At 38.1% G+C, this 72,089-nt stretch overlaps 2 protein-coding genes across 4 annotated transcripts; both read left to right on the top strand.

Annotated features, from left to right (window-relative positions):
* The first annotated feature begins 6,951 nt into the window (after positions 1–6,951).
* LOC110593610 (histone-lysine N-methyltransferase SETMAR-like) lies at positions 6,952–25,880 on the top strand. 2 transcript variants are annotated; one of them, XM_021704893.1, is made up of 3 exons: positions 6,952–7,252; positions 14,027–14,123; positions 24,864–25,880. In XM_021704893.1, the coding sequence occupies exons 1-3, from the start codon at positions 7,181–7,183 to the stop codon at positions 25,235–25,237; spliced, it is 543 nt and encodes a 180-aa protein (XP_021560568.1). In that variant the 5' UTR covers positions 6,952–7,180; the 3' UTR covers positions 25,238–25,880. The 2 variants fall into 2 exon arrangements, 1 of the variants encoding a protein (XP_021560568.1); XR_002481164.1 differs by lacking the exon at positions 24,864–25,880 and adding an exon at positions 16,379–16,394.
* Positions 25,881–34,749: 8,869 nt separating this feature from the next.
* On the top strand, positions 34,750–63,961 carry LOC110594297 (UPF0547 protein C16orf87). 2 transcript variants are annotated; one of them, XM_021705841.1, is made up of 4 exons: positions 34,750–34,931; positions 40,958–41,054; positions 56,671–56,853; positions 62,930–63,961. In XM_021705841.1, exons 1-4 carry the CDS (start codon positions 34,860–34,862, stop codon positions 63,046–63,048), a joined length of 471 nt encoding a protein of 156 aa, XP_021561516.1. In that variant the 5' UTR covers positions 34,750–34,859; the 3' UTR covers positions 63,049–63,961. The 2 variants fall into 2 exon arrangements, with proteins under 2 accessions (XP_021561516.1, XP_021561517.1); XM_021705842.1 differs by lacking the exon at positions 56,671–56,853.
* The last annotated feature ends 8,128 nt before the right edge of the window (positions 63,962–72,089 follow it).

The raw sequence follows: 72,089 nt of genomic DNA, 5'->3' as shown, positions 1-72,089 counted from the left end.
TTCCTCCCCTGAGACCCTGGTAACTACTATTTGCTTTCTGTGTCTATAAATTTGGCTAATCTAGGTACCTCATACAAGTGGAATTACACAATATTTGTCCTTTTGTGTCTGTCTTATTTCACTAAGCCTGTTTTTTAAGATCCATCCTGCTGTAGCATATATCAAAATTTCATTCCTTTTTCATAAAAAGATTCAGCCATGCTGAATAATATTCTATTATCTATATATATCACATTTTGCTTAGCCACCCTTTCATGAATGTATATTTGGATTGTTTCCACCTTTTGACTATTGTGACAAATGGTGCTATGGAAATTGGTATAAAAATATCTGTTTGACAGTACAGAGGTTCCTCAAAAAGTCAAAAATAGAACTACCTTACAATCCAGCAATTACACTACTAGGTATTTACCCAAAGGCAAAAAATATACAGATTCAAAGGGGTACATGCACCCCAATGTTCATAGCAGCATTATCAACAATACCAAACTATGGAAAAAGCCCAAATGTCTGTGGACCGATGAATGGATAAAGAAGATGTGGTATATATACACAATGGAATATTACTCAGCTATCAAAAGAATAAACTCCTGGGGCGCCTGGGTGGCTCAGTCGGTTCAGCGGCTGCCTTAGGCTCGGGTTGTGATCCTGGGGTCCTGGGATCGAGCCCCACGTCCGGCTCCCTGCTTGGCGGGGAGCCTGCTTCTCCCTCTCCCTCTGCCTGCCACTCTGCCTGCTTGTGCTCTCTCTCTCTCTGTCAAATAAATAAATAAAATCTTAAAAAAAAAAAGAAGAAACTCTTGTCATTTACAAGGACATGCATAGAGCTAAAGTGTATTATGCTAAGCAAAATAAGTCAGTCAGAGAAAGACAAACATCATATGAGTTCACTCATATGTGGAATTTAAGAAACAATAAGGATGAACATATGGGAAGGGGAAAAAAGAGAGAGAGGAGAAACAAACCATAAAGGACTCTTAAAGATAGAGAACAAACTGAGGGTTGATTGAAGGGGATGGGCTAGATGGGTGATGGAGGGCACTTGTCATGTTAGGCACTGGGAATTGTATGCAAGTGATGAATCACTGAATTCTACTCCTGAAACCAATATTGCAATGTATGTTAACTAACTAGAATTTGAATAAAAATTTGAAGAAAAAAAATAAAGTCACTTAGTATAAAAAGTTGGAAGAAAAAGAATAAAAATCCCCATATAAAAAAAAATCTGAGTCTGTTCTTCAAATTCTTTTGTGTCCATACCCAGATATGAAATTGTTGCATCAGATGGTAATGCTATGTTGAAGTTTTTAAGGAAGCTCTATACTGCTTTCCACAGCAGCAGTGGAAAGCTGCAATGCACAAGAGTTCCAATTTCTCCCATCCACACCAACACTTGCTGTTGAGTGTTTTTATCATGAAAGGGTGCTGATTTTTGTTAACATGCTTTTTCTGCCTCAATCAAAATGGTCATGTGGTTTCCCCCTTCTTTCTATTAATCTGGTACATTCCATTTTCCCAGCTTTATTGAGATATAATTGACTACTCAAATTGTATATATTTACCATGTATAATGTGTTAATTTGATATACATATACTTTGTGAAATGATTACCACACTCAGATTAATTAACATATACATCATGTTACATAGTTATATTACCTTTTGTTTTAGAGGTGAGAATGCTTACTCTCTTAGCAAATTTCAAGTATACAAGACAGTATTATTAACTATACTCATCATGATGTATGTACATCAGATCCACAAAAGTTATTCATCCTACAACTGAAAGCTTGTACACTTTGACCAGCATCTTTCCACTTTCCCTATTCCCCAGCCCTGGTAACTGCCATTCTACTCTCTGTTTCTATGAGTTAGACCTTTCTATGGTTTTGTTTTGTTTTTTAGATTCCACATATAAGTGAGATCATACAGTATTTGTGTTTACCTGTCTGGCTTATTTCACCAAGCATTACGTTTTCTAGGCTCATGCATATCATCGCACATAGCAGGATTTCCTTTTTTCTCATGACTGAATAATATTCACATGAGGCTTACATAAAACATCTTATAGTTGTAACAGTGTATTCTAAGCTGGTAACTTCGATTGCATACAAAAACTACCCTTTTACTCCCTCTATTTTGTTTTTGATGTCACATCTGTTTTTTATATTGTGTATCTGTTGACAAACTATTGTAGCAATAGTTATTTAATGCTTTGTCTTTTAACCTTTGCATTAGAATTAAGTGATTTATACAACACTATAGTATGAGTATTCTGTAATTTACTATATTCTTACCTTTACCAATATGTTTTATTTTTTCATATGTTTTCATGTCAGTAGTTAGCATCCTTTCATTTCAGCTTGAGGAACTCCTTTATGGCAGATCTAGTGATGATTAACTTCCTCAGACTTTATTTGTCAGGGAAATTCTTTATCTCTCCTTCACTTCTGAACGACAGCTTTCCTGAGTAAAGTATTTTGGTTTTTTTCTTGCAGCACTTTGATTTTTCATCTTACTCTGTCCTGGCCTGCAAGGTTTGTGCTGAGAATGACACCAATAGCCTTATGGAGTTTACCTTGTAAGTGAGATTTTTTTTTCTTTTAATATTTTCTCTTTGATTTGAGACTGTTTTATTATAATGTATTTGTAGAAGATATCTTTGGGTTGAATCTGTTTGGGGACTGATGAGCTTCATAAACTTGGCTGCCTATATCTCTTTCCAGATACGGGATGTTCTCAGGCGTTCTTTCTTTCTTTTTTTTTTTTTTTTTAAGATTTTTACTTATTTATTTGTCAGAGGGAGAGTGCACAAGCAGGCGGAGCAGCAGGCAGAGGGAGAAGCAGGCTCCCCACTGAGCAGGGAGCCAGATGCGGGACTCGATTCCAGGACCCTGGGATCATGACCTGAGCCCAAGGCAGCCACTTAATTGAGCCACCCAGGCGTACCCTCAGTCATTACTCCTTTAAATAAGTTTTCTGCCCCTTTCTTGCTCTCTTTTCCTTCTGGTATTTCCCAAAATGCAGAAATTGTTTCAGTTGATGATATTTCATAATCCATGTAGTCTTTCTTCACTCTTTTTCATTCTTTTTGTTGTTTTTGATCTCTGAATACATAATTTTAAGTGATTTGTCTTTGAGTTGAGATTCTTTTTTTTATCAAGTCAGTGGTTGATGTTCGTTATTGCAATTTTCATTTCATTCATTGTGTTCTTCAGCTCCAGAATTTCTGTTTAGTTCTTTTTTTTGTGATTTCTTTCTCTCTGTTAAACGTCCCATTTTGTTCACGTGTTGTTTTTCTGAATTTATTGAATTGTTTTTCTTTGTTTCTCTGTAGTTTACTGAGCTTCCTTAAAGCAACTATTTTGAATTTTGTCTTATTCAAATCATAGATCTCCATTTCTTTTGGGTTAGTTACTGAAAAATTATTGTGTTCTTTTGGTGGTTTCATATTTCCTTGATTTTTCATGTTCCTTGAAGTGTTGGATTACTGTCTTGGCATTTGAAGAAATGGTAACGTCCTCTAGTCTTTACTGTTTGGCTTTGGGAGAGAAATAATTTCTGTCAGCCTATCTAGGGATTCTGAGATTTCCTCAGACCTTTTCTATGGGTATGCCTGCTCCACACTTCTTGTTCCCTTTATGTGTGTGTGTGTGTGTGTGTGTGTGTGTGTGATTCTTAAGATTATATGCCTTCTTTTTGCAAAGCTAGACTTACTGCTAACTGACAGCTTCAGCTTTACTTTCCCCAGGATAGTGGTAAATTGTTCAAGTTTGTTTGCTTTTTCACAATCTTGCAGAGTTGGGCCAGTTTTCCGTGTGTGTCCATGAACCCTCTGCCAATGCTTGCACTTGCCACTCTCACGGGCACACACAGGGAACTGACCACAAAGTGTGTGTTGGGGGGGCAGGTTATGTGGATGAGGTGTAGGGAGCATTAGGGATGCCTGTGGGCTAGTTGGGGGAATCTGCAGGCAAGGCCTCTAGAGTGGTTTGTGGTGGCCTTTGTAATGAAGTCCACAAAGCAGTTAAATATGTTCCACGTCTCTGTGATGCACTCTAAGTCCTGCCTGCTATGCTCCTATTCCCTCCTCACCCTCAGGTGTGCAGCTTACCTCAGTATTCCAGATGGGGTAAGAAAAGGGTGGGCCTCTTTGGCAGTGTCTCACATAGCTGGGGAAGCTGGGCACTCACTCACACGCTCTCACTTTCTGCTGTGGGAGAAATTGCAGGCCAACGTGCTCCTCCTGGTACTAAGCTGTGCCACCCTGTGGGAACGGAGACACAGACAACGTAAAACTATTCCTCTTACTTTCTTTCTTTTTTTTTTTTTTAAGATTTTATTTATTTGCGAGACAGAGAATGAGAGACAGAGAGCATGAGAGGGAGGAGGGTCAGAGGGAGAAGCAGACTCCCTGCCGAGCAGGGAGCCCGATGCGGGACTCGATCCCGGGACTCCAGGATCATGACCTGAGCCGAAGGCAGTCGCTTAACCAACTGAGCCACCCAGGCGCCCCCTCTTACTTTCTTCAATGCAATGCATTTCTTCAAATCCAATCTTGGATTTTTTTTTCTTTCTTCAAGGATGTGCTAGAACTTCTCCACTGGGGGCACCTGGGTGGCTCAGTCATTAAGCGTCTGCCTTCGGCTCAGGTCACGATCCCAGGGTCCTGGGATCGAGCCCCGCATCGTGCTCCCTGCTCGGCGGGAAGCCTGCTTCTCCCTCTCCCACTCCACCTGCTTGTGTTCCCTCTCTCGCTGTGTCCCTCTCTGTCAAATAAATAAAAATAAAATCTTTAAAAAAAAAAAAAAAGAACTTCTCCACTGGACTGTCGGACTCCCACAACGGATACTCTCATTCGCCAGTGTTGTCAAAATCAGGGTTTTTTGAGGGGAAGATGTTAGAAAACTACTACTCCTATAGTTTATTACATTGAAAGGTTTTTGTATGTAGAACCATCCCTGCACTCTGGGAATAAATCTCACTTGGTCATGATGTATAAACTTTTTCTTTTTTTTGGAAATATGTTATCATATTAGAACAGCATGGGTGTTTTTTTTTTTATCTATAAATCTTTTAATACGTGCTGAATTTAGTTTGCTAGTATTTGGTGGGTGATATTTGGATCTTACTATTTTAATGGAATGAAGGAATGCAACATATGGAAGAACAAAAATTTAACTTAGAAAAATTGGAGGAACAGAGATTTTACATGTCGTTATTTTCATATTTTAAAAACATCAATAAGACTTCACATTGCACACCTGTGAAAAATATAATTAAATATTTCACAAATATGATAGAACAGTTCGAATTGTACTTTCCCTCAAAAGAAGTTTGCTGAATAGGAAAATGATGATCTAGAACCCATTTCTTTTATTGAAAGATATTTAAAATTTTAATTATTACTGTATGTGATAAACTGTTGGACCTAGCCACTTATGAGGTTTGAATATGAATTTTGAAAATACATCATCAGTTCATTTTGGATAAAGGTCAAGAATGAATCCGTAAATTTACTGAAGTTGCTTTAAAATCTATTCTTCCATTTCCATTAACATACCTCCATGAGATAGTTTTCCTACCATGAGAACTTAGAACTAGTTTAGACATAAATTTTCCTGTTAAGTAGAGCTTTTATCAATCCAACCTACTTTAGATAAATGACCAAACAAGAAACAATATCATTTGTCACATTGAAAGCTTTAAATATTTATATTCAGTGTATTCATTCAAAGTGTGCTTACAGGCATTTAATAAGAGAATAGAATTTCACTCATATCTTTGCCTTATTTTTTTTTTTCAAAGATTTTATTTATTCATTTGACAGAGATAGACACAGCGAGAAAGGGAACACAAGCAGGGGGAGTGGGAGAGGGAGAAGCAGGCCTCCCGCAGAGCGAGGAGCCCGATGCGGGGCTCGATTCCAGGACTCTGAGATCATGACCTGAGCCGAAGGCAGCCGCTTAACGACTGAGCCACCCAGGCGCCCCATATCTTTGCTTTAGTTACAATTGTAGAACAAAAATTTAGTGTAATATCCATTCACTGTAATAAATGCTAATTGGTAGTTTTTCTCTAAGCAAAGTGTACAATTTCTTAAATTACTTTCTCTCTGTTCTGATTGTTTATTGAAATGTAATTTTATGTGTTTCTAATTTCACATTTAAAAAATGAAATAGCGTTTTGTACAATTTTTTCCACTTTAATCTACGTGTAATTTATTTTTAATCTTAATTTAGTTAAGTATCAGTGACCGATGGATTAAAAGAAAACTGGTCCTTCATCGTGGACTGTAAGTAGCACTGGTCTAAATACGTAAAGTGTGCTCTTCGAGAGCAGACTGTATTTAATTCAAATTCGCCTGATAGTGGGCCTTAGACAATTATTAATTAAATAAATGAATGAATTTTCAATACTCGACCTTAGGCCCACACCCTAAATCAGATGTCTGTTACAGTCCCTCAATGATTACCGTTGCAGACATCTTTATTCTTATTTTTTTTTTTAAGATTTTATTTATTTATTTGAGAGAGAGTGAGAGAGTGCACGAGAGGGGGTAAGGTCAGAGGGAGAAGCAGACTCCCCACCGAGCAGGGAGTCCGATGCGGGCCTCGATGACGGGACTCCAGGATCATGACCTGAGCCGAAGGCAGTCGCTGAACCAACTGAGCCACCCAGGCGCCCTACAGTTGCAGACATTTTTAAAAAGTGTATTAAATACCAGGACCTGCGTAAGCTCTTTCCCTTTCGCCTCTTTCACTCACGTTCTCTTTCCTCCCGGGGAGAGGGCGTGCCCAGCACCACGACCCGCCCTATCTGTGCATTCGTTGGCCAAACCCGACGCCCGTTACTGCCGAGTCCCGCCCAAACCACGCCCCCACGCAGTCCGCAGGGCCGAGAGAAGGCGTGGCTATTGTGCCGTTGGAAGATTCAGACGGTCTCCTCTCGTGAGAATCGGGACGTGCCCGAGGACCCGCTTGGTGCGGGTGGGAGCGCGCTCCGGCGCGAGAGGCCCGTGGCCGCTGCGGGCGCACGCCCTGCCCCTCCCCCTCTCCGGCACGCAGGTTCCGGATTAAGCCTCCGTCTGACCAGCGGCGGCCGGGCGGATGGACGCTGGGCCGCTGAGGTACGAGGGGAGGAGCGGGAGCTGCCGCCGCGGCTGCTGCTGCTGCTGTAGATGAGCATGTCTGCAACTCGAGCCAAGGAAGTGAAGATGGCCACCAAATCGTGCCCCGAGTGCGACCAACAGGTGGGCGCCGGGGGCCGGCGGGCCGGGTGCGCGGGCGGGCGGACGGGCGGCCGTCGCCGGCGGCCGTTGGCTGTGGAGAGGCCGCCTCGCCGGGTGGTCTGGCCCTTGGGCTCGGTGGCCACGGTGGGAGCCCGGTGGGAGGCCGGGCTGAGCCGAGGGGATGCCAGGGAGACTCCCGGGGTCGCAGTCCGGCCGGTGCCCACCTGGCGGCGTTAGCCGGGCGACTGTGTGTGTCCTGCGGCCCGTGGCGCGGGAGGGAGGCGTGGGTTTGTCTGGAGCGGTCGGGGCGCCCTGTCCGAAGCCTCCGAGAGTCGCCCGGCCGGCTCTGGGTGACAGCGGCGGGAGTGCGGGGGCAGTGGCCTAAGTGGACGAGCACGGCCCCTTCAACCCCCTTCTGCCCCGACGAGAATGCCCAATGTGCCCGACTCCGAGTCCAGGCTCCTGGCTCCTGGCTGCGAAAGCCGCTCCTGCCAGGCAGGGCTGCTTTGTTCCCATTAGATGTATACTGTGACAAAAAGGGCCGCAGCGATTATGATATTTTCCTTTTAGATGTCAATAAATTGGTGATCTTAATATGTCTTTTAATACTTCATATAACCCAAATAATCATTACTTTGTTCTAAATTTTTGATAGAACACTGCTGAAAAGCCCTACTTTTCTAAGCACTCCCCTCTTAAAATGGTATGTATTTGTCTAAGTTTTTAAAAAGATGAGTTTGCCATTCCTACCTGTGCGTGGTTTCTTGAATTTTTAATATCAGCTTTATAAACTAATTTCATGAGGTCATTCAATGGCTTTGTGACCACCAGTGGTCTAGGGTTCAGCTAGCCATTCAGGCCTACCCTGCGCCCAGATACAAACACTGCATGTAATCAGAACAGCATCAGAATTGTGGTCAGTAAGGATCCTCACAGCATACTAGGGGCCTTCTCTGCCTCCCCAGATGACAGCTCAGATGTGAAAACAAAACGGTGGAGTGGTTGCAAGACTTAACCATGGCTTAGAAATTACATGTTTCTTAGCCCAGGAGTAAGGCCTTTGCTTCCAAGGTTTTGCAGGGAATGGCATGATTATATTTTTTGTACTTAGGGAAGCCTAAAACTATGGCTTCTCACCTCATGCCTTCCAGTCCAGATGCCAATTACGGGCCATTTTTACCATAAGCAGTATTGTCTAATAATATTATTTGATTAGGCTGCCAGGGTCAGAGTGCTAGACTTAACCAAAGGTCTTTTTTTTCCTCAGGAAGGACTTTTGTTAACCCTTTACTAACATGTCATAATCCCTTGAAAAAAAATTTTTTTTAAAGATTTTATTTATTTGACAGAGATAGCAAGAGCAGGAACACAGCAGGGGGAGTGGCAGAGGGAGAAGCAGGCTTCCCGCCGGACAGGGAGCCTGATGTGGGGTTTGATCCCAGGACCCCGGGATCATGACCTGAGCTGAAGGCAGACGCTTAACCGACTGAGCCACCCAGGCACCCCCGCCACCCTTGAAAATTTTTTAACTGTTTCCTTGGTCTATAAAATTTGGTTGTTATTAACTAGAAAAAGTAGAATTCATTTGAAACTCCTTCAATTAAAACCATCTGTAAGACATCTTTTATGCCATAATGCAGTGTCTATCTTTTCAAAATAATTCCCTCTTTTTACTTTCTCTCCCTTAGTTAAGAGAAATGTACTGCCTCCTCTAAATATTTCACTCAGCAGTGTGTGTAGTTTTCATTGTACAGATTTTGTACATATTTTGTAAATTTATCCCTATGAATTCAATTTTTTGGATGCTGTTGTGAGTGGAATTGTTTTTCGTTTTATCAGTGTTCTTTATGTATAGAAATACAGTTGATTTTTTTCATTGTGGTAAAAATAAAATTCACCATTTAAGCCATGTTAAAGGGTCTATTTCAGTGGCATTAATATATTTACAGTGTTGTACAACCATCACAACTATCTAATTCCAGAACATTTTTATCACTCTGAAGTGAGACTTGTTTCCAATAAGCAGTCACTCTCAGTGCCACCCTCTTTCCAGCCCCTAGCAACCACTAATTTGCTTTCTGTCTCAGCCTTCATAGAATTGAATGGAGTTCAGGCCTTGCTCTGAATTAGGCTTTGGCTTAAGGGAATGTTGTGGCTTGTTTGATCTTTTTTTATCCAGACCACTAAAACTTTCTGCATATCAACTATAAGGCTGTTTCACTTTCTTATCATTCGTGTGTTCGCTGGAGTAGCACCATTTCTTTCAAGAAATTTTCCTTTGCATTTATGTTTGGCTCAAGAGGCCTAACTTTCGGCCTTTCTTGGCTTTTGACATGCCTTTTGTACTGAGCTTAATCATTTCTAGCTTTGGATTTAAAATGAGAGATGTGTGCCTTTTCCTTTAACTTGAATACTTAAAGGCCATTGTAGGGTTATTAAGTGGCCTAATTTCAATATTGCTGTGTCTTAGGGTACAGGGAGGCCTGAGGAGAGGGAGCTAGATGGGGGAATGGCCAATTGGTAGAGCATTCAGAACACACACATTTATTAAGTTTGCTGTCTTGTATGGGTGTGGTTTCATGGCACTCCAAAACAATTAAAATGGTAACATCAAAGATCACTGATCACAGATCACCATAACAAAGATAATAATGAAAAAGTTTGAAATATTTCAAAAATTAACACAATATGACAAAGACACGAAGTGAGCAAATGCTATTGGAAAAATGGTGCTGACTACTGGGTATTTACCTCAAAGACACAGATGTAGTGAAAAGAAGGGCCATATGCACCCCAATGTTCATAGCAGCGATGTCCGCAATAGCCAAACTGTGGAACGAGCTGAGATGCCCTTCAACAGATGAATGGATAAAGAAGATGTGGTCCATATATACAATGGAATATTACTCAGCCATCAGAAAGGATGAATACCTAACTTTTGCATCAACATAGATGGGAATGGAGGAGATTATGCTAAGTGAAATAAGTCAAGCAGAGAAAGTCAATTATCATATGGTTTCACTTATTTGTGGAACCTAAGGAATAGCATGGAGGACATTAGGAGAAGGAAGGGAAATATGAAGGGGGGGAATCGGAGGGGGAGACGAACCATGAGAGACTATGGACTCTGAGAAACAAACTGAGGGTTTTAGAGGGGAGGAGTTGGGGGGATGGGTTAGCCTGGTGATGGGTATTAAGGAGGGCACGTATTATGTATTATATGCAGCACTGGGTGTTATACACAAACAATGAATCATGGAACACTACATCAAAAACTAATGAGGGCGCCTGGGTGGCTCAGATGGTTAAGCGTCTGCCTTCGGCTCAGGTCATGATCTCAGGGTCCTGGGATCGAGTCCCGCATTGGGCTCCCTGCTCTTTGGGAGCCTGCTTCTCCCTCTGCCTTTCTCTCTCGCTCTGTCTCTCATGAATAAAAAAAAACAAAAAAAAAAAAAAAAAAACTAATGATATACTGTATGGTGACTAACATAACATAATAATAAAAAAAATCGTATCATAACAACAACAACAACAAAAAGGAAAAATGGTGCTGAGAGACTTCCTCCACGCAGGGTTGCCACTAACCTTCAATATGTAAAACCCAGAGTATCTGTGAAGCACAATAAAGCAAAGTAATAAAATAAGGTATGTCTGTAATTAAGTCTTCTCTCTTTTTTTTTGTCTCTAGCAAAAGGCTTGTCAATTTTTTAAAATTTTTATTTATTTATTTATTCATGAGAGACAGAGAGAGAGAGAAGCAGAGGGAGAAGCAGGCTCCTTGCAGAGCAGGGAGCCAGATGCGAGACTCGATCCCAGGACCCTGGGATCGTGACCTGAGCCGAAGGCAGATGCTTAACTGACTGAGCCACTCAGGCGCCCATGGCTTGTCAATTTTGTTCATCTTTTTTTTTTTTAATTTAAAATTTTTTTTTTAAAGATTTTATTTATTTATTTGAGAGAGAGAGAGAGAGAGAGAGAACACATGAGAGGGGGGGAGGGTCAGAGGGAGAAGCAGACTCCCTGCTCGGCAGGGAGCCCGATGCGGGACTCGATCCCGGGACTCCAGGATCATGACCTGAGCTGAAGGCAGTCGCTTAACCAACTGAGCCACCCAGGCGCCCTTAATTTTGTTTTATTTTTATTTTTTAAAAGATTTTATTTATTTGACAGAGACACAGCGAGAGAGGGAACACAAGCAGGGGGAGTGGGAGTGGGAGAAGCAGACTCCCCGCTGAGCAGGGAGCCCAATGCGGGGCTCGATCCCAGGACCCTGGGACCATGACCTGAGTTGAAGGCAGACGCTTAACGACTGAGCCACCCAGGCGCCCCTTGTTCATCTTTTTTAAAGAAACCAACTTTCGTTTCATTGATTTTCTTTATTGGTTCTCTTTTTTCTATTTTATCTCTAATCTTTATTTCCCTCTTTATGTTGGCGTGGGTTTAGTTTGCTCTTCTTTTTCTAGTTCTTTAAGTTATAAAGTTAGATTGTTGATTTGAGATCTTCTGTCTTTCTTTTTTTTTTTTTTTAAAGATTTTATTTATTTATTTGAGACAGAGAGAATGAGAGACAGAGAGCATGAGAGGGAGGAGGGTCAGAGGGAGAAGCAGACTCCCTGCCGAGCAGGGAGCCCGATGCGGGACTCGATCCTGGGACTCCAGGATCATGACCTGAGCCGAAGGCAGTCGCTTAACCAACTGAGCCACCCAGGCGCCCGAGATCTTCTTTCTTAATGTAAGCTTTTACAGGTCTATAACTTTCCTCCTTAGCATTGCTTTCACTGTGTCCTATGAGTTTTGGTAGGTTGTATTTTTGTTTTCATTCATCTCTAAGTATTTTCTAATTTTCCTTATGATTTCTTTTTTCTTTTTTTTTTTTTAAGATTTTATTTATTTATTTGACAGGAGAGAGACAGCGAGTGAGGGAATACGAGCAGGGGGAATGGAAGAGGGAGAAGCAGGCTTCCCGGCGAGCAGGGACCCCGATGCGGGGCTCAATCCCAGGACCCTGGGATCATGACCTGAGCCGAAGGCAGATGCTTAACGACTGAGCCACCCAGGCGCCCCTTATGATTTCTTTTTTAATCCATTGGTTATTTCAGAGTATGTTGTTTAATTTCTAAAATTTTTTGAATTTTCTAGTTTTACTTTCTGTTGTTGGTTTCTAACTTTGTCATGTTGTGGTTGGAAAAGTTACTTTGATATCTGTCTTAAAAAATGAACTTGGGGGGCGCCTGGGTGGCTCAGTTGGTTAAGCGACTGCCTTCGGCTCAGGTCATGATCCTGGAGTCCCGGGATCGAGTCCCGCATCGGGCTCCCTGCTCGGCAGGGAGTCTGCTTCTCCCTCTGGCCCTCCTCCCTCTCATGCTCTCTGTCTCTCATTCTCTCTGTCTCAAATAAATAATAAAATCTTTAAAAAAAAAAAAATGAACTTGGGGCACCTGGGTGGCACAGTCGGTTAAGCATCCGACTCTTGGTTTTGGCTCAGGTCATGATCTCAGGGTCGTGAGATTGAGCCCCATGTTAGGCTCTGCGCTCAGCGTCAGGCTCTGTGCTCAGCATAGAGTCTGCTTAGGTTTCTCTCTCTCTCTCCTTCTTCCTCTGCCCTTTCCCCCTGCTCTCTTTCTTTCTCTCAAATAAGTAATTCTTTAAAAAAAAATGAACTTTAATTCTTACCTGTGCCATATACAAATAATATTTCAAGATAGATTATAGACCTACATGAAAAATTTTAAACTATGAAACTTCCAGAAAATACAAAAAAAATCTTTGTGAACTTAGGCAATTGTTTGGTGTTATAACACCAAAAGTATGGCCGATAAAAGAAAAAAATGATAAATTGGACCTAATCAAAATTAAAACTTCTGTTCTTTGAAAATCACTATTTAGAAAAAGGAAAGAAGACACAAACAAATAACCTTTGCAAAGCATATATGTACTAGAGGACTTGTATCCAGAATATATAAAGGGCTCTTAAAGGTTAATAATAAGAAAACAAACAACTCAATTAAAAAATAGGCAAAAATTTGAATAGACACTTCACCAGAGTAGACTTACAGACAACACATAAGCTTATAGAAAAATGCTCAACATCATTAGTTATTAGGGATATGCATATTACCATAGTGAGACCCTACTACAATAACTAAAGTTAAAAAGAACATACCAAATATTGATGAGGATGTGGAGGGACATTTCTTTGGGAAATAGTTTGGCAGTTTTCTCAAAAAGTTAAACCTACCATATGATCCAGCCATTTCCACTTTTAGCTATTCAAGAGAAAAGAATGTGTGTGTGTATATATATATACGAAGACTTCTGCATGAAAGTTCATAGTAGCTTTATTTGTAATAGCTAAAACTAGAAAACAGTCAACATGTACAGATGAACTGTGGTGTATCTTCACATGGAATAATATTCAGCAATAAAAGGAAAGAACTTGTTATATGCAAAAACATGGACAAATCTCAAAATAATTATGCTAAATGAAAGAAGCTAAACAAAGAGCATGTACTTACGATTCTATTTACATAAATCTCTAGAAAATTCAAACTGATCTGTAGTGACAGAAAACTGATCAGTAGTTGCTTGGGGATATTGAGGGGGACGCTAAGGAGAGGTAGGTGGGTAATGACAAAGGTGTATGAGGAAACTTAGGGATGATGGATATATTCACTATCTTGATGCAAATCTACCTTCAAGTAACTTATTGCTTAGTTGAAGAGACCACATAAACACTTCAGAAATTTAATAAATAGTGAAATAGTAATATATTTTTTTCCTCTTTTCTCCCTCCAGGTTCCTGTTGCATGTAAATCTTGTCCCTGTGGTTATGTATTTATTAATAGGAAACTTCTAAAAGTAAAACACTCAGAGAAATCATCACCTTTTACAGGTAATTGAGAGAGTTTACCACCTTTCTGTTTTTTTATGGTTTCCATTATATAAAGTTAAAATTAATTTTTTGTGAGTTAAATTTTTGCTGATGAATTGTAATACTAAAATCTATTGAAGTGTATCTTTGGTTTTTACTGGGTACAATAAGTCATTTACGTTGATCTTTATCCAATTTATTTTTTTTTTATTTTTTATTTTTTTAATTTTATTTATTTATTCATGAGAGACAGAGAGAGAGAGAGAGAGAGAGAGAGAGGCAGAGGGAGAAGCAGGCTCCCAAGGAGCAGGGAGCCCGATGCGGGACTCGATCCCAGGACCCTGAGATCATGACCTGAGCCGAAGGCAGACGCTTAACCATCTGAGCCACCCAGGCGCCCGATCTTTATCCAATTTAAATGTTAACTCCTTTACTGATAAATTTTTTAACAAATTTTAAGGAGAAATTTTAATTAGAAAATGTTAATTGGAAGAAAGGGAACCTCGATTTTAGTATTATAATTTTTTTTAAGTACCAGTTATTTTTTTGATTCACTGATTTAGACTATCTAAAAAATTGCCCACTTCCAATTTTGTTTGAGTTTCTAGCTTTATTCCTATTTTTTCCTATGATAAAATCACATGTTGTAACAGTAGTCAACCCAAAATGGTAGTAGTTTTATTACAAACAATTACTGAGGGCCTAACATATGCCAGGTACTATGTATCTTGGGCATACAGCAATAAATCTACTTCCAAGACAGGTTCAGTACTGTCATAGTGGTTGAAGACATATGCATAGGAATACACATATGGGATATACAGGGAAAATAGCAGCTAGTAATAAGTGCTGGGTAGGAGATTAAAATAGGATACTGTCCTATAGGTTAACTGGAAGGCTACTTTTGATTGAGTGGTCCAGGGAATGCGTCTCTGAGGAGGAGATATTTTATAAGTTATGAATGGATGAAGGGGCTAGACATATGAAAACCAGGGAAAGTAAATTCTAGGCACAGGGAATTTGAAGAGTACTTTTTTTAACTTGCAGAAGTATATATCTTAGCATTAAAGCTAGTATCTTATTTAAATGGGGAAATGCTACAGGCATTTCCATTCATATTAGGAACAAGGCAAGCATCCTCTCTATCTTGACTACAGTTCAGCATTATGTTAGAGGTAAATTAGCCAAGGCAATTAGATAAGAGAAATCAGTAAGAGGCATAAAAATGGGTAAAGAACAAGTAGGACAATATCTCTTTGCAGATCATGTATAGCTGGACTCCAAAGAATTAATAATAAAACTAACTCATACAGTAAAAGAATTGAGTGAAGTATCGGGATTTAAAATTAACATACAAAAATCAGCTTTCATATATAGAAATAGCTTATACTGAACATAATGTTAGAGAAAAGCCCATTTACAATAGCAACATGGAGGGTTAAATGTTTAGGAATAAACTTAATAAGAATGGCCTAAAACCTATACAAGGAAAATTTTAAACACTCCTAAAAGACACTAAAGCAGATGTAAGCAAATGGTAAAGCATCCCTTGTTCTTGAATAGGATGATTCAACATAAAGATGTTAATCCTCCCAAGTTAATTTGTAAAATCAATGCAATTTTAATAAAAATCCTAACAGCTTGTTTAATTGAGTCAGATAAGCTGATTTTAAGGTTCATATGGAAAAATAAACATGCAAAAATAGCCGGAAAAGTTGTCAATTGACTTTTAGTGAAGGTCTAAGGAAATTAAATGGGAAAGAATAGTCTTTTCAACAAATGGTATTGGGATACCGTGCTGGATATGCAAAAGAATGAAGTTGGGACCCTATCTCATGCCATACATAAAAATTAATTCAAAATATGGGGTGCCTGGGTGGCTCAGTTGGTTAAGCATCCAAGTGTTGATTTCAGGTCAGGTCATGATATCAGGGTTGTGGGATCAAGCCCCGTGTTGGGCTCAACATGGAGTCTGCTTCTTCCTCTTCCTCTGCTCCTCCCCTGGCTCATGCACTCCCTCTCACTCTATATCTCTAAGATAAATTTTTTAAAAATCTTAAAAAAATTAATTCAAAATAGATCATAAACCTAAGTGTAAGAGCTAATAAAACTATAAAACTCCTAGAGGAAAGCGTAACAGTAAATCTTAGTTACTTTGGGTTAGGCAATGTTTTCTTAAATATGACACCCAAAGCTCAAATGACATAAATAAATAAGTAAATAAATAAATAGGGCTACATCAAAATTTAAAACTTTTTTTTTTTTTTTTGCTGCAGATGGTATCAAGACAACTCACAGAATGGGAAAAATATTTGCAAATCACATCTGATAAGGGACTTGTATCCCTAATATATAAAGAACTCTTACTCCTCAATGATAAAAAGAGAAATAACCCAATTTAAAAATTGGGCAGAGGATTTGAATGGAATTTGTCCAAAGAAGGTATGCAAATGACCAGTAAGTACACCAAAAGATGTTCAACGTTATTAGTCATTAGGGAAGTGCAGATCAAAATAATGAGATACTACTTCACACCACTAAGATGCAATAATAAGAGAAAATAACAAGTATTGGTGAAGAAGTGGAAAAGTTGAAACCCTCATATGCTGCTATTAGGAGTGTAAAATGGTGCAGACACTTTCAAAACAATCTGCCAGTTCCTCAGATGATTAAATATAGAATTATAATATGATCCACAATTCTACTCTAGGTATAAATTCAAGACAGTTGAACACAGAAGTGGACACAAAAACTTATACATGAATATTATTAGCAGCATTATTCTAATAGCTAAAAAGTGGAAACAGTCCTGATATCCATCAACTGATAATATTATTTGACACTAAAAAGAAAGGAAGTATTGATATATGCTACAAAATGAATGACTCTTGAAAGTGTGCTATGTGCAAGAAGCCAGTCACAAAAGATCACATACTTTATGATTCCAATTATAGAAAATGTCCACATAGGCAAATTTATAGATAATAAATAGATTAATGGTTTAGGGCTTGGAAAGGGATGGGGGGAGAGTGGGAAACAGTTGTTAATGGGTACAGAGTTTCTTTTGTAGAAAAATGTCCTAAAACTGGATTCACAATCCTGTGAGTGTACTAAAAACCACCAAATTGTACGTTTTAAATGGGTAAATTGTATGGGATGTGAATTATATCTCAATAAAACTGATTGTATTTTATTTATTTTTAAAGATTTATTTATTTATTTTAGAGAGAGAACATGAGCAGGAGGGACAGAGGGAGAGGGAGAGAGAATCTCAAGCATACTCCATGCTGATCACAGAGCCTGACTTGGGGTTTGCCCTGAGATCATGACCTGAGCCGAAACCAAGAGTTGGATGCTTAACCAGCTGTGCCACCCGGGTGCCCCAATAAAACTGATTTTAGAAATAGCCAGGAAAATACTGAAAAAGAGAAACTATCAGGGTTGGATAGCCCTACCAGTCATTAAAATATATTATAAAGCCTCTGGGGTGCCTGGCTGGTTCAGTCGGTAGAGCATGCAACTTTTGATTTCAGGGTTGTGAGTTCAAGCCCCACATTGTATGTGGAACCTACTTAATTAAAAGAAAATAAAAAGTATATATATATATGATAAAACCTCTATAATTAAAACACTGTGGCATTGGCAGGGACAAATAGACCAGTGGAAAAGAATAAAAAGTGCAGAATTAGACCCAAATTCATACGGAAAGTTAATATATGACAAAGGTGGTATTTCAGATCACTAGGGTAAAGTTAGACCTTTTTTTATTGTGGTAAAATATATATAAATAACATTTATCATTTTAACCGTTTGTAAGTGTACAATTCAGTGGCATTAAAAACATTCACAATACTGTGTCTCCATCACTGGTATTTTACTTAAAACTTTATCATCCCCAACATAAACCCTGTACCCATTAAGCAGTCTCTCCCTCCCCACCCCTGCCCTGCCCCCAAACACCTCTCCGCAATCCCTGGCAATCATTCCTTCGTATCTCTGTAAATGTGCCTATCTATTCCAGGCACCTCATATATAAGTGGGACCATACAATATTTGTCCTGTGTCTGGCTTACTTTATTAAGCATAATGTTTTCAAGGTCTACTCATATTGTAGCATATATCAAAATTTCATTACTTTTTATGTCTGAATAATTACCATTTTAGGTGTATGCCACATTTTTTAATCCATTCATCTGCTAATGGGCAACAACTAGGGTTGTTGTAATGAACATTGGTGTATAGATATTTGTTCAGACCCCTGGTGTCAGTTCTTTTGGATATATACCTAGGAGTAGAATTGCTGGGTCATATGATAGTTCTGTGTTTAACCTTTTGAGGAAATGACAAACTGTTTTCCATAGTGGTTGTGCTGTTTTACATTCCCACAAGCAATGCACAGGGGTTCCAATTTCTCATATTCCTACCAAAATTTGTTAGATTTTCCTTTTTTTTTTTTTTTTTTTCAGAGAGAAAGTGTGTAAGCAGGGGTTGGAGGAGGTGGGGAAGGGCAGAGAGAGAGAATCTTAAGCAGGCTCCATGCTCAGCAAGGAGCCTGTCGCGGGGGTCTGTCTCATGACCCTGAGATCATGACCTGAGCCAAAAATCAAGAGTCAGATGCTTAACAGACTGAGCCACCCAGGTGCCCCCGATTTTTTTTTTTTTTTTTTTATTGCCACCCTCGTAGGTGTAAACTGTTATCTTACTTGACATGCATTTCCCTAAAGACTAACAGTGTTAAGCATCTTTTCATGGGCTTATTGGCCATTTGTATATCTTCTCTGGAGAAATGTCTATTCAACTCCTTTGCCCATTTTTAATTGTGTTGTTTTGGTTGTTTGTTAAGCTGTAGAAGCTCTTTATATATTTTCAGTATTAATCCCTTGTCAGAAGTATGATTTGCAAGTATTTTTTTGCCATTCTGTAGGTTGTCCTTTCACTTTTTTTTTTAAAGCTTTTATTTATTTGTCAGCACAAGCAGGGGAACGGCAGGCAGAAGCAGAGGGAGAAACAGGCTCCCCACTGAGCAGAGAGCCTGACATGGGACTCGATCCCAGGACCCTGGGATAATGACCTGAGCTGAAGGCAGATGCTTAACCGGACTGAGCCACCCAGGAGTCCCTTTCCTTTCACTTTCTTGATAGTGTTCTTTAATGCACAAATATCTTAATTTTGATGAGGTCCAACTTATCTATTTTTTCTTTGATTTTTATTGTTAATTGTGTTAACATACAAAAATATGAAATTTGCCATCTTAGCCATTTTCAAATATATAGTTCAGTAGTGTTAAGTAGTTTCACATCTTTGCTATCAATCTCCAGAACTTTTCTGTCTCCCGAAACAAACTCTATAGCCTTAAACAACTCCCATTCCTTCCTTCCCGCTGGCCCCTGTTAACCTCTATTCTACATTCTGTCTCTAAGAATAGGACTATTCTAGGTATGTCATTTAAGTGGAATCATACAGTATTTGTCTTTTTGTGACCAGGTTATTTTACTTAGCATCATGTCTTCATGGTTCATGTATGTTGTAACATGTGTCAGAATTTCTTTTCAAGGCTGAATAATATTCTATTGTATGTAATTACTATGTTTTGTTTATGCATTTATTGGTTGATGGATACTTGGGTTGTTTCTACCTTTTGGCCTCTTGTGAATAATGATGCTATGAATGTGGGTGTATAAATACCTCTTTGAGACTCTGTTTTTAGATCTTTTGGATATATTCTCAGAAGTAGAATTATTGGATCATATGGTAATTCTATTTTTAATTTTTTTGAGAAACTAACATAATTGTTTTCCATAGAGGCTTGCACCAATTGTGCCCAAGGGTTCCAATTTCTCTTTATCTTTGCTAATACTTGTTTTCTCTCGTTAGTAGCTATCCCAGTGGGTGTGAGTTGATAATCTCACTGTGGTTTTGATTTGCATTTCCCTAATGATTAATGATGTTGAGCATCTTTTTAAATCCTTGTTGTCTTTTTTTTTTTTTTTAAGATTTTATTTATTTATTTGACAGAGACAGAGACAGCGAGAGCAGGAACACAAGCAGGGGGAGTGGGAGAGGGAGAAGCAGGCTTCCTGCTGAGCCGGGAGCCTGATGTGGGACTCGATCCCAGGACCCTGGGATCATGACCTGAGCCGAAGGTAGTCGCTTAACCAACTGAGCCACCCAGGCGCCCTAAATCCTTGTTGTCTTTGTGTATATTTTTGCTGGAGAAACAGTTATATAAGTCCTTTGCTCATTTTAAAATCAGGCTATTTGTATTTTTTTGTTGAGTTGTAGGAGTTCTTTATATGTTCTGGATATTTACCCCTTATCAGATAATGTGATTTGCAAATATTCCATTCTGTAGGTTGCCTTTTCACTATTGATTGTATCTTTTGCACAGAAGTTTTAAATTTTGATGTAGTCCAGTTTACCTGTTTTTTTTTTTTTTTTTACTTTTGTTGTTATATTCATTAAATTGTTGCCAAATCCCAATGCCATCAAGATTTTCCTCAATGTTCTCTTTAAGACTTCTGTAATTTTAGTTTTTACAATTAGGTCTCTGATCCATTTTTTTTTTTTAAGATTTTATTGATTTATTTGACAGAGAGAGACACGCGAGAGAGGGAACACAAGCAGGGGGAGTAGAAGAGGGAGAAGCAGGCTTCCTGCAGAGCAGGGAGCCTGATGCGGGGCTTGATCCCAGGACCCTGGGACCATGACCTGAGCCGAAGGCAGACGCTTAATGACTGAGCCACCCAGGTGCCCCTCTGATCCATTTTTGAATTAATTTTTGTATATGGTATAGGTTATGGTCCAACTTCACACTGCGTGCAGATACACGGTTTTCTCAGTACCATTTGTTGAGAAACCATGTTTTCCCATAATGGTCTTGACACCCTTGTCGAAAATCAGTTGACCATATGTGTGAGGGTTTATTTCTGGGCTTTCTATTCCATTGGTCTTGTTTGTTCTTATGCCCATACCATATTGTTTTAATTATTGTGGCTTTGTAGTAAGTTTCAAAGTTAGGAAGTGTGAGTTCTCCAACTTCATTCTTTTTCAAGATTATTTTGCAAATTAAAATAATACCTATCAATGGCAAAAATTTAAAAATATGACAGTGTACTTTGTTGGTGAAGCTGTGGAGAAATGGGCACTCTCGTACATTGCTGGTGAGAATGTGAGTTGTTATAGCCCTTCCAAAGGGAAATTTGGCGATACTTAAAAATACTACATATGTATTTATTTACTTTTTGACCCAGCAAGACCATTTCTGGGACTCTACTGTTAAGATACACCTCCAACAATATAAAAATACATACATCACTGCAGCAATGTAATGCAATGTAACTGGAAAATATTGGAAACAGTCTAAATGCCCATACATAGCAAAGTGATTAAAGTGTGGTAAATCCATTCAGTGAAGTAATGGAGCTGTAAAAAAAAAAAAAAAAGAGTGGTCTGTATCAACTGATATGGAGTGTTTCTGAGATAATATACTGTTAAATGACAAAAGTAAAGCACAGGAGTAGCTATAGTATATGGTCTTTTGTGTAAGAAAGCGATATAAGACAGTACACGTGTATCTGCTTATTTTTGTAGAATCAATACTGGAAGGATAAACTGGAAACTAAAGTGATTATTGGTAACCTATAGGGGGTAGGTGGGAAATGGGTGAGGATATTGGAACTCTGGGTATCATGAATGAGGAAGAAATGACATTAGGGGGGATGGGGAAGAAAAGAACTTTATTCCAAGTTGTTTTGGAAAATAACATCTTGACTGTACTGTTATGGTAAAGATAAAAAGAACTGACCAGGTTATTTTGGTAAAGATATGGTAAAGATAAAAAGAACTGCACATTAATGCTGTAATACAGCATTTGTAATATAGTCAGTAAATATATTTGTCACAAGGGCATAGATTTACAGTTCTGAAACTGCCTTATGTATGTACTCAAATTGAACAAATAGGTAAATATGTTTGGACAACAAAAACTGGATTTCTAACACATAAAGAAAGGAGAAGGCTAAAATGAACTCTGGCGGGTTGGTTTTGGAGTCTGAGATATCAGTATATGTATCGGGTTACTTTGCATATGTTTCCTAGCTGTGTCTACTGAGAGTGACTAAAAGGTATGATACCCCAGCAGTAATGAACAAACCTAGGATCCAGTTTTTTATTTCCGATTCTCCACTTCTTGGAGAAGTGGTTGATTCCAGGACTGAGACAGAAAATACTAAAGGTGCCTGGAACACCTTGATGTGTGCCAGGTAACAAAGTGCTTAAAAAAAAAGATTGGGGGTGGCGCCTGGGTGGCGCAGTCGGTTAAGCGTCTGCCTTCAGCTCAGGTCATGATCCCAGGGTCCTGGGATCGAGCCCCGAATCGGGCTCCCTGCTCCATGGGAAGCCTGCTTCTCCCTTTCCCACTCCCCCTGCTTGTGTTCCCTCTCTCGCTGTGGCTGTCTCTGTCAAAAAAAAAAAAAAAAAAAAAAACTTAAAAAAAAAAGATGGGGGATAGTGTTTGAAAGAACATGGGAGCCAAACTAAAAGAATTCTAATGGCCAAAGCTGGAGCAATTTGAGCAAAAGAAATAATGAAATCATTGGATTATAATCCATAGAATAATAAAGTAAATATCCATGAGTCCATACTGATAGAGACATAAAAAGGGGAAATGAACAGTTCTCACTTATAGTAGAATTCCAGTTAATAACTGTGGAAGGATGGATGGATTGAGGGAAGTAAAAAATAAGCATTAGCTAAACACAGTAATAATTGTTGCAGACAACATCCACCAATTGATTGTAAAATTAGTGAGTGAAAATTTGAGGAGAAGTAAAATTTTTAAAGATTAAAAGTATGTCCCCCAAGATCTTCATTAATCACAAAGGGAAATATAGTAACTTTACTGGGATGAAACCTGCCAAAATTTATCTTAATCAGTGATCAAGGTGCACATCACAATAATAAAACATATTCACGTCTTGAGACCCATGATAGAGAAAGGATACATCATTTCTTTGTATTCTTGCCAGAAATGTATAACCTTAGTCCAATCATCAGAAAACATCAGCCAAACCCAAATGAGATATATTTGACAAGGTAAAGCAATCGGTACTCTGAGAGTCAAGGACATGAAAAATAGGGAAGCCCAATGCATTGTCAGAGATTGGAGGAATCTAAGGAGATGTGACGACTAAATATAATGTGGGAGTTTTTTTCTTTGACAATGGTCTGTTCTTGCCAAATGAAATCGGTTTTCTTTGTTTCCTCTTTGAATATTAAAGGCATGTTTTAAAATATCTTATTTTGTCTTAAAATGTCTCTGTTTCAGATTGTTCCATTATTTGTATGTAGTTCTGAGATATGAATTCTATTCACGTGTCCCTTTACCACTGTGCTTTTTTTTTTTGAGTGTTTCCCACTTTTTTGCGCTTGGTAAATTCTCTTTTGCTTTTGGATTTGGCTCTGTATTAAAACAAGTTTTGTTTTTCGGTTATATCTCAACTAGCATGTTGGAAGTGGAAGAGGTGACTTCTTGCATTAATTAAATCTACTATATTGATGGGAAACCTCTCCCCTATTCCTATTCCATTTACAAACAATAGGGTAATTACATTCAGTGTATTAGGGGCTAAAATAAAGCTACTCACTTTCCTACTATTTATCTTACACTTGCAGTATATGTTTTTGTTTGTTTTTTGGTAACAGTATATTATAGTTAAGGTCAGAATTTTTTTTCTGCTTTCGTAATAGAAGATTATCAACTTATTTGAAATAATTTAGAACTCAAATGATGGTAGAAAGGAATAGAAACCTTTTCCCTTTCCACTTTACTATCTTGGAAGCATAGGGGAGGAAAAAGGCAGACAAGTTACTATTGGAGGAATATATACTTATAAGGGGCTGGAATTAAATTTAGCTGCTGAAAAGAAAAACTTCCCCCTTCCTACCCCAAGGTTCCTCCCAAACATTGTCCAGATTTAAATTCTGCTGAATTAATCCCTCCCTCTCTCTCTCTTTCTCCCTCTCCTTTTTAACCCTTTGGTAGGTTTAGGGCACATGTATGTAATGTTGTTTTAAAAAGTGCACTGGGCAGTGGACCCTAGGGCCATTTAGAATACGTGACTGCCAGGGGAAAATGGAAGACAGTTCTTTCATATACCTGAAATATTATTTTTATTCATTTATACCAAAATTAACTGCCCAAGAAGGTGAAATAGGCAAAAGAAGAAAAATTCCATAGTAAATAAGGATTTAGAAAACAAAGAACTTGTGAAGTAGCAGTCATTCAGATCATGTGAAATAGGGAAGAGGAAGACCTACAAATACTTCTGTCAGAAAACATCAGAAGCAAGTATTTATCAACCCATTATGGGAGCATTTTTTTCCAAGCATTAAATTGATCTGAGATCTTAATTTGATAGTGCTGAAAAAATTGTGTGGCAGGCATTGAGTTTGTAGATTTAAAAGCACAACTCATATTTTAGTTCAAAAGTATTTCTTTTATGGTAATGCTTATAAAATCACTGGAAATTGTATTCCTGCTGTAATGTCATCGCCTGATATAAACTGATGGCAGCAGAACACAGTGATAAAAACATGTATCCTCCAGATTAAATTGCTGATATTTGACTAGTTGAAACTTGACCATGATTGATAAAGTTGATATCAGGTCTATTTTCAGTTGTGTTGTTTAGTATTCATAATGATACTATGGTCTTCAGTTTCCTTTGATGGTTGAATTTTTATTATTTATTTCTTCCACAGAAGTGAACAGTACCATATCTTTGAAAGATTTGAGAATACTATTTTTATATGAATTTAAACTAGGACATAGTGCAGCCACAGCAAGTAGAAACATCAATTCTGTCTTTGGAAAAGGCTCTGTTAGTGAAAGGACTATCCGGTGGTGGTTTGAAAAATTTCGTTCTGGGGATCTGAGTCTGAAAAATGAGCCTCGAGGGAGACCCAAATCTGTTTTAAATGAAGATCAGTTGAGAGCCATGGTGGAAGCTAACCCCAAAACAGCAATTCGAGGCCTTGCAGCAGACTTAGGAGTTTCTGCTACAACAATTTCTCGACACCTGGCTGCAATAGGAAAGGTGAAAAAGTTGGACAAGTGGGTAGGTAACACCAACTGATGGATAATCATAAACTGAGATATTTAGAGATGTGCTTATTCCTGAAGATTTAAAAGAGCAGAGACCTATTTTGGAGAATATCGTAAGCTTTGACAAAAAATGAAAGTGGTCTGGACAATGGTTGGATGTTGAAGAAGTTCCCAAACGTGTTAAAACCATCATTGCAACCAAAAAGAAGGTTCTGGTAACTGTATGGTGGTCTGCAAAGAGAGTATTTCATTACTTTTAACTCAGGCAAAACAGTAGCATCTTATTGTCAAGAAGTTGAAATTATGTATCAAAAATGGATCTAAAAGCACTCTGCATTGGTTAGCAGACATGGATGGACATACACTTTTCCATGACAACATTTGATCACTGAAATCCCAGACCACCATAGGGAATGACTGCATTGGGCCAAGAACTTTTGCCATATCCATCACACTCATCTGACCTTTTTTCAACAGATTAGCACTCTGTCATCATTTGGAACTCTAAGAAACAGAACATTCTCTAATAGAGAACAGTAATTGAAGGATTTGAATAAATTTTAACAATGCTGAATTTTATAAATATATAGTATTTGGAGAAATTTATCATTGGGGGAAAGCAGTTAATGCTAACAGTGCATATTTTGGTTGAATAAAACTTCTTTTCCTGAAAATTACAACATTTTCATTTTTATATAAAGGCAGTTTCATATGGCTCAACCTAATACCTTCCCAGATCCTGGCAGAACATGAAGACTCTAAGATATGTAATGTACTGGAAAACTACAAGCTGCCCCTGAGTTTTGGGCTTCTTCATTGGAGGAATGTGGAACAACCCAGAGTGTAGGTATGTGTGAAAGATGCTTAGGACTCAGTCATGCAAAAATCCAGGTAAAGAGGGTTTTAGGGAGATGAGCAACCTCATCAAAAGCTCTCAGGCTCTCAGAAAATATTTTTTGAATAAAGAAATCATGTTTCTAACACAAAAGCCATGCACATGGTAGACATGCATGGCACAGTGGTGCTTTTGAGTGATGATACTTATTCTGTCACACAAAGCCAGTCCCTTCTTTCATGTGTTTTCCACTCTGATTCTTTATTTTAAGAAAAATGTTAGTGGCCTATCAGTTCATAATTAATGGCCTCTTTATGATTGTGTAGCTAGATTGCAGTTACTCCTTCTGGCATCCAGGGATTAAGTTGGGGTAAAGATACTGGGATGGCCCTCTTCCTGCCTCTCTCCCTCCTGGTGATCTGCTGTGTCTAATCTGTGAAGGAGAATTAAGGAATCCTAAAAGCTAAGAGGTGAGAGAAGGACATCTGGAATGGATCTTACCTGGAGAGAGAGAGGGGGAAGGAGGGAAGGCGAGGAATGGAGGGAAAGATGGAATGGAAATCCCCTAAAGTAGAATTTGACTATGAGCCAAAGATTTAAAGACCATGGGATGCATTACTTCAAATTAAAAAAAAAAAAAAAAGATGTCCCTTCCTTTGAGTAGAAGCAGCCCAGTACTATGACACAAGATTTGTAAGCAGTGTCTTTCAGTTCTAATTTACTCCCCTGGCTGGGTGCCCTGGTCTGGAGTCACCTGCTCATTTTACTGCTCCATCCTTGGGTTGTCAAGGAATCTATTCAGTGTTTTTTTGGACTCCTGCTTACTCTCAAGAATGAAGCCTGAGATTTAGGGTATAGGATGAAGAATGAAGCCTGAGATTTAGATAGGGTAAAAAGGCTAAAACCAGAAGTGTGGGAAGGACTTTATATGAAAGGCAGCAAGCACAAGGGTGAAGTCAAATGGTCACAGAGGACCAATGTGAAAGAAAGTGGTATTGTATAGTTACTTAGTCTGGGTAGTAGTTGCTTTATGGCCATCCATCCTTCCCTCAATTCCCAGACCCCTTGTCAGACTTCCCGAGCTGGATGCTGGACTTTGGTCTAAAACAGCAGATCTGTTCAGCCCAAATGAGTGGTTTCTTCCAAAAAGAACCAGTGAAATGTGATGAGACGGGAAAGGAGCAGTTAGTTATAGGATGTTGAGTTATCCCATCAATCATCCTTACCACCTCCAACAAGGGGTGTAGATTTGAGAGGCAGAAATGGACCCTGTAGTTCTTGTGAGCAAGCACATGGATTGAGTTGTGCCTGTACTACTATTAGTGTATTTTGGTTATGTGAGATAGTAAATACCCTTTTTGCTTAAGCCATTTTGGAGAGCTAGGCTTTCCATTTTGGCAAAAGAAAGATTCCTGACTGATAGATACCATCCCTGAGTCTTACTTTACTTAACTATGAAATGAAATTCATGATACTACCTTGCAGGGCTTGGGGAGGAAGAGGGACAGTTAATGTAAAGCACAGGCACAGAGTAGATGCCCAATAGATATGATTTAATACCACGAAAAGTAGGAGCAAACAAGGCAAAGTAAGGTGTGTGGGATACCTCTGGAGGCCCCTCTGTGTCCAGGGCAGGCCAGTTGAGCTGTGTTCAGTGCTCAGTGAAGGCTGGTGCCTGCCTTGGACTGTCTAGAGGTTTGCAGCTGTAAAAGAGGGCTGACTTCTTCAGTCATTGTGAGCCTATGGCTTTTCTGCAGTAAGTGCTCCCTGACCCAGGGCATTATTGGCCCCATAGGAACAAAAGAAAAGCTCTCTTTCAGGACAAAGAGAGGCTTCTCTTTCTTTGTCTTTACTTTGGCTTTTTTTTTTTTTTTAAGATTTTATTTTTAAGTAATTTCTACACCCAGTGTGGGGTTTGAACTCACAGCCCCGAGATCAAGAGTTGCACACTTCCACGGACTGAGCCAGCCAGGTGCCCCATGGCAGTTATTTGTATCTTTTTAAAAATCATTCCTTTTTGAAAATATGGAATATAAATGTCAACAGACTCAACATGGAATGATGACATTTTCATCATGATGATGATCATCTTTCCATTACCTTGGAAAAGTAGGAACTGTAGCTTTTTTTTTTTTAATTATAGTTCAGTTTTTATTTATTTATTTGAGAGAGAGAGAGAGAATGAGAGAGAGAGAGAGCATGGGGGGGGAGGGTCAGACGGAGAAGCAGGCTCCCTGCCGAGCAGGGAGCCCGATGTGGGACTCGATCCTGGGACTCCAGGATCATGACCTGAGCCGAAGGCAGTCGCTTAACCAACTGAGCCACCCAGGCGCCCGGAACTGTAGCTTTAAATTTGTAAGTATTTAGGAGCTATATTGGATTTTCAGGAAAAATGATAAATTTTATACACACCAAGCATCTTCCAAGCATCCTAGTACTCTTATTCTCCTTTCCCAGAAAAGAAAACAAAGCTTTAAAAAGCTCCTTGGTTGAGTATCAAAAGAAAGAAAGAAAGTGGAGGTAGAGGTTGCTACATCTCATCTCCCCACCATGTCCCTGAGGTAGCTTGGGTCCTGATTACAAAAGGGAGTAAGAAGTGGCTTTGAGGGGTGCCTGGGTGGCTCAGTCAGTAAAGCATGCAACTCTTGATCTTGGAGTAATGAGTTAGAGCCCCATGTTGGGGGTAGAGTTTACTTAAAAACAAACAAAAAACAAAAGTGGCTTTGAATTTTGGTTTATTATGTACATAATAGCTGTTATTAAAGAAACTCCTGCCTTGGTCTAATTGCTTACAGTGAGGCTAGAGCACCTACAGCCACTTTTTTGTTTGTTTGTTTGTTTTTCATGGCTTATGGTATTAAAAGTACAATTGATTGCACACTGAAATATGCAGGGACCTCTGGATAAATCAACTAGTTAGCAAATTCAATATTTTCAGACAGGGCAATTTTTTTTAAATTATGTTAGTCACCATACAGTACATCATTAGTTTTTGATGTAGTGCTCCATGATTCATTGTTTGCGTATAACATCCAGTGCTCCATGCAGAACGTGCCCTCCTTAATACCCATCACCGGGCTAACCCATCCCCCACCCCCTCCCCTCTAGAACCCTCAGTTTGTTTCTCAGAGTCCATAGTCTCTCATGGTTCGTCTCCCCCTCTGATTTCCCCCCCTTCATATTTCCCTTCCTTCTCCTAATGTCCTCCATGCTATTCCTTAGGTTCCACAAATAAGTGAAACCATATGGTAATTGACTTTCTCTGCTTGACTTATTTCACTTAGTATAATTTCTTCCAGTCCCATCCATGTTGATGCAAATGGTGGGTATTCATCCTTTCTGATGGCTCAGTAATATTCCATTGTATATATGGACCACAGCTTCTTTATCCATTCATCTGTTGAAGGGCATCTCGGCTCTTTCCACAGTTTGGCTATTGTGGACATCGCTGCTATGAACATTGGGGTGCATGTGGCCCTTCTTTTCACTACATCTGTGTCTTTGGGGTAAATACCCAGGAGTGCAATTGCTGGGTCATAGGGTGGCTCTATTTTTAATTTTTTTAGGAACCTCCACACTGTTTTCCAAAGTGGCTGTACCAACTTGCATTCCCAACAGTGTAAGAGGGTTCCTCTTTCTCCACAACCTCTCCAACATTTGTTGTTTCTTGCCTACCTACAGCCACTTTAACAGTATGCATGAAAGATCTTGGGTGAAGTTAGAGAAAGCATCAAAAGCCAATGGAAAGTGGACTCTTCAGGACCTGTCAGTATGTTGGACTCTATTCCTCTTTCTGTTGGTGCTTTGGCCACAGTAGCCTCCTTTCACTTCCTTTGACCTCAGCTAATTTGTTTGTGCTGCTACTGCTCTTCACGTCGTTACCTCTACCTGTCACACACATTTCCTCCAGGACATCTTAACCTGATTACCCCACCCCACCCCACCATCGGTCAGGTCCCCTTGTCATGGCCTTAGGACCCCAGTATGGTTGCTTCATAATTGTGATCACATGTGTTTGTGTGATAGTATGTGTTTGTCATCTTCTCTGCTAGATTATAAAATTCACAACAGCAGGGACTTTTTTGCTCACAAGATCATACCTGCATTGAGAGCACAGGGTCCAGCACATGGTAGATATCTAGTAAATGTTTGTTAAATGAATGAATAAGTGTTAGGGCCAGTCTCATCCACTTTGTAGAAAACCCTTGTTTTGGTATCAGTGTAAGTAAGGAATATGTTGATAGCAAATAATTGAAAACCTAATGAACAGTGGCTTAAATAAGTAGGTTTTGGGGGCTCCTGGGTGGCTCAGTCCTTAAGTGTCTGCCTTCGGCTCAGGTCATGATGCCAGGGTCCTGGGATCGAGCCCCGCATCGGGCTCCTTGCTCCGCGGGAAGCCTGCTTCTCCCTCTCCCACTCCCCCTGCTTGTGTTCCTGCTCTCGCTGTGTCTCTCTCTGTCAGGAAAATAAATAAAATCTTAAAAAAAAAAAAAATTTTCAAACATACAAAATACCTGAATTTTACAGTGAACACCTGTATGCGAACCACCTAGATTATACCATTGACATTTTACTATACTTTATCACTTAGCTACTCATGTAGCTATCCTTTTTTTTTTTTTTTTAATGCATTTCAATGTAAAGTAGCAGGCATTAGCACATTTCACCCTAAATACTTCAGCATACCTGTCATTACCTGGAGTTCAATATTGGCTTAAGGTTCTTTTTTTTTTTTTTTTTTTAAGATTTTATTTATTTATTTGAGAGAGAGAGAATGAGAAGGAGGAAGGTCAGAGGGAGAAGCAGACTCCCTGCTGAGCAGGGAGCCCGATGCGGGACTCGATCCCGGGACTCCAGGATCATGACCTGAGCCGAAGGCAGTCGCTTAACCAACTGAGCCACCCAGGCGCCCTTGGCTTAAGGTTCTTGTTCTTGTAAATTTAAATTCGATAAAATGCCCAAATCTTAATTGTACTATTCAGTATGTTTTGATAAATGCAAACATTTATGTAACACAAACCCCTATGAAGGTACAGAAAGTTCTCTCATACCTTTTCATTTTATCCCCACTCTTACCCCTAGAGGCAAGCACTGCTCTGATTTTTTTTCTACCATGGAATAGTTATGCCTGTTCTAGAACTACACATAAATACAGTATGTGCTCTTTTGTGTAAGGCTGCTTTTACTAAGCATAGTGTTTTTGAAATTAATCCATTTTGTTGCATGTATCAATATTTCATTCCTTTTAAAAGCTGATTAGTTTTCCATGAAATGAATATAACAATTATCTATTTACCTTTGTGGGTTCTTTTTTTTTCACAATTTGAGCCTATTATAAATAAAACTTATTGCACAAGTCTTTCTGTGGACATTTGTTTTCATTTCTCTTGGATGAATACCTAAGATTGGAAATACCGGGTCATAGGCTATGTGTATATTTAGTTTTCCTAGACCTTTTTCTGAAGTGATTACACCATTTTTTACTGCCCCCCCCCCCAACATGTGATGTTATTCTTCTTATCTATTCTGGTGGGGGTGGAGCTGTGTCTTATTTTGAACTATTTTCCCTCTTTCACATTTTAAGGAATCTAGGGAGACAGGCCATGCCTGGGGTAGGTACTTAACAATGCAGTCAGGGACCCAGGCACTTTATAGCTTTTTGTTCATCCTTAGTGGATTGATCATAGTTCCATGCATGGCATCTGGGGTAGGCAGTCCTGCCTCTTGGTATTCCTGCCCTTGTGTAATCTCCTCTCATTGATTGTGGGCTGGACTTAGTGACTAGCTTTTTTTTTTATTTTAAGATTTATGTATTTGAGAGTGCGTGCACGCATATGCCCCCAGGGTGGGGCAGAGGGAGAGGGAGAGAAATCCTCAAGCAGACTCCCTGCAGAGCATGGAGCCTGGATCCAGGGATCGATCCCAGAACCTTGAGGTCATGACCTGGGTCAAAATAAAAAACTGGATGCTCAACTGCCTGAGACATCCAGGCACCCCTAGCTTTTAATAGAATATAGCAGAAGTAAGGGGATGCCACTTCTCAGATTGTTATAAAAAGAATGTTGCTTTTTTCATGTGCATTCTTTCTCATTTTTTTTTCTTGGGAAAGCCAAATTGCCATATTATGAGGCAGCTCACAATTGCCATGTTGTGAAGAGACCACGTGGATGTGATGAGGGACAATGGGGCCTGCCAACAATCAAAACAGTGAGCTTAGAAAAAGATCTCCCCCTAGTTGAGCATTCAGATGAGACTGCAGAACCACACCTGGATTCCTGACCCACAGAAAACAAGATAATAAATGTTTGTTGTTCTAAACCAAGTTTTGGGGTAATTTGTTACATAACAATAGATAACTAACACGACACCTCATTATCGCATATCATAAGATGGCTTCAATACCTTCAGGGTCTCATGTTCATGCTCCACACAGAGTAAGAAAAAGTGTGAAAGGCAAAGGACAAAGAGGTTTTTCACATCAATCTGTTCATTTTTATCAAGAATTCAGAACCTTTAAAAAAAATCTCACTCAGCAGACTGGTTTCTATCTTATTGGCCAGAGATAACACCACATGATCACTCTTAGCTAGAAGGCAGCTAGAGAGAAGGGGGGACCTAGATGGAGTATGCATCAGCCAACTCTCAGTCTCTGGCACATAAACCATCTCAGAAACCCCATAAAATTTTTAAAGACCACTTCCTTAACACTACTCCAGCCAAGTGGCCTTTTGAGGAAATTTTGAAAAAGGACCTATTCAAATGAAAATTTCAGAAAACTCCTCAGGGCCTGGATTGCAGGCTTAGATTTCTCATTTGTGCCCCACACCATTCTGGGAAAACTGCAGTGCTATCTTCCACTGTTACTTCTATGCCTCCAGTCCTTTGCAATAGAAACTTCAGAGTCATCTGGAAATATCCCTGATCACTCTCTGCCCCAGCAAAATGGCTTTTCAAGTTCTGCTAATACTACAGCCTTCATACTTTGTTAATCCCTCCCATCTCCTTCTTTACTCAGCTTTTTTTTTTTTTTGGTAAGATTTCATTATTTGAGAGAGAGCGCGCATGTGCGCACAGTGTGTGGGCAGAGCAGAGGGAGAGGGAGAAGCAGCCTCCCCACTGAGCAGGAAGTCCTGGGGCTCTATCCCAGGACCCTGGGATCATGACCTGAGCCGAAGGCAGATGCTTAACCGACTGAGCCACCCTGGTGTCCCATTGCCCTCAGGATAAAGCTTTAACTTCTTCCCGTGGTAGCAAAGACCCTGCATAACAGGATATGGCCCACTTCCCCAGCCTTAACTCTTTGATCTGGACTTGGTGTTCCCACAACACCAAATTGCTGACCTCTCCTGCCTTTGCTTACACTGTCCCCATCTGCCTGGTAGGGCTTCACTTTTGATTGAGAACGCCACTTGATATCCTTAGGGATTCAGCTTTGGTGACAACTTTTCCAGAAAGTTTTCTAGGACTACTAACTCCTTCAACAGTGGGCCTGCTGGCTTCCTCAGTAGCTCAGTAGTTGTGTTCAAATCCTTTTCCCTTAATGGGGGAAAAGGACATACTAGGTTGACCTAGTAGAAAAATCAAATAAAACAATAGGATATGGAATGAAAAATAAGTCTCCCTCCTATTCCTGTCCCCCAGTTTCTTTTCTCCAGTTTCTTAATGCATATGCAAGTATATTTTTTCATATTATTTTTGCACAATCTTAAGGTGTTTTGTGACTTGTTTTTCCAATTAACACTGTATTTTGGAGATCATTGTATCACTTCACATAGATCTATCTCATTCTTTAAAGAGATGCAGCAATATCTTGTTGTATGCATATCTTAATTTGCTCAAGCAATTTGTTGTCGGACATCTGGGTTATTTCTGATTCTGCCGCAAAGTCCAACATCTTTGCACAAATGGATTTGAGTACAGGTGGAAAATATCTTTTCCACAGTTTCTTAGGGGCAGAATTGCTAGATTATAAGGCTAGGTCAAAGGCCAAGAGGATTGTAAATTTTGCTATAAAGCTCTAAATAGTCAGCCGATTTATTCTTCCCATCAACAATCCAGCTCTGCTGTATTCGAGTTAGGCCATCTACCATAGTAGTCTGGATATGTTTTGAGGGCGGGCATTTCCTAGTATTCACATTTGTCTGGCAGAATTGGCCTTCAATAAATATTTGACTTAATGTTGAATTTTATGTCTAAGTGCCAAGTCCAGGGCTGGCATATTGCAGACTCAGCAGGTATCTATTACAATTCCTCAATAATTAGAGTTGCTAACATTTACTGAAGTGTATTAAATGCCAGGACCTGCGGAAACGCTTTCCCTTTCGCCTCTTTCACTCACGTTCTCCTTCCTCCCGGGGAGAGGGCGTGCCCAGCACCACGACCCGCCCTATCTGTGCATTCGTTGGCCAAACCCGACGCCCGTTACTGCCGAGTCCCGCCCAAACCGCGCCCCCACGCAGTCCGCAGGGCCGAGAGAAGGCGTGGCTATCGTGCCGCTGGATGATTCAGACGGTCTTCTCTCGTGAGAATCGGGACGTGCCCGAGGACCGGCTTGGTGCCGGTGGGAGCGCGCTCCGCGCTGCCGCGGAGCTGGCGCGAGAGGCCCGTGGCCGCTGCGGGCGCACGCCCTGCCCCGCCCCCTCCCCGGCACGCAGGCTCAGCGCGAGCTCGCGCGCGCGCGCGCTTCCGTTCAAGCTTCGGTCTGGCCAGCGGCGATCGGGCGGGTGGAGGCTGGGCCGCTGAGGTACGAGGGGAGGAGCCGCAGCCGCCACCGTCGCCGTCGCTGCAGCCGCCGTCGCCACCGCCGCTGCTGCTGTAGATGAGCATGTCTGCAACTCGAGCCAAGAAAGTGAAGATGGCCACCAAATCGTGCCCCGAGTGCGACCAACAGGTGGGCGCCGGGGGCCGGCGGGCCGGGTGCGCGGGCGGGCGGACGGGCGGCCGTCGCCGGCGGCCGTTGGCTGTGGAGAGGCCGCCTCGCCGGGTGGTCTGGCCCTTGGGCTCGGTGGCCACGGTGGGAGCCCGGTGGGAGGCCGGGCTGAGCCGAGGGGATGCCAGGGAGACTCCCGGGGTCGCAGTCCGGCCGGTGCCCACCTGGCGGCGTTAGCCGGGCGACTGTGTGTGTCCTGCGGCCCGTGGCGCGGGAGGGAGGCGTGGGTTTGTCTGGAGCGGTCGGGGCGCCCTGTCCGAAGCCTCCGAGAGTCGCCCGGCCGGCTCTGGGTGACAGCGGCGGGAGTGCGGGGGCAGTGGCCTAAGTGGACGAGCACGGCCCCTTCAACCCCCTTCTGCCCCGACGAGAATGCCCAATGTGCCCGACTCCGAGTCCAGGCTCCTGGCTCCTGGCTGCGAAAGCCGCTCCTGCCAGGCAGGGCTGCTTTGTTCCCATCAGATATATACTGTGATCCCCCAAAACTGTTCCCACCTGGGGGGGACGCTTAAATGGGACTAAAGGGGCCGCAATCCAATGGTTTCACGTTTAGGCGAATTTGGACATTTTTCCTCCTAAATATATTTCTTATATTTTTGACGGAAATAAGTGTGAATCTTTACATTGTTTTTTTTTGTGGAACATTATTGAATAACGCCCCCATTGAAGCCCTTTCCTTCTGGGCGCTCCTCACCTCCCCCACTCGCCGCCGTATCCGCTGTTAAAAATTTGGCGTTTCTGCTTCATGATCTTTTTAAAAAATTTATATGTAGTTTCATGAATTTTAAATGACTTATTTTTACACAAAATTAATAGTGTCATAGCTGTAATTTTAAAAATCTCATTTTACTGTTTCTTAGTTTTATGCATGCCTCATTCTTTACTGGAATCATGGACGTTCCTTACAATCTATTGAGTTAAAACTCAATTAAAACCATTCGAAGGCCCTTTTTTCATGTCAGTGTGCAGATCTGGGTGTGATTTTTTTCTTTTCTACTGAGAGAATTTTTTCAAAATGACTACCTCCTCCCCTTTCCTTAAAAAATTTTTTTCTTTAAATCAGGACTAATTTGAAATGGCTGGAGACTTTTTTTTAAAAATAACATGCTGATGTCAGTGCATTCTTTAAGAGCAGCAGTCTTGTACCTTGATCAAATCTTGTAAAAGAAAATGTTACATGTTTTATTCAGTATCTTTTATGGGCCTGTGGTAGAAATGCAAGGAAGGAAGATTGTGTAAGGAGAATTGTAGTTTTATTGATATTATGAGTTTATTGAGTATGCAGTATAAAAAGAATTTAGTCATGTTTCCTGAAGTAGAGTTAAACTTCCCTTCTTACCATTTGACTAAGTTTACCCCTTACACTAAATTTGTTAAATTCTGACAAAATTGGACTTTGTGATTTAAGTCTCTTTGTAGGAGATTATATCAATATTTAAATCATTTCCATTTGTTCCAATTAACTGCTGAAGTATAAGGTTTACATGTTATGCTGTATGCATTCCAGTTTCTGTAGGGCACAAGTTATTGCAAATCTTGACCTTGTTTTATTTGGCATAAAGTAATCTTTTGGGAAAAGTAACCTGTTTTTAATATCCTGGTTAAAGAAAAAGGGAAGGACAATAAACTTGTTAGGAGTCCCTGTAATTGTTCAACAAAATGTGATCAGCATTTTATTTGGAAACATACATTAATCTTGTTATACACACACAACACGTCCTCCCTTTCCCCCCAGCTGCCATAACAAAATACCATAGGTTAAGTGGCTCAAACAATAGCAGTTTATCTTCTCACAGTTCTGGAGGCTCAAAGTCTGAGATCTGGCAGAGAGAGAGAGCTTTCTGGTTCCCTTATAAGGCCACTAATCCCATCATGAGGGCCCCACCCCTGTGACTTTAAACCTCATTATCTAACCTCCAAATACTTACAGATTGGGGGTTAGGGCTTAAACAAATGAATTGGGGGGGGGGGGTGTGACAGTTCAGTCCATAGCAAGCTACTACATAATTTAGAATGTTGGTTTTGTTCTTTATTGTAAATATTTAAGAGAATATAATATACATAAGGACTAATTAAAACTTTTGGTGATTCTTAAAATTGATTTATCTTTTACTAAAAGTAACTGGTTTGAAGGAAATAAAAGATTAATTTTAGTTTTCTAGTTATTGGAGAGTACAAGCTTCTTATAGTTATAAATGAGAAAAAAATTATCCAGAAAGCCATTTTTTAAACATCATTAGATTATTGTTATTCTGAGTTGTTTGATGAATATTAAAACAAAATTTAGGTATAGTTTATAAACATAAAAGGATACGTAAAACCTTTAGTTTGAGATTGCACCACTTAAATAGATTTACATATATTCTTTGTCTGTGTGTGTAGGTTTAAAAACAGGTACAGAGATCAGCAAACAAGAAAGACCTAGATTTTCAGTTGTTTTATAACATCTCCTTTACATGTCTCCATTGAAAATACCGTTCTGAAACATCTCAACCACAATACTTTTCATTTTCGAGAGGTTTCACATCCAGTAGCTCAAATTACTGAACCATTTTGTATGTAGTAATATTCAGGATTCTTGTTAGTTGTCTGGTATCTTTTGTGTATGTTTCTGTTTCTGCCTTAATTTTTTTAAATAGAGCGGCTTTTTTTTTCTATTTATAGGAAATTTTATGTGTTATGTAGCAAACATGTCTACTGTAGGTCACTTTGATTCTCTTAGCAGCAAGAATGTAAATGAGTTCTCTATAATGTGGTTATTTTGAACTTTTAAAAAATCAGTGAAACAGTATAAGACCAGGATCTTGTTTCTTGCACTTTTTTTTTTACGCTTTTTTTAACTTTTTACTTGTTTTTAGCTGTTTTACTTGTAAACATAAAAACGACCTGAATGTACTTTTCGAGGGAGAAATTGATGAGCAATAAGTCATCAATAAACAAAACTTTTTTTTTTCCCCTATTTTAAAACCCTGAGAGTATAGCATTAGAACTTTCGTTAGTGTCATCTTTGGCATTACAATTGAAATTTGAAGGAAATGTAGGGTTTTTTGTTTTAAAACCGAATTACACTGTAAAGAGATTAATATTACTGAAGCCCACCCTATTTAATAATTCTTTTTCTAGGATTTGGGTTGTGGTGGTGGTTAGTTGTATTTTTTTTCACGGTTGGGGTTGGGAGAAGGAACTTTCCATTTTAAAAGGGACTTTAGGGTGACTTAGCTCAGGCACATAAATGTTTCTTGATCATAAAACACTCTCTAAGGAGTGAAAATCAGCTTATCAATTAGTGTTTGTGCATTCTTTCATCCCAAAGCCATATGTACATGTCTCAGATACCTAAGTGCAGCCCTCTGTTAATTTAGACTATGCGTTATGTATTTTTCTTGTATATAAGACAGAGACCTAAATTTAAATTTGTTCAGTTTTAGTAGCTGGAAGAAAATGCTTGTGGAATAGCAAAGGATTTTTTGAATAAGAGCATCATGTTTCTGTGTTTTTTGGATAACATTAATTTAAAACAATTTATATTACAGTGAATGTCCTTAGTGATGTGTGTAAGTATAAAGGAAATGAGTCAGTATCTTTGAGTTTAGTTTCTATGAAGATGTGAAATTTTAAAAATGACAAACATCTATTTTGGGTGCATTTTACAGTATTAAAAAATGTAACATTTCACTTTCTGTCCTGGCATGAAAGAATCTCATCACATTCTTAATAAAGCATGCTATTTGACCTATTGGAGTTTGATTATTTTTTTAAGATTCATTGTTATTTTTCTTAAATGCAAACTAGAGATCCTTTGTTCAGTGTTTTTATGCAAAGAAAAAGAATTCTGCCAAAATATTAATTAAGCTTAATTAGATCAAGTATTTATATTTCAGACTGTGAAGCATTCTTTACATACATGGATAAAAAGTTTTATTTTTTAATTTTTATTTATTTTAGAGAGAGTGCACTCAGTGGGGGGGAGGGGTAGAGAGAGGGAGAGAGATTCTTCAAGCAGACTCCCCACTGATCATGGAGCCCTATGTAGGGCTCGATTCCAGGACCCCGAGATCATGACCTGAGCCAAAATGAAGAGTCAGCCACTTAACGGACTGAGGCACCCAGGTACCCCTGGATAAAAAGCTTTATAATTGTAACTAAACTTTTACACAAGCAGAACAATGGGCAAATGGAATTTATCTTACAAAGTGAATTGCAATTTTCTGACCATAAAATATTCTGTGAGTACTTTTTGTTGAGATTAATTTCTGGTTTTTGGTGAACATGTCTTGATTTCAAGGATCTAATATTAAAGTTAATATGAGTGAAAAAAAGTTAATATGAGTGAAATGATTGCGAAGAAATCAAAACATTTTAAAAATGATTTTTAGGGGCGCCTGGGTGGCTCAGTCTGTTAAGCGGCTGCCTTCGGCTCAGGTCATGATCCCAGGGTCCTGGGATCGAGCCCCACATCCGGCTCCCTGCTCAGCGGAGAGCCTGCTTCTCGCTCTCCCTCTGCCTGCCACTCTGCCTACTTGTGCTCTCTCTCTGTCAAATAAATAAATAAAATCTTTAAAAAAAATGATTTTTAATAACATTTGGCTTTTGAAAAATTATAGACTTGAAATAGAGAAAGGAGCTACTTGTAATTCACACATTTAGAAACAGAAGTTTGAAGAGCTTAAGTGTTTTATCCAATGTCCTTCCTGGAGCTGAGACTAAAAGATCCTAGATCTTGACTCCTCCTACATTCTCTTTTGTTTTGTGCTATACTTTTGCCCCACAGAGTAGTAGTTGTAAACTATTCTTTTTTTGTCAGTGGTAATTGGCATCTTGCCCTCTCCTATTAGAACCAGAGTCATTTTCAGTACTTTCCCTTTAAAAAAATTTTTTTAAAGAAAGTATAGTTGGCATACAATGTTATGTTAGTTTCAGGTGTACAACATAGTGTTTTGACAACCCTATATAGGTTATGCTATGCTCACGATAAATGGAGCTACCATCTGTCACCATACAAGGCTATTCCAGTACCACTGACTGTATTCCCTGTGCTGTACCTTTCAACCCAGTGAGTCACTCATTCTATAATTAGGAACCTATACCTCCCACTCCCCTTCATCTGTTTTGCCTATTCCCCTATCCCCTACCCAACCCCCCCCCAAGGGGTCATCAGTTTGTTCTCTGTATTTATGGGTCTGTTTCTGCTTTTGTTTGTTCATTAGTTTTGTTTTTTAGATTTCACTTATAAGTGAAATCATATGATATTTGTCTTTTTCTGACTTACTTCACTTAACATAATATTTTCTAGATCCATCCATGTTGTCGCACCTGGCAAAATCTCATTCTTTTTTATGTCTGAGTAATATTCTGGTGTGTGTGTGTGTGTGTGTGTGTGTGTATCACATCTTCATCCATTTATGGATGGACACTTGGGTTGCTTCCATATTTTGGCTATTAATAAATAATGTTGCAATAAACCTGAAGTGCATATATCTTTTCAAATTAGTGTTTTTGTTCTCTTTGGGAAAATAGTGGAAGTATTTTCCCCTTTTGAAATGTCTGGCACATCTACCTTTTCTCCATTTCCATTCTCACTATTCCAGTTGGGTCCTCATTCTTACGCTGGGATTACTTTAATTACTTCCCAACCACGCTCCCTTTTCCAGCTGGTGCTAATAAACTGCCATCAAACAGATATTTTAGGAAATACTACCTTTTTTCCACATATTTTCCCCTGTTCTGATTCTGTTATGGTTTTCTATTGGTCACTGCCATCAGTACATGTTTATCCTGCATTTTCTATGTACATGGTATTGTAAAGCATTCGGAGAATGTGAAGATGTGTAGGACACAATACCAGTCTCAATTTGTTGTAAGGAGGTGGGGTTTAAATAAATTTATGATTCCTACTTTGGTAATTTATCATTCAGTTCAGGAGACTACATAAACACTGAGAAGTTTAGTAGAAAAATAGTAATAATACACTTTTTCTTATTTTTGTACAGGTTCCTGTTGCATGTAAATCGTGTCCTTGTGGTTATATATTTATTAGCAGAAAACTTTTAAATGCAAAACACCCAGAGAAATCACCACCTTCTACAGGTAATTGTGAGAGTTTACCACATACTTAGCTTTTTGATTTAGAAGTGTAAAATTAATTTTTGTGAATATATTATTTACATCTTGAAGTTAAAAATTAAAACCTATTGAAGTATGCCTTTGGTTTTTATTAGCTGTTGGAAATCAGCTTATGACATTAGTTTGCTCTTCATTCCATTTAAATGTTAACTCCCTTATAATGCTGATAAATCTTGTAGCAAATTTTCTATTTTTTATTATTGAAGGATGGAGAGCCATTGAAGGGTTTTAAGCAAGGGAGTGATCTGATCTGATTTCTAAAAATAAAAAAGTAATTTAATTAAGGTATAACTGACATTCAATAAATTGCACATATTTAAAGTGTACAGTTTGATACGTTTTATCCTATGATTACACTAGTCACCACAATCAAGATAATGAATAATGTTCATCATTCCCAAAAGTTTTCTAGTTCCCCTTTGTTACTCTGTCCTTGCTAACCAGATAACCACTGATGTGCTTTCTGTCATTACTTCTAGAACTTTATATATAAATAGAATAAAATATATATAAATAGAATTATACAGTATATACTCTTTTTTTTGCCTGGCTTCTTTCATTGAGCATAATTTAAGATTTAGCCATATCATTGTGTATATCAGTAAGAATTAATTCCTTTTTACTGCTTAGTAGTGCTCTTTATATGGATAAACCACAATTTATTTACCCATTCACTGGTTGATGGACATTTGGTTTTATCCTCCTCAGTGCTAGTAAAATTTATAATGACTTAAAATATTTTTTTGGACTAGTGACTGGAAAAATATAACTTGATTTTGAGGTGAATATAATTTTTAGACATATTGGTTATTTTTTATAATTCTCTGATTTAGAATATCTAAAAAATAATTTTTTTGGAATTTTACTTGCCCATTAATGTAGACAAATTGGATTTATTCAATGGATTGAATTTTGAAATTCAAAAAGATGAAATTTTGTTGTTTATCCTTAGATAAAATCAGAATAGTCATGATCTCCAAATAAGTAGATTGATTACAAATAAATTTTGAGTACCTGCTGTATGCTAGGCACTGTTCTAAGCCTTGGGCATAATGAATGAATCTACTGTTAAGGCAGTTCACTGCTGTTATGGAGCTTACATTCTTGTGGGCATGAGATAGACAATGAACAAATAAACAGCTTGTGATAAATGCATTGTAGGAAATTAAAATAGATTGCTGTCCTAGCATGTGTCTGGAAGGCCACTTTTGATTGGGTGATTGGAGAAGACCTCTCTGAGAAGGACATTTAAAGTGAGGCTGAATTGAAACAAGGGGCTAGCCATGATAAGATCAAGGAGAAGAACATTCTTGACAGATGAAATAGCAAATGCAAAAATTTTAGGGCTGGAAAAAGTTTGGTATATTTTAGGAACAAAAAGGCCTATGTGGTTGCAGTGTAGACAGTAAGAGCAGGGGAGTGTGGGAGATGAGGCCACAGGGATAGAGGCCAGATTGTGTAGGGCTTTGTAAACCAGAATAAGAAGTTTTGGATTTTCTTCTTAAAATATGAGGACAAACTATTCCTAGGATGTAGGATGGAGTGAGGAAAAGGTAGCATGCTCTGATTTGTCTTTTAGAAATTCCATTTTGGCTGCTGTCTAGAGAATAGTTTGTTGGGAATACAAGATAGAAGCGGGCTATTGCAGTATGTTAACTGAGTGAGAATGCTGAGTTAGTGCTTAGGTTGTAGTAGCAAGTGATTCAGGAATTATTTATATTTATGTCTGTGAGAGGTCTCTTTATCTTAGGTCTATATAGAAGTGGCAAGAAAGTTATTTAATTCCATTTCTGCCTTTGTTTGAGTTTGTTCCCTTTCATCATTAGAATAAAGACTTTGCTGGATAACTATATAGGAATCAGCTTGTTAAAAAATGGGTTTCTGGGTCTTATTCCCTAAGCATTTGATTCAGGTATGAGAACCCGGGAATGATCATTCAGTAGGTATCTGGGGTGGCGTGTCAACTCAGTTCCGGGTCTCCAAAATAAGTAAGACATGGTCGTGCCCTTAGCAGGACAAGTGTTTTTATTTTTTTTATTCAACAAATATTTTCAAGCGCCTTCTATATACCAGTGGTTCAGGTGAGAAATGAGGTAAAGAAGATACCCAACAAGGACAGAGAAAAGGGACAGATGCTGCAAGTATTAAGGAGTCAGAATCACTTGAACCAGAGGGAAGAATTTTACAATTACTGTCAATGACTTGGATTACTGGTTAGAAAGGGAATATAAAAAGGAAGACAAGTTTTGAGGGAAAGATGAAGAATTAAGTTTTGGGTGTGGTTATGAAATATCCATGTGGATTTTTTTTCCCAGTTGGACATAATAGTCTGAAGCTTACGCTATAGCCTCAACTGGTGGTAAATTTTTTGAGCCATCAGTGAATAGATGGTAGTTGATCTCATAGAAATGGATGAGCTTGTGCCCAGAGGGTTGGTAGGGTAGGAAGAGGAAGTTCAGTGACTGAACTGTGGCAAACTCCAGTCTTAAAGGGTGCAGGTTATTAGGGAGGGAGTTTAGGTCAACTGAGAAGATGTACATGTACGTGTCAGCTATAGGAGAACAACCAATGGAGAGTGGTGTTACGTAAGTCATAGTGATGAGTAAGAAGCAGTTCATTATTATTTTACATTTGGAATTTCCTAAGGTCTGTTGTTTATTGAGAGTGGTCTTGTGACCTTGAAGTAAAGATGAGACATAAAGCCTAGAAATTCCCTGGAGGAGGAAGAGGAACCAGCAAAAGAAACAGAAAAGTTTAAAAGGATGGAGGAACATCAGGAGTAGACTGTGCCGTAGAAACTAAAGGAGGAAAAGGTTTTAAGGAGAAAGGGTTAAGAGTATTCAAAGCCTAGAGAACAATTTGGTATAAGTCAGACATGGGGGTTGGAAACCTTGGCTTCAGATTCAGTTAGAGAGTTTGTCACTCTCTAACAAGTTAATTAACCTCTGTGAGCAGCTGCTATTGAGTATAAGATAGGCTTATAGTATAAGCCTTAGATAGAGGATTGAAGTGCAGATGAAGTGCACGTGAATGTGGCTAATGTAAACAGTTTAGTATGTTATAGGTACTCAAATATTCATTTATACAATTAAATTTCTTAAAAGTAAAGATTTGCCTTGGATAGTTCGTAGTATGTGGGAGATTGAGTACATAATTTTTAAAATCTCTATAGCTTATCAAGTACTTGAACATTGTCAGTGGGATCCAGAACATTTCAGTTTTAATTAGAGAATTTATACACAGAAAATGAAAATGGATAATATATATCTGGAAAGATAATGAACTTCGTTAATAATCAGGGAAATGCAGTTTAATTAAAATACCATTCTTTTTACCCGCATTCTGACAAAAATGTAAAGGATTTCCAAGAGCTTTTATGAGTATGGCAGAATCCAAAGTCTCATACTAGTGGTGAGGTTGTAAATCAGCACAGCTTTTTTGCAGAACAGTCTGACAGTAGTTGTTAAAGTTTTAAATGCACATAACCTAGAATCTAGACTTTTTATCAGTAGGTATGTATCCTAAAGATACAATTGTTTTTAATACACAGTGAAATATTTATTAGGATTTATAAGCAACACTGTTTATAATAGCAGAAAATTAAGCCAAATATCAATAGGGAAATGGTTAAGTAGGGTACATCTTTTAGGGAACAACAGTATGTGCTAATTAGAGAGAATGATGCAGATTTTTATGTACTGACATGGAAAAATCTGTAAAACAAAGTTAATTTAAGGAAAAGTATAAAACAATACTTGCATGAATTCATTTTTGTTTTACAAAATTTTTTTCTTGTAATGAGAATTTTTAAAATTTACTCTTAGCAACTTTCAAATATGCAATACAGTATTATTAACTATAGTCACCATGCTGTATGTTACACGATCATGACATATTAATATTATAATTAGAAGTTTGTACTTTTGGACCCCCTTCACCTCCTCCTCCCCCTCTAACTCTCACCTCTGGCAACCACCAATCAGTTCTCTGTTATTTATGAGTTCTGGTTTGTTTTTTAAGATTCCACATACAAATGAGATCATATGGTATTTAATCTTTCTCTGTCTGACATATCACTTAGCATAATGCCCTGAAGGTCCATTCATGTTGTCAGAAATGGCAAGATTTCAGTTTTATGGCTGAATAAAACTCCATATTACCTTTATCCATTCATCCATCAGTGGACATTTAAGTTGTTTCCATATCTTGGCTATTGTAAATAATGCTGCAGTGAACATGGGGTGCGTATATCTTTTCAAGCTAGTGTTTTCATTTTCTTTGGATAAATGCCCAGAATTAGAATTGCTGTATCATGTGGTCATTTTGTTTTCCATTTGCTTTTAAGACCCCACAAAATTATTTCTACATGTAATGCATAGATGGATAGATCACTAAATAATGAGGAAGGAATCAAGGAAGACTTCTACTTATGTAATTAAACATTTAAAACAAGAAAGAGCCATCTGTAAAGTTCAAATTGAACTTATTTTAAAAGTGAAATCAAAGCTATAAAAGATAATTTTAAATTTCAGTGGGTTGAAATTTAGTAACTTTGTGACATGTGACATGTAGGAGGAAAATAATCTGTCAAGTCAGATTTATCTAAGCTTGAATTGCTCAAAACTCACATTTTTCAAATATATTATCTGTGTATCTTCATAACACAATAGAAATGGGGAGGTAGGACACTAGACCTGTATAGAATTTTGTCTAGCTGAAAATACATTTAAATAAACAAAATTTATTATGGAAATCAAAGGATTTTTTTTTTTAAGATTTTTAAAATTTATTTATTTGAGACAGAGAATGAGAGAGACAGAGAGCACACGAGAGGGGGGAGGGTCAGAGGGAGAAGCAGGCTCCCTGCCGAGCAGGGAGCCCGATGCGGGACTCCATCTCGGGACTCCAGGATCATGACCTGAGCCGAAGGCAGTCGCTTAACCAACTGAGCCACCCAGGCGCCCGGAAATCAAAGGATTTTTTAAAAGCTTTTTAGTTTTGATGAGGGGCAGAGATGAATGTTACAAAAAAATCTGTGTTAAGAAATGCTCAGTGTTTTGTGGGAGTGCATAGAACCTCAAGGCAATTAATAATTCTTTGACAACTTCCCAAATGAGTTAGGTATGTGTTGTTTCTTTTACTCTCTTTGGGGGGCCAGTATTAAATGGAGATAAATTTTAAAAAATTAACTGTCTTGTTCTTGTAGGAGTTCATTTCTAAATTGAATGATAGCCTAAGAATTTAAAAAATAGTCTTGAGATTAAGTCCTAAACTGTCAATTTGAAGCAATTTCTTTAAAAAGAGATTGAAGAAGGGGCTCCTGGCTGGCTCAGTTGGTGGAGTACATGACTTTTGTTCTTGGGGTTGTAAGTTTGAGCCCCACATTGTGTGTAGAGATTACTTAAAAATAAAATCTTTAAAAAAATAAAATTAAAAAGGGATTAAAGGAAATATTGTATTTCGTAAAATTGAGAGTATCTGTACTGTAGACCAAACCTTGAGCACCATTCAAATACTTGATCAGTCACCAAATTCTGACAGAAACAGTTTTTGGTGAGAACAAACTGCTTTGTTCAGATGTTTAAATTTGTTTTTTCTTTTTCTTTCTTTCTTTCTTTCTTGTAAAGTATTTATCTATCTGTTTATTTACTTGAGAGAGAGTGGGGGGAGGAGCAAAGCAGATTCCCCTGCTGAGCACGGAGTGGGCCACAGGGTTCAGTCTCATCATCCTGAGATCATGACCTGAGCCAAAATCAAGAGTTGGACGTTTAGCCAACTCAGCCACCCAGGCACCCCTAAATTTGTTTTTTCTGATGGCTATTCCAGGTGTTTTGTGACATCAAGGGTGCCATTTTGCATTTAATAATTATGGATATACCTTTTTCCTTTAAAAATTTTAATTATAAAAAACTGTAAAGAAAAAAGTAAACAAATTCTAAATGACATACTAGTTCATAAAAGACTTCTCTGAAAGTAAGAAAAAAGATAAAACAGTAAGACATTGGAATAGCTTTTTAGTATTTAATTGTATGTTTCTCAGTGGGTATGAGTTTTGTTTTTTTTTTTAAGATTTTATTTATTTATTTGACAGAGAGAGATAGTGAGAGCAGGAACACAAGCAGGGGGGAGTGGGAGAGAGAGAAGCAGGCTTCCTGCTGAGCCGGGAGCCCGATGTGGGGCTCCATCCCAGGACCCTGGGATCATGACCCGAGCCGAAGGCTGACGCTTAACAACTGAGCCATCCAGGCACCCCTGGGTATGAGTTTTAGATTAAGTTTAGTCAGATAAATAACAACCTTTCATTTTTAATTAGGGGAAGGAAAAAAACAAAAAATTTAAACCTAAACTTACTTTTCAAATTATTGTCTAAGGTAAGTTAGCAGGCAAAGGCTGATAAATAAGCCAAGAAGTCTGTAAATGACATACTCACTTTTAGTTAAGAGAAAAAAGTGAAATGATTATTGCCAGTTGTCAGTACTTTTTATAAACTCAGTGACTGAACATTAATTTAGTAGTAAGTGGTCCTCAATTCTGAATTACTTGACAATGAAGGTTTGGTTTTGTTATTTCAGAAAACACTGTTTCTTACCTGCTAATCACTTAAAATTGCTCTACATTCATATATGGGACATGGCTTTAGGTTTTTATTTTGCCTTTGGTGGAAGAATGCATACCTTTATTTACCTCTGCCTGTACTTTTAAGTTCTTACTCATACAGTTTGTATAATGATGAGTATATTCATTTTTAAGACTTTTTTGTAGAATCTTCTGACTTCTTCTAATTAAGACTGACTGATCTTAGGTCTGCTGCATAGTTGTCATACTAAGATTTCTTTCTTTCTTTCTTTTTTTTTTAAAGATTTTATTTATTTGTCAGAGAGAGAGCACAAGCAGGGGGAGTGGGAGAGGGAGAAGCAGGCTCCCTGCTGAGCAAGGAGCCCGATGCGGGACTCGATCCCAGGACCCTGGGATCATGACCTGAGCTGAAGGCAGACACTTAACTGACTGAGCCACCCAGGCGTCCCTAAGATTTCTTTCCTTTGTACTCTTAGGATAATCCCATTTTTCTTCAGTATCATTTTTTTTTTTTTTAATTCATGTATTTTTATTTCTAAAATAAATTTTCCAGAAAGTTGTTTCAGACCTGGAAAAATTTTTTTCATAGAAGCTATGTGGTGGTACATTTCCTGTTTTCCATTGTGTGAAAGGCCTTTACTGTGTACTCACATTTATTTTTTTATTTTTATTTTTATTTATTTTATTTATTTTTTTTAATGTTTTATTTATTTATTTGTCAGAGAGCACAAGCAGAGAGAGCTGCAGGCAGAGGCAGAGGGAGAAGCAGGCTCCCCACTGAGCAGGGAGCCCGATGCGGGGCTCGATCCCAGGACCCTGGGATCATGACCTGAGCCGAAGGCAGACGCCCAACTGACTGAGCCACCCAGGCGCCCCTAGTTTTTTATTTTTAAAGATTTATTTATTTATTTTTGAGTGTGTGTGTGCACACATGCAAGTGGGGGGAGGGGCAGAGGTGGAGGGAGAGAAACAATCCAAAGCCGACTCCCGGGGGCTTGATCTCACAACCCTGAGATCATGACCTGAGCCAAAACCAAGAGTAGGACGCTTGGCTAAGTCACCTAGAGTCCTGTACTCACATTTAAATGTCATTCTCATTCTTCCTTTCCATCTAAGGGCTCAAATCTTCAGTTTAGAGCAATTTTTACCTATTATTTCTTTTTTCCCTACTGTCTTTTTCTCTTCTTCTTGGTATACCTGTTGGATGATATATCAGGATTACCATCCACAGAGACTGACACTGGATTGGACAAATAGTTTGTGGGGTTTTTTTTTTTTTTTCACTATTCAGTGAAGAAAGATGAAGTTGGCAGTACAGGACTAGTGATTCAGTGGTATCATCAAGGACCTAGGTTGGTTTCTTCTGTCCTGAGATTTGGCTTTCATCCTCATTGTTACAAGGTAGCTATTGTAACTCCAGGAATCTCTTAAGCATTCCAAGAAGAAGAAGAGGGAAGGGCAAAGGGGCAAAGGGACATGCCAGCTATGCTTACCCCCTTAAAAAAAAAAATTGTGCTGGAAACCTTACCCAATTCCACTTATTTGTCATTGGCCAGAACAAAAGTCCATGGCCACTTCATCTGCCGGAGGGTCTTTGAATGTATATATTTTAGCTGGGCCCAGTTCCCTCTTGATTAGCACATCCTGTTCTTTTTTGCTTTTTTAAAGATTTATTTATTTATTTGAGAGAGCGAGAAAGAGAGAGAGAGTACACGAGAGGGGGGAGGGTTTTAGAGGGAGAAGCAGGCTCCTCGCTGAGCAGGGAGCCCGATGTGGGACTCGATCCTGGGACTCCAGGATCATGACCTGAGCCGAAGGCAGTCGCTTAACCAACTGAGCCACCCAGGCGCCCCTAGAACAACTTGTTCTTAATGAAGAAGGGAGAATGAATAATGGGTAGATAATTAGTAATTACATCATGGATGAGTATTGGATTTCTTGGATCTTTCTTTCATTTCTCTTCACTTACTGTCACCTATTCTCTCTCTCTCTTTTTTTTGGGGGGGGGGGTTGTTCCAGGAAATTTCATTGATTTCCTTGTCTAGAGCTATAATTCTTCTTTCAGAGATGTCCATTATTTCGCTTGTCTTTTGCACTTTAATTTTGAGCAGTTCATCTTGTTTTCTAATTTCTTTTTTTCATTGAATCTTTTTTCATATTTTTGTGGTATTTTACACATAACATAAAATCAGTATTTTAATCATTTTAACGGTTTTATTTATTTATTTGAGAGAAAGACAATGATCGGGGGTAGGGGCAGAGGGAGAGGGAGAAGCAGACTCCCAGGACCCTGGGATCATGCCCTGAGCTGAAGGCAGATGTTTAACTGACTGAGTCACCCAGGCGCCCTGTATTTTAATCATTTTAAATGTACACTTCGGTGGCATTAAGTACATTCATATTGTGTACTTAACGATTACCACTATTAATCTTCAGGACTGTTTTCATCTTCCCAAACTGAAATGCTATACCCATTAAACAATAACTCTCCATTCCTTTTCCCTACTGCCCCAAGGCAACCAGTATTCTTTTTTCTGTACCTGTGAATTTGACTAGTGTAGTTACTTCCTATTTGGAATCATACTGCATTTATTTTTTGTGTCTGACTTGTTTCCTTTAGCATAATGTCTTTAGACTTCATGTTGTAGCTTGTGTCAGAATTGCCTTTCTGACTTTTGATAAGAGCCATTCTAATCAGTATGAAGTGATAACGTAGTTTTGATTTGCATTTCTCTAATGATTAGTGATGTTGAACATCTTTTCATTTGCCTGTCTTCTGTCTATTCAAGTTCTTTGCTCATTTTTGAATTGGGTTGTTATTGAGTTGTAGAAGTTCTTTTTATTCTGGATATTAATCCCTTATTTGATAAATGTTATAAATATTTTTTCCCCGTTCCATGAATTGCCTTTTTTCACTCTGTTGATACTGTCCTTTGATGCACAAAAGTTTTTAATTTCGTTGAAATCCAAGTTGCCTATTTTTCTTTTGTTGCCTGTATTTTCATTGTCATATCCAAGAAATCATTGCCAAGTCCAGTGTTATGTGAAGCTTTTTCCTTCTTTTTGTTCTAAGCATTTTATAGTTTTAGCTGTAATATTTAGGTATTCCATCCATTTTGAATTAATTTTTGCATATGGTATAAACTAAGGGTCCAGTTACATTTTTTTGGTATGTGGATATCCAGTTTTCCCAATACAACTTGTTGAAAATACTATCTTTTTCTCCTTGAATCATCTTGGCATTGTTTTTTGAAAATCATTGAACTGTATATTCAGGGATTTATTTCTGGGCTCTCTATTTTATTCTCTTGGTCTATATATCTGTCCTATGGCAGTACCACACTTTTTTGATTACTGTAGCTTTGTAGTGAGTTTTGGAATCAGGAAGTGTGAGACTTCTGGCATTGTTTTTCAAGATTCTTTTGGTTATTTCACATTGCTTGAGAGTCCATATGAATTTTAGGATTGAGCTTTCTATTTTTGCAAAAGAATCTTATTCTTAATGGTATAAAGTACAATCAGATGTCTCGAAGGTATGCATTAGAATGTTTTAAGATTATCTTCTTTTTTTTTTTTTTTAAGATTTATTTATTTGAGAGAGAGAGAGAGACAGGGCAGGGGAGGAACAGAGGGAGATGGACAAGCAGACTCCACACTGAGTATGGAGCCTAATGTGGGACTGGATCCCATGACCCTGAGATCATGACCCAAGCTGAAACCAAGTGTCGGACAGGACACTTAGCCGAATGAGCCACCCAGGCGCCCCTATTTCTTTCATGTTTCTTGAACTACCTTTGTTCCTCCTGTTTTAACTTGTTTCTTCTCTATTATACTTTTAATTTTCCTTAAATTGCTGGTAATCCTTAATTGCCTATTGATACTCATAAATGGTTTGATTTATCAGTGTAGATAACTTGCATGACTATCCTACACTGTTTTATTTTTTATTTTTTTTAAAGGTTTTATTTATTTTTTGACAGGGAGAGACAGCGAGAGAGGGAACACAAGCAGGGGGAGTGGGAGAGGGAGAAGCAGGCTTCCTGCAGAGCAGGAAGCCGGATGTGGGGCTCGATCCCAGGACCCTGGGATCATGACCCGAGCTGAAGCCAGACACTCAACGACTGAGCCACCCAGGCGCCCCATATCCTACACTGTTTTAAAGGTCTATTTTGACTATAGATCTCTTTAGTTTACAGTTGGGAGGAGCTTATTGGTAGATTACATGAGCTGGGAGACATTGTTGAATTCCATCATGGCTAAAATAAGGAAAGCTTCATCCTGGGAGAGAATGTGAAATTCTTTATATTATTTCATTTTTATGAGGAGCTGCCATTTGTTTGTGTTTTCTATTTTTTGGAGGTTCATAGTTCTTTGGAACATTGCTTGGTTCCTGAGAGCTTTACTTCCTTATGTCATTTGCTCTGCAGTAGGCCTGTAAGTATTCTGATGATCACTCTGTGGCCTGCTCTCTCTTATTTGTACTTTTTGTTCTGTCCTGGGAGTATTTTGGGGAAGAACAGCTCTCCTTTCTATAGGAGCCATCTTTTGTTTCTGTTTTGGATTGTAGTGTCTTCTATTCTGGTTTCTTTCTTTTTTTTTTTTAAGATTTATTTATTTTAGAGAGCGAGCATGAGCACGGGGAGGGGCAGAGGGAGAGAGAGAATCTCAAGCAGACTCCCCTCTGAGCACAGCCTGACACTGGGCTTAGTCCCATTACCTTGACACCATGACCTTAGCCAAAATCAAGAGTCAGAGGCTTCGCCGACTGAGCCACCCAGGTGCCCCCTATTCTGGTTTCTTAATCAGAATCTGTGAGTTTGCTGGTTTGCTGAAATTCTGTAATTTCGGGTGATTGGTAGCATCCTTTCCTTGTTTCCATCAGTACAGACCTATTTTCCTTTTTCTCTTTACCTTTACTCGTGTTTATTCTCTTCTCAGTGGGATTTTCCAGAAAGGGGACGGTAGATGCATGTGCTCCGTCTAAATAAGTTTTATTTATTCAGCACTACTTAATATGTGTCAGTAACGTTCTAGATTCTGTGAATGAGACAGACAAATGGCATCCCAACTTTCATGGAGTTTATATTCTAATGGATTGAGCATATAAGTAAATAACATAGTATTAGATTATAAAAAGTAATTTGAGCTGTAAGACTCAGGGGTAACCTATAAATCAACATTTGAAGTAAATAAGTGGTCTTATTAAAAGTTTTGGGATGTGAGCTCTAGGCAGAAGGATTAGCAAATGCAGTCATTTAAGGGGAGGAAAGGAACTTGTTTTATTAAAAGGAAGGCATGTCTGGAGTATAGTGAACAGAGTGTTGCAGTATGAGAAGATTGGAGAGAGAGGCAAATGTCAGGTCTTATAGACATTTGTAGGCTTTGGTAAGGAAGTTTGACTTTATTTTTAAATACAATGAAAAGCTAATGAAAGATTTTAGAAGGGGAGCTATGCAGTTTGAATTTTTTTGAATTTTTTAAAGATAATTTTGGCAGCTATGTAGGAAATGCATTTGGTTTGGATGTTGCCCATCAACGTAGAGTGATGAAGAAATTGTGGATATATTTTGCAAGGAGTACCTGTGGACATTTGTGATGATATAAGAAGCAGCAGGCTGAGTCCCAGATAATTACAAATTATTTGGCTTTTGCAACTGGGTAGTACTATTTACTAATATAATGAAGCTTTGGAAGAGGGAAAATCAAGAGTGATTTTTTGATACATATGAAATGGTTGTAAGATACTAGAGTGAAGCTGCTGGGTAGGCAGTCTGGAACTTTGGGAAGAGGTCGGAGTTGAAAGTATAAATTTTGGAACCATCATAAATCATAGAGTGTAATGTTTGGATCTATGGATTATCTCGACAGAGTGTAAGTAAGAGAAGAGGGCTCAGATCAGAGTCCTAGGGCTTTAATATTAAAGATGAGAAAGAACCTGGGGGAGAAGACACCAAAAGGAGATAGAGAGGAATGACTGGTGAGATGGGATACCTGGAAACCTGAAAATCAAGTGAAGAATAATTTAAGGAAAAGAGTAGTCATCTTTTTGAATTTTTGAGAGTTGGTATTAAGATGATTAGAGAGAGGTGCTGTTAGATTTGATAACAGAGATTTTTGCCCTTCTTGATCCATTTCATTGAGTGGGCATCTGTATTGGAGTGATTAGTGAATGGGAGGTGAGAAATTGAAGGCAGAAAGTACAGATAGCTCTTTTTTGAGAAGTTTGCAGAGATGGGTGGGTAGCTAAATTCATTGTTGAACTTGAAAAGGCATACTATAAAAAGCTTTACCTATCACTATTTCTCTCAACTTTTTTTTTTTTTTTTGAGAAATTCTAAGCATACACAAGAGCAGAAGGAAAATGGCCAACCTGGCCCCATTTATACCCATGTTTACTCTTTCCCTTGCATATTATTATTATTATTATTATTATTATTATTATTATTTTAAGATTTTATTTATTTGACAGAGCACAAGCAGAGGAAGAGAGAGGGAGAAGCAGGCTCCCCGCTGAGCAAGGAGCCCGATGCGGGACTTGATCCCAGGACCCTGGGATCATGACCCGGGCTGAAGGCAGTTGCTTAACCGACTGAGCCACCCAGGTGTCCCTCTTGCATATTATTTTTAAGCAAATCTCATATAATTTGTTATAAATGTTTCATTATATGTTTCTAAAAGATAGACCTTTAAAAATATAAGCACAATTAAAATTAACAGTAATTCCTTAATATTAAATACCCAACTGGTGTTGATGTTTTCAGGTGTCTCATAAAAACTTTTTTATTTATTTATTTTTTTTTTAAAAGATTTTATTTATTTGACACAGAGAGAGAGACAGCACAAGGAAGGGGAGCAGCAGAGGGAGAGGGAGAAGCAGGCTCCCCGCCGAGCAGGGAGCCCGACGCGGGGCTTGATCCCAGGGTCCTGGGATCGAGTCCTGCATCGGGCTCCCTGCTCAGCGGGGAGCCTACTTTTCCCTCTGCCTCTCTCTCTCTCTCTCTCTCTCTCTGTCTCTCATGAATAAATAAATAAAATCTTTAAAAAAAAATAAAGTTTTAAAAAGCATATTATGTAAGGTCCACACATTACGTATGGGCAATGTCTTTTTTAGCTCTCTTTTATCTATTGTTTTCTTTCTTTTTTTTCCTTGCAAATTGTATGTTGAAGAAGCTATCACATGTACATCTGGATGTGCTATTTGGGTCTTCATGGTGTAGGAATGTAGGATAACACATTTCTCCAGTGACTTATTTTTCCTGTAAATTGTAATTTGGATTCAAAAGCTTGATGGGATTTGATTTTCTTGATAAGACTACCTAATAGGTATTCTGTCAGGTGACACATAAAGTCTGCTTGTCTCTGTTTTTGTAATGTTAGCAGCTATTTATGTTCAGCACTTACATCCTTTAGTTCATTTCTGGTTGAAAATGGTGATACTTGGAGTGCCTGGGTGGCTCAGTCGGTTAAGCGTCTGCCTTTGGCTCAGGTCATGATCCAGGGGTCCTGGGATTGAGCTCCATGTTGGGCTCCCTGCTCAGTGGGGAGCCTGCTTCTCCCTCTGCCTCTACCCCTCTCCCCCACTTGTGCTCACTTGCTCTCTCAAATAAATAAATAAAATCTTTAAGAAAAATGGTGATACTTTGATTTTATCATTCTTCATTTTTTAGCCACAGTAATTCTTAAATTAGAAACTTCTCTTTATCTGTCCTTTGGTTACCCAGTCAGTGGTACAGTTTGAATAGAAAAGGCAGGATAAATGCTTTATTCTTTCTATTCTATTTAAGCTTTCAAAATAGGGAGTTGGTTCTTTAGCATCTTCCTATGGTGGCCAAGTAGTTTTTGCTTGTGTTTTTTTAATTTAATGTCATGTACTCATAGTGTTAAGTATATTTGATGTTCCAATTTATTATTACAGTTACTATTTGTGTTGATGCTCGAATTGTCGTAAAGTGGCCAGGGGGAGCCTTTTCAGGTTAGCCCTTTAGTCCTTTAACAAGACCCTGGTTGTCTTTGATAACTTCCCTGCAATCTGGAATAATTAAGTGTTCTTGCATCATCTGGTATATATCTGAGATTAGAATTAACTAATTCTCTAAGGGTACAGCATTTCAAAATAACCATTACCATTTTACTTAAAAGTTTTTTGTTTTTTTTTTTAATTTTACACTAGTCTATTAAGCATACTTATATTACAATCTTTTGTTTCCTTTTTGGGATATGAATTTTATCTATTTTTGCCCTTTACCATTGTGGTTTTACGTATTTGGGGAATTTTCTTTGTTGCTTTTGAGTTCAGGTATGTATTAAAGCAAGTTTTTTTTTTTTTTTAATTTGTTGTTTGGCTTATCCAACATTTTGAATTGTTTGGAGTGAGAAGGATGGCTTCTTGGCATTAATTAAATCACCATATTGAGTAAAGTTCCCCTTTTGCTATTCCATTTAGGGATCTGCATGCTCTGAGAATGTCAGAAATGATCTCATCTGTGGCTAAGTGAAAACTACTTATTACTTCCCTAGTGTTTTTATATTTTCTGTGGATGTTTTGTTTGCTTTTTATTGGTAACCTTAACATATTATGACTAAGATCAGTTTTGCTTCTGTATATTTGACATATTTCAGTCTATAATTTGAGTAGGGGGCAAAAAGGAATGGAATTTCTAATACTTTACCATTTTTAGCTTGGAAGCAGAGAGAAGGAAAAAGGCAGAAAGATCGCTGTGAAATTGTGTGAACATGTAGGGGCTGAAATTAAAGGTGCCAAATAAAAAAACTGGTCTTGTTACAATTCCTCCTACCTCATGAGTTAATGAGGATCTGAATTCTGTTGAATTTCTTTTTTTCCTGTGTGGGTGTGAGGAACGTAGATGTTATGGTTGTAGTTTTATAAAATATGCCAGGCAGCAAAAACTCTAGTGCTATTTAGAAAGAAAAAGAAGACAATGAGAACTTGGGCAAACAGTTCTTGCTAAGCCCTAAAATATATCACTTTTATTCATCCATACAGAAAACAAGCATGAGGCCAAGAGGAGGCGAACAGAGAGAGTTAGGCGAGAGAAGATAAATTCTACAGTAAATAAGGATTTAGAAAACAGAAAGAGGTCTCGAAGTAACAGCCATTCAGATCATATCAGACGAGGAAGAGGAAGACCTAAAACTGCATCTGCCAAAAAACATGAGGAAGAAAGAGGTATGAATAAATCCAAGCAGTTTTGTTTTTCAAGTATTAAATTTTTCTAGATCTTAATTAGATAGTAGTAAAGAAAGTGTTTGGTAGGCATTGAGCTCCTGGACTTAAAATCACAACTCATATTTTAGTTTGAAAACATTTCCTCCAGGGTAGATGCTTGTTTTTTTTGTTTTTTTTTTTTAATTACAGAATTTAATTCTTATTGAAAAGCTATAAAGGCTCAAATTAGGTAAAATTCACCTTGCTATAAACTGATGATAGTAGAGTTCAGAGATAATAATTTGTATATGACAACCTAGAGGAGCCTGTTAAAATGGTTTTTTGTTTGTTTTTAAAGATAAATCTGAGTTCTGTTAGACTTACTTCCAACTGTTACACTATGAGTTTTAAAATTTAATATTGAAAGTATTCTTCAGTATGAATTTTTAAATTGCTCATTATGTCCTCCCTACTTTGAGGCAGCTTTTGGATAGTTGGGTAAAGTCTTCTTGGTCCAAAATATATTCATATTTCTCCTTATAGATTTTCTCCTTTCTTCTGATAAGTAGTATGTCTGCCAATAACTTGTTTTTAACACATTAACTAAAACTTCAGCTTCTCTTTTTATACATCTTCTAAAAAACCTTTTATCTGGAAAATTTCAAAGATGACACAAGAGTAGAGAGACTAGACTAGGATAATGAACCCCTGTATGGCCATGAATGAATATCTTTTACAATTGAGACTTTCAAGCCTGTAATTAATGGAAAAAGGGGATGGCTGCTCTTTATAATTACTTAAAAACATCTATTAAAATAATTTCATCTTCAGTGAAATGCATTTATAATTTATCTTGTTGGTGAGTTATGCTTTGCTTTTTCAGGCATTCAGTTTTAGATATTCAAGCATAAGTGTAAATTTCTTTTATTTTAGACATTGAGACTTTTTTTTTAACCTGTTTACCATTTCTATCTGCTTTGTATGCTTTTATTTCAGTAAAGTTATAACTGTTAGGGAAAATAACTTCACCGGTATAGCTGTCTTTAGCTTTTTCAGAGTTAATGGTGTCTTAGTGTTGTATGGCTAAAGGAATAAGGCTTATATCATATTTGACTGTATTCTTTGAAGAATACTTAGATATTCCTTAATTCCTTGGGTAATAGTACTCCATTTTCTTTTTCCTTCTCTTACGCTGCTCTTCCAGAGAGTTTGAGTTATTTTCTAAATTTGAATGTGTTTTTTAACATGGGATGATCAGAAAAATCTATGCTAAAAACTGCTTCAGCAGGGAAACTAGGCAGGAAAAAAACAAAAAATCCAGAGAAATACTGCTTGGCCCAGAAAACAGGACATTCTTTTCAGTTGAAGTAAAGGGAGTATAACCCAAAGAATGGAGAAGGAATGCTTCTGGTGGTGAGTGAGAGGAGATGAGCAAACAGATAATGACAGTCTTTTAGTTGGGGAAATGAAATCTAGATAGTTGTTCTAGGAATCTGTATGTGCAGGTCTGAACTTTTATTCATGTTAACTTGAGAAAAGAATTTAGTTAGCTATCATTTTTTTTTTTTCCTGATATTTTGAGCTTATTAATAGAAAAGTTTTAAGCTATTTCTAGAGTAAGATATGCTTTTGATTTATTTTTAATACAAACAGGAAGGTGCTCAAAGCAATTTTTGTAGAATAAACTGGAATCTTTTCATGTAGGCCATGGGGGAGGGGTGGGGAAGAGGTCAGCAAACTTTTTCTGTAAAGAACCAGATAATAAATATTTTAGGCTTTGTGGGCCATACAGCCTTCTATTGCTGCTACTCAGCCCTGTCGTTGTAGCTGGAGAGCAGCCATAGACAATATGTAAATAAATGGGCCTGGCTGTGTTCCAGTAAGACTTTATAAAAACAGGTGGCAGGCCAGATTTGACCTTGGGCTGTATTTTACCAACCCTTGAGGCAGACCATGTTCCCGAAATATAATATGGATAAGAAATATGAACTTTTGAAATCTCTATGTATTTTATTTTATTTTATTTTTTTTTTTTTAAAGATTTTATTTATTTATTTATTAGAGAACGAGCGCGAGAGAAACAGCATGAGAGGGGGGAGGGTCAGAGGGAGAAGCAGGCTCCCCGCCGAGCCGGGAGCCCGATGCGGGACTCGATCCCAGGACTCCGGGATCACGACCTGAGCCGAAGGCAGTCGCTCAACCGACTGAGCCACCCAGGCGCCCCTGAAATCTCTATGTATTTTAGAATAGACTTCTTTCATATGCTTCTTAGTATTAACTAGCTATTTACTGTAATTCAGTTTTTATTGATTTCTTGCTCATAGGGTACTTGAAAACTTTGAAGCAAGCTTTACCTTTTGTAAGGACAGTTTATGTATAAAAAACACATTTTTAATTGACTTTGTTTTCTATATTTTGAAAAAGAATAGGAAGAAGAAAGAATGGAAAAGGAAAGCTTGTTAGACATCTAGATAGCAAAATATTTTTATACAATCATAAAAACAAACCATTAAACTTAAAAAATTTTGGTTGGTTTAAGATAAGTTTTCATTTTATATGAGGGGAGTATGATTATTTTGAATATTAGTAAGGTAGGAGTGACATTTAGATTAAAATATAATGGGCAATTCTGAATATCTTATTAATGAACATACAAGATTTATGTAGAGTTCAAGTTCAAGTTGGTAGATTGAATAACCACACCATGCTCTCCATCATCCTCAAATCTTAGTAATATTATAGTAAAGGGATTTTTTTTTTAAAAGGACCAAATTTCACAAGGACAAGGAATGGGAAAAGCAGCAGAATTCTAGAAAGTGATAACTGCTTTAGTAGACCCATGAAATCTAAACTGTCAGCCTCTTTGGGAAAAACTAATAAAAAAAATGATTTTTATTACACAGCTGCCTTAAGGTCAGGAATTTGTGCATCAGTTATGTCTGGAAGTGTAGAGGTGAAGGTGAGGCTAAAAATGAGATTGTTTGGAAGTCTGTTTCTTAATGGCCTGCTAGGGCTGTTTACCTCATTTTCCCCTCCTTCCAAATTTATCCTTTCAAAAAGAGAAAACAAAACAGAGTCTCTGATTTAATGGAACACCAGGTATCACTGAGGGCAGGGATACTATATTGAGATCAGGAAGATTACGTGAAAATTGGAGATAGTAAATACTGAGTTCTGTGGTCAGGCTTGGATCTTCGAGGTAGGAGAATTAGCAGTATCTTCTCTAGGAAATCTGAAAAACCCAAGAGAAAGGGCCTAATATAAGGAACTTTCATTAGGGATTTCACAAATGGCCCAGTCAGATCATCCTAAATTGGTGATCACAGTCAAGCTCCACAGATAGGTATGAGCTCATCATCTTTTTGGATCCCATTCTTAAATATGAGCATATTATCAAGAATTACTCAGATATACAGAAGAAAGCATCTATATGAAAGGCTAAGACCAAACAACAGGGAAAAAACAATAACTTGGATAAAACAGGATTTTGCAGGAAAGAGAAAAACTTAAAACTATTAATGTTTTTAGCAAGAGAAGATATTGTAGTCATGAAACAAGAACAAGATGATATTTAAATGGAAAAGCACATGTCAAAAAAGTACCTAGAAAATGAACTTTAAAAATACAAATCTAAAAAAATATGTGTGTATATAAAGATTGCAGAAATGAAAAACTTTAACAGGTTTATTGACAGAATTAAAGAATTGTACCAGAATGCAGAGAAATAGAAAAAGAGATGAAAGGGGCACCTGATGGCTCAGTCGATTAAGCATCCGACTCTTGATTTTGGCTCAGGTCACGATCTCAGGGTGGTGAGATTGAGCCCCATATCAGGCTCTGTTCTGAGCGTGGGAAGCCTGCTTAGGATTCTCTTTTTCCCTCTCTCTAGGAAAGAAAGAGAGAGAGAGAGAGAGAGAAAGACAGAAAAAAAAAATAGAATGGGAAAGATAAGAAATTTAGAGGACCAGTTTGAAGTCAACATCTATAAATAACTGATGTTCCAAAAAGGAACATAGAAGATGGAGGAGAAGGAAGTCATCAATGAAATAATTCAAGAAATTTTTCCAGACCTGAAGGACATTGAGTTTCCACATTGAAATGGTCCACCAAATTCCCAGACCAGTGGATGGTTAAAAGTAGAGATTATGCCAAAGCCTATCATCATAAATCCTATCTCTTTGGTTAAAGGGAAACTCTTTCAAGTGCTCAGGGAAAAAAGAGCAAGAAAAGAAAGTGGTATTTGGAATTAATACAGTGGAGTAGTACCCAGCAAGGAACAAACTACTCATATATGAACAGACAGCATCAATGAATTTTAAAAACATGTTGAATGAAAGAAGCTAGACACAAAACAGTTCATGCTAGATGATGCCATTTATATGAAGTCTAAGAACAGGCAAATGAATCTGTGGTGATATAATCAGAACAGTAGTTGCTGATGAGGTGGGGAGGAATTGACTGGAAAGGAGCATGAGGAATTTCCTGTATCTTGATTGTGGTGTGGGTTACGTAGATGTATATTTTGTCAGAACTCATCCAATTGTACTTTAAGATCTGTGTATTTCACTGTATGTAAATTTAACAATAACGTTTTAAATAGCTGTAAAAAAAAGGTATTGGCTCTTTTTAAAACAGTGGCACCATTAGTTGGAAGCCAATTTTTTGCCTTCGTACTACTCAGGAAATCTAGGAGTCTTTAGTCAACCACACTATGAATTAGCATGAAGGTAGACTAATGACACTTTCTAACATTCAGGGTCTCAAAAAATTTGCTACCTGTACTCCCTTTCTCAGGAAGCTACTTCAAGATACCTGGCATCAAAAGGAAGAAGTAAACCAAGAAAGTGTCCTGGGACCCAGGACACAGGGTCCAACTCAAGAGAAAGATGTTTATATCCAGCATGATGTTGAAGAGAGATCTTGATGATAATTATGTAGCAGGTCTAGAAATCAACCATTTCAGACTGAGCAGAAGACTTGGAAAGACTTATTCAAGAAAATAAAATTGATATAATATCTAGTATGTGTAAACATTCTAAAAGATCTGTACAACTCATTGGTAATGAAAACTAAGCTGATGGAGAAAGAATCTCAGGAAAAAAACAATGTGCAGGAAAAGTGAAATCATTTACATAGTTAGAGGAATAATGTAAACATTGAATATTGATCTCCCCTAAATTGTGATGTAATTGTAATGGGAAGATGGGATAGGAAGAGTACGGGGCTTAAGATACGGAAAACAATAAAATACTAACTTTTCATGGTGGAAGATTAATTAATAATGCCTAAAATCAAGAAGTGGACATAAAAATGTTGCTTAGAGAGGTAAAAAATGAAAAGAAACAACTGAAAAAAAGTAGTTGCACTTGGAGTATGGGAAACGTGCATGAGAGAAGGAGGACTTCCATATTTTGTAACAGGTTGAATAAAAATGATTTGACTCTATATATTTAACTTTGATTAAAAAATCAAAACAAAAAAAGACAAAAGTACGATTGTAGAAGAGTCTGAAAAAAGAAGTTGACAGAATACACAAAGATGTTTATTGTGATTATAGCTGGCTCTGGGATAATATAGATGGGTTTTATTTTCTTTTTTTGTTTTTCTGTACTTTTCAATTTTCTACCATGAACTTGGATTGCATTTGTAATCAGGAGAGGGAAAAATAGAATTAAATGTTGGTTATTCTTATTTTCTATAGCAGGGCTAAGGTAAAGAAGTTAATATATTCATAAAGGCACTATTGGTGTTCAGAAGGGACCATCTTTTGGGTGAGAAAATTCATTTTGATTGGACAGTAAGCTCATCCTAGTGAAGAGAAAGAAATACTTGAGATTTTTACAGAAATGATATAGATATTATAGACGGTGTGTATAGAGATATATATATATATATATACAGTTTCCATTTAGTTCATGGCATTTCAATAACTGTGTCATTTTTAAAAAATTTCAGTTTAGTAGCATGATACTGTATAACATGTAATATATATTGTTAGTATTATGTATATTTATTGTCATCTAAAGAGATACTTGAAAGCCTCAAGTATTTTTTAATTACCACATTTACATTAAGCTTTCTCTTTTTCTTTTAACAGAGAAACAGGAAAAGGAAATTGACATCTATGCTAACCTCTCTGATGAAAAGGCTTTCGTGTTTTCAGTCGCCTTGGCAGAAATAAATAGAAAAATTATCAATCAAAGACTTATTCTCTGATATTTGTCTGCAAAATATGTTGATACTGTCTTCAGGATTACATCAGCAAATTCTCAAACAGTTGTGGACTCTCAGGAGCATTCTGACTGCATCAATAAGGGCCATTGATTGTTTTTTTTTCCCTGTCATTTAGCCTGTGCCACACTTTGGGAGCAAAGCTGTAGGCTTGGACTGTTCTGGGATTTCCTTGTTTACCAAGGAGTATTGTCAGTGTTTTGTGTTTGGGATGTAAGTAAGTATATTTACCAAAAACAAAAAAATAAACAAAAAACAATGGATGGCTGTTAAAGGATAAAGGAATAGAGATGGGAGTGGAAGAATGAAAACTAGGGAAATAAAATGCTTGATAGTTTTCAGGTTTGCCACCAGAGATGCAATATTTTAAGTACTTTGAGAAAGAGTGACTTTTAAAAATATTATATTTCAGATTTTCAGCATTAACAGATTGCATATATACAGTTCATTTACTTTTAATAAATTGGCAATTGATATTTTATTGAATGGGGAGTTAAGAATATAAACTGTACATTTTGTCTTAAATTGATTTTTTCTTGGCCTTTATTTTTATGACTTAAGGTATGAGTTATATTTTGGGAGATACTTTCTAGACATTTGGGAAGTTTGGGTGCTATATGAAGAAAAACATTTAAGGATATATCATACTTCAGATATAAACATCTTGTTTTCTTGAATGTAATTTATTTATTGGTTAAAAATACCTTTTCTGCTCTCAAGATGGTGCCTGTTAACCTAAACATAAAATATATTTATTACATACAAAATATTTCTTAGGTAGCCTCTTTTAAGCAGTAATGTTTTATCTGAATGGATGTTCATTTATACATACAGATAATTATTTAAATTGTTACTTAATCTCACTCTGGAAAAAAAAAATAAACCTTAATATTGAAACTAATAGATTAATAGTGTGGTATAAGTTTTTGTTCTGTGAAGTTTGTGAAATACACTTAAATTCTTAATTTTTCTAGTAGTAAGTGATAACTGTTTATAGTTGATTTATACTAAATGCTTTTGCATTTTTGTTTTTCAATTTAATATTAATATTCAAACTTGACAGTAATTTCCCTTATTTCAGGTACCCCCCCACCCTCACCCCAGTGGCTGAATCTGTTTGGAAGTCCAGAAGTCTTATTAGGGAAGGTACTCATCAGTTAGATTTAGCCTTAAGAGAATTTCCCTTTGAGTTTCAGTAGTTGCACTGTCAGCTTCATCCTGCCTCTCTCATCACCTCTCAAAAGAAAAAAAAGATTCACATGTTGTCCTACTTTATCTAAATTGTAGCCAGCAGAGGGAGCTTAAGAGGTACTCTAGGCAGGAAGTAGAATTTTTTTTCCCCCACAATCCTTGTATTTACCTATAGGTACTACTACAATTATCTTGTATGCATTTTAAAGCCCTAGTAATAAAGTTTATTCCCAAGAATGCTAATGTGATTTTTATCTTTGAAATATAAGAAAACTATTTTCATTTTGACAAGAAAATATAAAAATAATATCTAAAAATGCTTTTGAGTATGTCCTCAGAAAAAGGAAGGCTTATGGAGTAGGCATCTCTATAAAGAACTATTGATGTCAGAGTCTATCCATTTAAAGCTGAAGACCCTTAGAGGAAAGTCATGTTAGAATAGTCATGGATACAATAGGGAAGGAGACTGGTGACGAGGCTGGAACTTACCGTGTAAAGAAGTAATTTATTTCAGATGGTCATGGTGTTAAATCATTGGCTTATTTAAAAAGTTCTTTGGTAGAGGGGCAAATTAGGCTTTCCCCTATTTGTGATGTAACCTATTCAGGAAATTTCTCTAAAAATTGTGTTCTCTGATATTTTTTAAGCTGTCTCATAAAGCTGAATTTGTCTAAGAATGTTGTAATGGTCTTGGAACATACTACTTGTCATTCACTGGTGTTGAAGAAACTAATAAAGAGGTTTCATAAGAAACCTCTTAGATGTCCTAAGAGCATAATTATAATAATTTAATTACATAATCCAAAGTTTGTTGTGCTTTAATACCTATAAATGATATGATTATTCAGAATGCCTTAAAATGATTCTATAATTAGATTAGGCCTGTTGAAGGTATGTTCATTCTTAAATGTGAACAAGATTAAATAAAAGGTATTTGGGAGTTGTTAAGCCGAACTATACAAATTCGTATGTTTATCTCCCCACCCAATCCCACTATATTCCAAAATGTTTTGGGGAGGCACTTAAGATTTTGAGATTTAATTTTGTTTTTTTAATTTTTTAATTTAATTTATTTTTTTAAAGATTTTATTTATTTATTTGACAGGGAGAGACACAGCGAGAGAGGGAACATAAGCAGGGGGAGTGGGAGAGGGAGAAGTACGCTCCCTGCGGAGCAGGGAGACCGATGTGGGGCTCTATCCAGGGACTCCAGGATCATGACCTGAGCCGAAGGCAGTCGCTTAACCAACTGAGCCACCCAGGCGCCTCCCAATTTTGTTTTTTTAAACATGAACATTTCTTAAATTATTACGGGCAGAGAAGCCTTAGGTTGCTATGTTCAATGTAAGGTGTTTAAAAGTAAGGAAATACTGCAAATTATTTCTTCTGTAGCAATCAGTGTTTGAAATGACCAAACATCTTGAGACAGTTTATATTATGATGAAATAAAATTTAAAATTACAAATAACTTAAAAATTTAGCCAGAGTAAATTGACACTTCTTGAAATTTCAAAAGTATTTTAAAAAATAAAATGTCGTGACATTTGTGGTGTTCCCTAAAAGTAACATGTGTTTTCTCTGAGATAAGAATTCAAATTGAAAAGTGTTTGACTTTCTAAACGCTGGTAATTGCATTTGATTCTCTAATTCTGACTGTAAAAATGTCTTAGTGATACATGTAATTTTTACTTTCAACCTGCATATGTTTATCCTTTAGATTTGGAGAAATTAAGCTCTTTGCATACTTTATATGAAAGTATTAATCAGGTGCCTGGGTGGCTCAGTCGGTTGAGCGTCTGCCTTCGGCTCAGGTCGTGATCCCGGAGTCTCAGGATTGAGCCCCTCGTCAGGCTCCCTGCTCAGTGGGGAGTCTGCTTCTCCCTCTGACCCTCCCCCCCTCATGCTTTCTCTCTCTTGATCTCTCTCTCACAAATCAATAAATAAAATCTTAAAAGTATTAATCAAATTTGCTTCTGCATACAAAAGTATGTTCTATATAGAATTTTTAAATTTTTTGTTTTTTTCCCCATCTTTATTATTATAAGGCTTGTTTTTACATTTGGTGATATATACACACACGCACACATTACATACACACACGCACACATTACATACACACACACGTACACACCTATTTTACTTTTTCTAGTTACTTTGTGCTGTTTTAATCACTTAGTTTATTAATAGTGTTCATTGCTCAAAGATTACAACTATAATAATGAGTATCCTAACATACAAAGCAAATGCTCTGGAATGAAAAGTATGAGACATATAGAGGCTCTAGGCTGGACTGGAATAATTCTTTTTACCATAGTCAAAAATTTTCCTTTTGTATTATTAAGGAATCTTTTACCCTCTTATTGTCAAGAGTGTCTCTCTCCTCCCCTTAATGTTTTATCAGTGTGTTTTTTATTTCTTTCCCTTATTACACTGGCAAGGACCTCAGTACAATTTTGAAAAGTGAGAAGAGGGGCGCCTGGGTGGCTCAGTTGGTTAAGCAACTGCCTTCGGCTCAGGTCATGATCCCGGAGTCCCGGGATCGAGTCCCGCATCAGGCTCCCTGCTCAGCAGGGAGTCTGCTTCTCCCTCTGACCCTCCTCCCTCTCATGCTCTCTGTCTCTCATTCTCTCCTTCGCAAATAAATAAAATCTTAAAAAAAAAAAAAAGAAAAGTGAGAAGAGGAAGATCCTTGCCCTGATTCCAGTTGTGGGAGAAACATACTCAGTCTTACACCATTAAGTATGATGTTAACTATAGGTTTTTGTGTTGTAGAATACCCCTTCTTTTTTTTTTTTTAAGATTTTATTTATGGGGCGCCTGGGTGGCTCAGTCATTAAGCGTCTGCCTTCGGCTCAGGTCATGGTCCCAGGGTCCTGGGATCGAGGCCCGCATCGGGCTCTCTGCTCAGTGGGAAGCCTGCTTCTCCCTCTCCCACTCCCCCTGCTTGTGTTCCCTCTCTTGCTGTGTCTCTCTCTGTCAAATAAGCGAGAGAGGGAACACAAGCAGGGGGAGTGGGAGAGGGAGAAGCACGTTTCCCACGGAGCAGGGAGCCCGATGTGGGGCTCGATCCCAGGAACCTGGGATCATGACGTGAGCCGAAGGCAGACGCTTAATGACTGAGCCACCCAGGTGCCCCTAGAATACCCCTTATTAAATGGAGGAAAATCCCTTTTCATTTGCTGAGAGTTTTTATTGTGAATATTTGTTAAATTTTGTCAGATGGTTTTTTCACGTAAATTGAAAAGATTTTTTCTTTTCCTTTAGAATGTTAATATGGTGGGTCACGTTGACTGATTTTTTATTATTGAAGCCAGCCTTGCATTTCTGATATAAATCTTACTTGGTTGTGTTGTTGTTGTGTTACTGTTTTTATATACTGATGAATTCAACTTGACTTAATTTATCGAGGATTTTTATGTCTATGTTCATAAGGTATATTGAACTGTAGTGTTTTTGTATTTGTCTGGTTTTGTAGTTAGGTGATACTGGTTTCATATAATGAGTTGGGAAGTATTCCATCTTTTTCTACTTTCTTGAAGAGATTGTGTAGACTTAATTTTATTCTTTAGATGTTTGGTAGAAGTTGGCATTGAAATTATCAGGGCCTAGACATGTATTTCAAAAGGATTTTACTAAGAATTACATTTATTTAATAGTTATTGGATAACTTCAGTTATCTATTTCTATCTGGATGAGTTTTGGTAGTTGGTCAATTTCATTGAAGTTATGGAAATTATATGTAAAATTCCTTGTGGTATTCTCTTTTTTTATGTTTTAGGGGTCAGTGATATTTCTTCCTCCATTTTTTTGTTAAGTCTTTATTAGAGAGAGAGAGAGAGCAGGGGAAGGGGGAGAAGCAGGGAGCCTGACACGGGGCTTGATCCCAGGACGCTGAGATCATGACCTAAGTGGGAGGCAGATGCCCACCTGACTGAGCCACCTCCCTTCTTCATTCATTTTTGATACTAATAAATTGGGGGTTTTTTGGTCAGTGTAAACTACAGTTTATTTAATTGTATTCTTTTTCAAAGAACCAGCTTACAGTCTATTGCTACTTTGTTTTTTTTAAGTTTCAGTAATTTATGCTTTTTATTATTTCCTCCCTTTTGCTTGCTTTGGGTTTATTTTTACCCTTTTTTGGTTTCTTATGGTGGAGACTTAGATCATTGATCTGAGACTTTTTTTTTTAAGATTTTATTTATTTATTTGACAGAGAGCGAGAGCAGGAACACAAGTAGGGGGAATGGGAGAGGGAGAAGCAGGCTTCTTGCCGAGCAGGGAGCCCAATGTGGGACTCGATCCCAGGAACCTGGAATCATGACCTGAGCCGAAGGCAGACACTTAACGACTGAGCCACCCAGGCGCCTGATCTGAGACTTTTCTAACAGAAGCATTTAATGCTCTAAGTTTGCTTTTAAACACTGTATTTTCTTTGTCACACAAATTTTGTTGTGTTATATTTTTATTCTTATTCAGTTCAGAATATTATCCAATATTCCTTGATATTTCTTCAATTTCCAAACATTTGGAGGTTTTTCTAGTTATCTTTCTGTTCTTGATTTTCAGTTTAAATTCATTATCATCAGAGAACATATTTTATATGATTTCAGTTCTTCTAAAATTGTTAGAGTTTGTTAGGACCTAAGATACGGTCTGTTTTGCTAAGTGTTCCATGTGCACTTGAAGAGTGTGGATTCTCCTAATATTGTTCAGTTCTGTGTCCTTGCTGATTTTCTTTTTTTTAAAAATTTTATTTATTTATTTGAGAGAGAGAGAATGAGAAAGAGCATGAGATGGGGGAGGGTCAAAGGGAGAAGCAGACTCCCTGATGAGCAGAGAGCCCCATGCAGGACTCAATCGAGGGACTCCAAGATCATGACCTGAGCCGAAGGCAGTCACCTAACCATCTGTGAGCCACCCAGGTGCCCTCCTTGCTGATTTTCTACCAGTGTCATTACTGAAAGAGGAGTGTTGAAATCTCCCAACTATAATAATGGATCTGTTTCTCCTTTTAGTTCTGTTAGTTTTTGAAGCTCTGTTGTTTGGTACATAAATATCTAGGATTATTGTCTTTTGATTAGTGTTTGTGTGGTAAGTCTTTTCCATCATTTTATTTTTTATTTATTTTTTATTCTTATGTTAATCCCCATACATTACATCATTAGTTTTAGATGAAGTGTTCCATGATTCATTGTGCATAACACCCAGTGCTCCATGCATAATGTGCCCTCCTCAATACCCACCACCAGGCTAACCCATCCTCCCACCCCCCTCCCCTCTAGAACCCTCAGTTTGTTTTTCAGAGTCCATCGTCTCTCATGGTTCGTCTCCCCCTCCGATTTCCCCCGCTTCATTCTTCCCCTCCCGCTACCTTCTTCTTCTTCTTCTTTTTTTCTTAACATATATTGCATTATTTGTTTCAGAGGTACCGATCTGAGATTCAACAGTCTTGCACAATTCACAGCGCTTCCCAGAGCACATACACTCCCCAGTGTCTATCACTCAGTCACCCCATCCCTCCCACCCCACCCCCCACTCCAGCAACCCTCAGTTTGTTTCCTGCAATTAAGAATTCCTCATATCAGTGAGATCATATGATACATGTCTTTCTCTGTTTGACTTATTTCACTCAACATAATACCCTCCAGTTCCATCCATGTCGTTGCAAATGGCAAGATCTCATTCCTTTTGATGGCTGCATAATATTCCATTGTATATATATATACCACTTCTTCTTTATCCATTCATCTGTCAATGGACATCTCGGCTCTTTCCACAGTTTGGCTATTGTGGACATTGCTGCTATAAACATCGGGGTGCACGTACCCCTTCGGATCCCTACTTTTGTATCTTTGGGGTAAATACCCAGTAGTGCAATTGCTGGATCATATGGTAGCTCTATTTTCAACTTTTTGAGGAACCTCCATACAGTTTTCCAGAGTGGCTGCACCAGCTTGCATTCCCACCAACAGTGTAGGAGGGTTCCCCTTTCTCCGCATCCCCGCCAAGATCTGTCGTTTCCTGACTTGTTAATTTGAGCCATTCTGACTGGTGTGAGGTGGTAGCTCATTGAGGTTTTGATTTGGATTTCCCTGATGCTGAGCGATATTGAGCACTTTTTCATGTGTCTGTTGGCCATTTGGATGTCTTCTTTGGAAAAATGTCTGTTCATGTCTTCTGCCCATTTCTTGATTGGATTCTTTGTTCTTTGGGTGTTGAGTTTGATGAGTTCTTTATAGATTTTGGATACTAGCCCTTTATCTGATATGTCATTTGCAAATATCTTCTCCCATTCTGTCGGTTGTCTTTTGGTTTTGTGGACTGTTTCCTTTGCTTTGCAAAAGCTTTTTATCTTGATGAAGTCCCAATAGTTCATTTTTGCCCTTGCTTCCCTTGCCTTTGGTGATGTTTCTAGGAAGAAGTTGCTTTGGCTGAGGTCGAAGAGGTTGCTGCCTGTGTTCTCCTTTAGGATTTTGATGGACTCCTGTCTCACATTGAGGTCTTTCAACCATTTGGAGTCTATTTTTGTGTGTGGTGTAAGGAAATGGTCCAGTTTCATTCTTCTGCATGTGGCTATCCAATTTTCCTAACACCATTTGTTGAAGAGACTGTCTTTGTTCCATTGGACATTCTTTCCTGCTTTGTCAAAGATGAGTTGACCATAGAGTTGAGGGTCCATTTCTGGGCTCTCTATTCTGTTCCATTGATCTATGTGTCTGTTTTTGTGCCAGTACCATGCTGTCTTGATGATGACAGCTTTGTAATAGAGCTGGAAGTCCGGAATTGTGATGCCGCCGGCTTTGCTTTCCTTTTTCAACATCCCTCTGGCTATGCGGGGTCTTTTCTGGTTCCATACAAATTTTAGGATTATTTGTTCCATTTCTTTGAAAGAAGTGGATGGTATTTTGATGGGGATTGCATTGAATGTGTAGATTGCTCTAGGTAGCATTGACATCTTCACAATATTGGTTCTTCCAATCCATGAGCATGGAACGTTTTTCCATTTCTTTGTGTCTTCCTCAATTTCTTTCATGAGTATTTTATGGTTTTCTGAGTACAGATCCTTTGTCTCTTTGGTTAGATTTATTCCTAGGTATCTTACGGTTTTGGGTGCAATTGTAAATGGGATTGACTCCTTAATTGCTCTTTCTTATGTGCTGTTGTTGGTGTATAGGAATGCCACTGACTTCTGTGTATTGATTTTATATGCTGCCACTTGACTGAATTCCTGTATGAGTTCTAGCAGTTTTGGGGTGGAGTCTTTTGGGGTTTCCACATAAAGTATCATATCATCTGCAAAGAGTGAGAGTTTGACTTCTTCTTTGCCAATTTGGATGCCTTTGATATCTTTTTGTTGTCTGATTGCTGTGGCTAGGACTTCCAATACTATGTTGAATAGCAGTGGTGATAGTGGACATCCCTGCCACGTTCCTGACCTTAGGGGAAAGCTCTCAGTTTTTCCCCATTGAGAATGATATTCGCTGTAGGTTTTTCATAGATGGCTTTTATGATATTGAGGTATGTACCCTCTATGCCTATACTCTGAAGAGTTTTGATCAAGAAAGGATGCTGTACTTTGTCAAAAGCTTTTTCTGCATCTATTGAGAGGATCATATGATTCTTGTTCTTTCTTTTGTTAATGTATTGTATCACATTGATTGATTTGCGGATGTTGAACCAACCTTGCAGCCCAGGGATAAATCCCACTTGGTCGTGGTGAATAATCCTTTTAATGTACTGTTGGATCCTATTGGCTAGTATTTTGGTGAGAATATTTGCATCCATGTTCATCAGGGATATTGGTCTGTAATTCTCCTTTTTGATGGGGTCTTTGT

The sequence above is a fragment of the Neomonachus schauinslandi genome, chromosome 16 (assembly GCF_002201575.2).
Source record: "Neomonachus schauinslandi chromosome 16, ASM220157v2, whole genome shotgun sequence".
In the NCBI taxonomy this organism is placed as follows: Eukaryota; Metazoa; Chordata; class Mammalia; order Carnivora; family Phocidae; genus Neomonachus; species Neomonachus schauinslandi.
The sequence above is the reverse complement of the archived record's forward strand: the minus strand, read 5'-3'. Positions and strand labels throughout refer to the sequence as shown.

What these genes read in the sequence shown, in the direction of transcription:
- LOC110593610 (XM_021704893.1), top strand. Translation starts at nt 7,181, where the DNA reads ATGAGCATGTCTGCAACTCGAGCCAAGGAAGTGAAGATGGCCACCAAA. An exon ending in GCCCCGAGTGCGACCAACAG is followed by an intron (nt 7,253 to 14,026) that starts GTGGGCGCCGGG and finishes TTCTCCCTCCAG; the next exon opens with GTTCCTGTTGCATGTAAATC. An exon ending in GAAATCATCACCTTTTACAG is followed by an intron (nt 14,124 to 24,863) that starts GTAATTGAGAGA and finishes TTTCTTCCACAG; the next exon opens with AAGTGAACAGTACCATATCT.
- LOC110594297 (XM_021705841.1), top strand. Translation starts at nt 34,860, where the DNA reads ATGAGCATGTCTGCAACTCGAGCCAAGAAAGTGAAGATGGCCACCAAA. An exon ending in GAAATCACCACCTTCTACAG is followed by an intron (nt 41,055 to 56,670) that starts GTAATTGTGAGA and finishes TCATCCATACAG; the next exon opens with AAAACAAGCATGAGGCCAAG. An exon ending in AAAACATGAGGAAGAAAGAG is followed by an intron (nt 56,854 to 62,929) that starts GTATGAATAAAT and finishes TTCTTTTAACAG; the next exon opens with AGAAACAGGAAAAGGAAATT.